A 72,089-nucleotide genomic window follows, 5' to 3' on the forward strand; every position below is an offset into this window, starting at 1 on the left:
TAACATTTTCCCAAGGGAGAGAAGACTTTGGATCCCTGTATGACATTGTCATAAAAGAAAAGCAAAACAAAAACAAAAGCAAATAGCAAGCTCAGAAGTCTGTACTTTGGATTTTAACTCCTTTGTGCATTTCACTCAGAGCTCTAAACCCTAGACCCCTGGCCCAAAGGCGCCTCAGAATTTCTGTTGTCCCTGATCTGAAGCAGAGTGGGACACCTTAGCATCCAGGGATGGAGAGACAACAGGTGTTGAAGTAGAAAAGAACCTTGAACTCTCACTACAGGGCAGTAGTAACCCTAGCAGCAGGTTAGCAAACTTTTCCCAAAGGGCCAGATAGTAAATGAGACTTGCAAGCAATATAGTCGCTGTCAGGAGAGATTAAAACTGCATAATTCCCATTTCATAACAATTAAATTCTCTTTAATTTTCAATAGCACTAATTCAGAAAAGATGAAATATTATCAGTGATATAAAATAAAACACAATTTGCTCATTTCACCAAAATCAACAAAGAGCCTAAGATCATAATTGCAAGAGCCAACATCCTCTTCAGCACTGACGGACAGCAATATTTGCTAATATGCCTCATTGTTCATCTAGCAGGTGTGTCCATCAGTTTGACACAGAAGAACGTTCAGCAACCATTTCCCTATTATATCAGAACACTTTAAATTACGTTCCCCACTGAATTCTATTTTAATGTGTAGTCTGTGAAAATAAAAATTATTCAAATTAACCTTTATTTTGACTGTAGGTTTAACATTTTTGTGACCATTTGAGAATGTAAGGCACTTTAAACATATTTCAGAATGTCTTTTCTGACACCTTGTCTGTACAGCTAAATTAACAACTGTAACACAGTCAATTCAGTATTCACATCTATTCTTAACAACCAAATAAAATTGCTATATGGTCAATCAGTTGATCAATGCATAATCAGTTGTTAAGATAACCAGAGGGCCGGGCGCGGTGGCTCAAGCCTGTAATCCCAGCACTTTGGGAGGCCGAGGCGGGTGGATCACGAGGTCAGGAGATCGAGACCATCCTGGCTAACATGGTGAAACCCCGTCTCTACTAAAAATACAAAAAACTAGCCGGGCGTGGTGGCGGGCGCCTGTAGTCCCAGCTACTCGGAGGCTGAGGCGGGAGAATGGCGTGAACCCGGGAGGCGGAGCTTGCAGTGAGCTGAGATCCGGCCACTGCGCTCCAGCCTGGGCGACAGAGCGAGACTCCGTCTCAAAAAAAAAAAAAAAAAAAAGATAACCAGAAATATCAGCCAATTTGTTAACTGTGTGAACATATAGACAAAGGCAATGAGCAAATTGGAGGACGGAAATAAAAATGTAATCAAAATTACTCTGACGAAAAAAACAATTTATATGAATGAGGCCAAAATTTTTTTCTGTTTTTTTCTCTTGTAAATTCCTGAATGCTTCATGCTTAGGGTTTTTGACATTTAATAACTACCTCCAGTTATATCTTATATGAGACTTACTTGAAATATCCTCTCCCTAACCTTCCATCAATACCACCACTTTACATTTACTAAAAAAAAAAGAAAAAGTATGGAACTCTATGTTTTCTGAAGTAGACACAGATAACAAGTTTATTTAAGCAGTTTTTTTACATAAACAATATTGATTGTAACAAACTACAAAAGATGATACAATAAAACCAAGGAAGGAAGCAGCTACAGAAGACAGTGAATATTAAAACCAGCTTTTAAGAAAGAACATTTAAAAAGTAGATAAAAGCTTAAGAACACAACCTCAAACATGACTGAACAGTTAAATTTTAGGCTGGGTGAAGTAGCTCCCGTCTGTAAGCTTAGAACTTTGGGAGGCAGGGTGAGTGGATCACCTGAGTTCCGGCGTTTAAGACCACCCTGGGCAACATGGTGAAACCCCATCTCTACCAAAAACACAAAAAATTAGCTGGGCGTGGTGGCATGCACCTGTGTTCCCAGCTACTCAGGAGGCTGTTGTGGGAGAATTGCTTGAGCCTGGGAGGCGGAGGTTGCAGTGAGCTGAGATAACATCGCCGCACTCCAACATGGGTGACAAAGTGAGACCCCCCCATCTCAAAAATAAAGTTAAAATTTTAAAAATCAATTTTGTTTATAATGTATTTCATGTGTATATACAATGTATATACAAAATTAAATAACACTAAAATTATATATTTTATATAAATTTTATATATGTATATATAATTTTAAACAAATAGATTATTACCTCTTGCAAATAGAGCATATACATATCTTGACTGATTTTTTTACACTTCCATCCAAAATATTTTTGGTCATGGGTGTGCAAACAGATACTATAAACATTTATGGATTTAGTATTAAAGTATTAATGGAAAATGAGCCTTATATGGCACTTTTACAACTTTCCTTATTCATAATTTCACTTGTGTCTAGGAGCTCTGACAGGTGGGTCGATTAAGAATTATCATCAGATATATTTTTTAGATGACGTACCTGTAGGTCAGATAGATGAAGTGACCTTCCTGAGGTCACACTATTAGCTAAAGGATGAAACTGACATATGATCAAGGTGTTCTGACCTTTTCTATCGTACAATTCGGCTTTCCACCATATCAATATCGAGATGTGAAAAATAAGTTTCTTATTTTATAAATAATCCATCTCTTTTCCTAAAACTTGCTAAAAAAAATATGTAAACATCGAGGATAATGTGCATGTTCATCCAGAAGAGTCAGAATAAGTTAAGCCACCTTAGTGAGTTAAAAGTCTTTGGCTATAGAAGAATATGTAAACACACCCAGTCTCAGCCTCATTTGGGTTCATATTTTAATAACTTAATTGCCTGTTTGTCCAGACACACTTGCTAACCACAGGGGAAGGAAAACAGACTTGCTTCTGTTTTGGACCAGTTGATGTGGGAGCAATAAATCCTTATTGTTTTGGAACTGTAATGTAAAATTATCAATATTTAATGGGTGAGATGGCTTGATACAAATACTTTTTTCAAACCAGGCTTTCCTCGTCTCTAACTGTGCCCTGTCAAAAGTCAATAAAATAAAAATTTCAAAACACAGACACAGCAGCAAGTCTCGATTTTGACCACCAGTGGAATCCATAGTTAATCAGCACTGAGAAAGAAATAACTGACGGAGACTTTCTAGTGACTTGAGAGAGTATGGAGAGTTCAGTTTATTTCCTAAAACCTAAAATTTTATGTTTGCATATGAATAATGTTGAAAACATGATTACTAGAAAACAAGCTGCCTGATTTTGACTGCACTGAGAAAGAAAGATGCTCTCTAATTATTCACACAGTAGTCTAATCTTTACCAGCAGCCTTAAACTTCAGCTTCTTTTCTATTTACTATCTTCACGATATTCAGGTTCTGCAGCATTTGTTGAGTGTCTGTGATGAATGCCTTCAATCTTACTCATAGTTTTATCATTACTCCTTCTTAGTTTTATCATTACTCCTTCTTCCTTCATATTTTTTTCAAGTTTTTGTTTTGTCTTGCTTCGTATCAATATCATGGCTCCTGTTATTTTCTTTTTACAATTTTTATCATTATTTCTTGAGTATTTTTTATGCGTCAGACCTAAAACAAGTACTTTTAGATATTATCATATTTCATCTTACTTGACCTTCAAAATCCATGAGGTGGGCATCATTGTGCCTATTGTGCAGATGGGAGAAGTGAGGCCTGAAGACTCATTTATCAGCAATCTCATATTCATGCAGTAGCGAGACTGGAGCACAAATATAAATCTATCTGATTTCAGGTCTCATGTTCTTAATTTCTAACCAACTTGGCTTCTGCTTTGTCATGTTATATCATATACAATTTCAAATTGTATAACTGTGGTGATTACTTCTTTAAAAGTTTACACAGAAGAGGAATAATGTGTCTATCTTTCTTCCACACATTATCATCTCCGTCACACCTTCTGCCCAGCCATGGCCCATGAGGACCTCTTAATTTCTTTCTATAGAAAATATAAAAAGGCATCAGGCTGATTAATACATTCAGAGAGTGTTAACACTGCACTCCCCTAAAGAGGCATGAGAAAAAATCTTTCACCCTGTCAATGAGTCTGTGTAGTAGCTTACAGATGAACAAAAATTCTTCCATATTTTTCCCATCCCCTTCCTCTCATTTTACAACCTAGGCTGGACTACTCCTTTGACCAATAGAGTGTGGAGAAAGTGATGCCTATGTCATTTTGGGGGACCAGACTTTAAGAGGACTGGCTGTTTCTGCCTTGGTCTCGCAAAGCCCTGAATCACAATGAAAGAAGTTTGACTAGTCTGCTGAAAAAGCTCATGGAAATATCTTGGGATTACATGAAAAGAAATATGGGCTCATCAGAGCCTAGCCTTCCAGCCACCCCTACCCAGGTTTTAGGCATGGCGTATGTTAAGTCATGTTCCCAAGAAACAGAATGTGAGACTTGAAATTTGTGTGCAGTATGTTACTGGGAAATTCTTTCCCAAGGACAATACCTATGAGTGAGGGGCAAAGTGCACTGGGCAGAGAGAGAAGTTGAGCTGTGATACCATTTCAACAGGTAAGTTCTGGAGTTATGGTGGCCATCGAGAGTTTTCTGTATTGAAACAAAATGTCAGTTCTTATGCTCTAGCACAGGAGAGTCACTGGATGCAGGCCCATGTCCACCCATGCATTAGGGCGTATGCAACTTTCATTTAAATGGCTGTTATTTAGGAGTCTTTGCAAATAAGTTTCATTGTTTTTTTCTTTTCTACAAAGCCATAGTTCCTTTAAATATGTATTGTTAGCATGTTAAGTTTTTACATGAACATTTTGTAAAATGTTCTAAGTTAAAATTGACAAGATTCTTCTTGCAAAACCTATTCCAATAGTCCTCTCCTGACACCTACCATCTTCAAACTAATTTTAGTAGAGAACCAGGAAAGTCAAATTAATATCAGTCTACTAGGAATATCTTGCCCAAAATCCTTTCCAATCTCAGAGCTCTTTTATTAGATTTTTTTGTTCTAATTAGTTGTATAGAGAATCAGTCAAAGGAGTATATAGATAAAAAGCTTCAAGTCTTACTGTGTTAAACCAATAAGAATCAATAAGGAAATCTTCATTTTTATCTACTTCTGATTTCCTAGACAAACAACTTATAAAGCAGGATCACAAACTAGGCTGCACATAATATTACTACCAAAATTAGAGGGGAAAGAATTGCTTTTTTGACAAATTAATTTTATATTTCCAATAGCCTAAAACTGGTCTGTTCTTTGTTATATTTTAAATTTACATTAAGTTAATAGATGCAGATCTTGATGAAGTGGCATCTTTCCTTCAGCAAGAAGGAAAATGCCACCTTTGTCTGGGTTAGTGTTCCCATTTGCTCTTATGAAATGGCCTTAGAAAGCAACTGAGCCTGTTTCCTCTTGTTGCCATCACCCAGTAAACACATAGTTTTACAACAGCTTAAACTAAAATGAAATGACTCAGGAGCTCTACTCATTCCACTATTTAGAAAACCTTTTGGCTGGGCACAGTGGCTCACGCCTGTAATCCCAGCACTTTGGTAGGCAGAGGCGGGCGGATCACAAGGTCAGGAGATCAAGACCATCCTGGTTGACACAGTGAAACCCCATCTCTACTAAAAATACGAAAAAATTAGCTGGGCATGGTGTCGGGCGCCTGTAGTCCCAGCTACTTGGGAGACTGAGGCAGGAGAATGGAGTGAACCCGGGAAGCAGAGCTTGCAGTGAGCCGATATCGCGCCACTGCACTCCAACCTGGGCAACACAGCCAGACTCCATCTCAAAAAAAAAAAAAAAAAAGAAAGAAAGAAAAAAAAGAAAACCTTTTAACCTATTTAGTTAAGTGTAAGATTTTACTCTTATTCAAAATCTCACATTTTAATTAAGGGAATTGGATTGATAGAATTGTTTTTAAGACAGAGGTAGATTATCAGGCCAAAATCACCTCTTCTTAATACGTGGCATAGAACCTAAACATTTCAACTGAATATGTGGTCACGTACTTACAAAACAATAACAATTTTTTAAAAAGAAATTTATATTCTCAGCATCTCTACAGCTCACCTCCATTTGATTGGAAAATCCTGAAGCTGAGCAGAAACTTAAATCAGGCTCCTACATGTTCACAATGGAATGTCAGATCTGTGGTCTCTGCAGCTATATCTAAAGCATATGGTTTTCCTTGATTCAAGAACACAAAATCCTGGCCCACAGGGCACTCATCAGAGAATTTTCTTCAGAACTGACTGCCTTTCAGAATTTAACAAAGACTCACTTACAACAATGAACATTTGATTCAAATGGGATAAGAGACATTTTAATTATCTATGACCCTGGCTACTGGAAACATAATACTTCCATCACTAGCCATCCCAAAGCTTATCAAAAGTGTACAGAAATGAACACTTTTATGTTCTCTTGCTGGAAGTAAGAACATATTTCCAATTTTCTGTTGGACACCTGACAATAGGAACTAAAATTGAGAATGTACATGTTATATGACCTAGAAACTGCATGGGCAAGTATTTATTCTAATGAAAATTGTTGCATTTTTTACAAAGTTGCATGGATACTGACTGGAACTTTCTTTTCTTAAGAGAGATGGTATCTAGCTCTGTTGCCCATGCTGGAGTGCAGTGACATGATCATGGCTCACTGCTGCCTCAAACTCCTGGACTCAAGCAATTCTCCTGCCTCAGCCTCCAAAGGAGCTGAGACTATAACAGCACAACCCCACACCTGGCTAATTTTTTTTCTAGAGTTGAAGTCTCATTTTGTTGTCCAAGCTGGTCTCACACTCCTGGGCTCCAGAGAGCCTCCCACCTCCGACTCCCAAAGTGTTGGGATTACAGGCATGAGCCACTATGCAAGGCCTGAAACTTTTTATAGTGCAAATAAATTGGAAATAACCTTAATACTCATTGAGACAAGACTAAGTCTGACACAGTAATACAAAGGAATACCAGGTAGCCATTAAAAAGACTAAAATAGTTTTTTCTATATATGAATCATAAAGATTAATTGCTAAGTTAAAAATGTGAGAAAAGAAAGTATAATTTCATCTTGTTTTTAAGTGTATATAAATATACATATGCATATAAGAAGGTATAGAAAAATAGACACAGAACTATAAATAGTCATTTTACAGTGGTGGAGAGTCTCTGATTTTAGACTTTATACATTTCTGTATTCCTAACTTTTTACAATGAGCCTACAGTACCTTTTTATTTTAGGAAAATTAATTTATTCATTAAAAATGCTTCAAAAAGAACCGACTGCACAATATTATCTTAGCTCCCATTTAACTTGTAGAGTTAAAATTTCATGTTAAATTCTCATATTTATAGAGGAGATGATGTAAGAAAACTTGAATAAATGTTTTTAAGCAAAATTATAGTTAGATCACAATAACGATCGTTAGTATCCAGCACTGTGCTAAGTGCTTTACGTGGTTTACTTCTTTTAATATTCAGAACACCCTAAAAATAGGCACTATTATTATCCATACTTTACAAATGAGCTAAAAAATAGGTACTATTATTAGCCATATTTTACAAATGAGCAAATTAAAATTTAGATACATTCAGTAACTTTGCCAGTTTGGGATAGAATCAAAATGCTCAACTAAATATGTCTGATTCGACAGCCAATGTTCTTAATCACTATGCTAGATGGTTTCACTATTGTATTATATTAAGGCCATAATCAGAAAAAGAAAAGCTGTTCTTTGCATTCCATATTTGTTATTTTTAAGATAGGGTTTGGGGCTTTAGAAAGCTCAAAAGAGCCATGGGAAAGGTGGTTAAAGCAGCCTCCAGCAATATCTCAGTCAGAAGGTCAAAAGCAGGTGGTTCTTCACAGCTCACAGAAGCTTCTGCAATTCTCAAATCTCCGGAAAGCTTCCATCAATGGTCTCAGTCTATAGTAGGAAAGCAGGTGCTTCTCAGCTTACCAGGGGAGCCTCCAGGACATTCCACATCTGCTCATGCAACTGCCTCTGGAGAATACTGGTTCCTTCTGTCCCATCTTCCAATATCATGCAGCATCTCTCATTGGCAAGCTGTAAACTGAAGCAACGTGGAAAAGAGGATTCTGGGAAAGATAATATCTGACTTCTCTACAGTGCAGAAATGATCTTGGAAAGGAGTTGTGGGATACTGAGTTGACAATAGATGATCCAAGATTATTGGTTTATTAGATATTTCATGTGTATATCTATATAGAGAAACATGTATAGATACACACAGTTACATACACTATACATTTTAGATGTATAGATAGGCAGTATAGCATCATAGTTAAGAACCCTGACTGAAGTCAGATGGTTTGTACTCAAATCCTGGTTCCCGCTTTTTAATAGGGTAGCTTTGGGCAAATTGCTTAATTCCTCTATGCTTCAATATTTTCATCTTTAAAGTGGGTTAGTAATATTACTTACCTCATAGGATTATTGTGAAGATTATACATAAATATATATATATATGTAAATAACAGAAAGTGCAGATTTAGCGTGTTCAAGGCAATAAGTGAGATACAACAGCAAAAGCTGTGTGCAGGAATGTTAGTAATTGTGTTAAGTATGAAGTTCATTCTAAGTGTGGTTTAGAAAAAGAACTCAGAATTATTAACTGAATTATAAACAGAATTAATAGAATTATTAACATAATAGATGTTGTATAATGTTTTAATTATTGTTGTATTTGTGGTTATTGGACATCACATAATAAAATCTTTTGGTATGCAGTGCCAGGAAAAACTTTTTTCTTTTGACACAATATGAATCAAAACCTCACCATACTTTATTTTGTTAGTGTTGAAATTCAGAAGTAAATTTAGCACTTGCTTAAAATGACTAACATACCAACTTCAGATAAATCTATTCATTAACTACACTTGTTAGATTTTTATTCTAAATTTTATCCTCCATTGTCCAATTTATATATTCAGTTTGTAAGGTAGTGAAATATAAATATAAGGAGGAATTTTGGAAAAGAGAAAAGAAGAAGGAAGAAGGCTTGCCCTTATACTCTATATGGCTTATTTTCATCTCTTTCACTCCCTCCTTTAATATTTGATTCTTCATTAGACTGATCTTCTTAAAAACTAATTTCAATTATTATTTCTAATTATTGGATGCTTCATTTATAAGAGGTTTTTATGTTACCTCTTAGCTGGACTTCCCACCTTACATTAGGAAACTCACTAATCTTGATTCCATTTTAAAAGCAGATATATTTTTTAAAACTCCTTGCTATAATTCTACAATTCAGTTGAGTAAGAAACAGAGTCACTCATGTAAGAAACAGCTCAAGTCAAACCAATGCCTGGAATTCTGAGAATCTCTCCCATCATTTGTTAAAAGTACTGATTGTTTTCACCACCCAACATGACCTCAAATGTAGGATTGTTCTTTCCCACTGAGCAGCATATAGGCCTTGATTTGAACTGTTTTCAACCTCTGAAAGTTGAATTTCTCTCCCTCTCTTAGGTGTCCTCAGGTTCCCTCAAAAAGAATTTCAAGTATGTCATAGTTGATTTTTTAAAGTCAGATGGTCTCCCACATATCTTCCATATTTAGTGAAAAACATCCATCCTCATTTTCAGCTTCTCTGGAGGGTGGCTACCTCTGTGATGTAGTCTTCAGAGCCCTCCTAGTAAATCTTGTAGATGATACCTACACAACTTACATTTTTACATCAGGCCATTCCAAACTTACATTACAAATTTGGTGACAATCCACATATCCTTTTTCACATGACACATTAGTAAACCAGCAGACAGGTTTCCCTTTTATATAGATTTGAAAGATTAGGTAAGTAGGGGTAATGTCTCCCACACACAAGAAGATTTTAAATACGATTACTTCTTTTTTTTTTTTTTGAGACGGAGTCTCGCTCTGGCGCCCAGGCTGGAGTGCAGTGGCCGGATCTCAGCTCACTGCAAGCTCCGCCTCCCGGGTTCCCGCCATTCTCCTGCCTCAGCCTCCCCAGTAGCTGGGACTACAGGCGCCGCCACCTCGCCCGGCTAGTTTTTTGTATTTTTTAGTAGAGACAGGGTTTCACCGTGTTAGCCAGGATGGTCTCGATCTCCTGACCTCGTGATCCGCCCGTCTCGGCCTCCCAAAGTGCTGGGATTACAGGCTTGAGCCACCGCGCCCGGCCAATACGATTACTTCTAACTCAAGCTGTCAGTTTACTCTTAAAACTCAAAAAGAATCAGGAGATTAATATTGTAGCTTGCCATGTCCTTTGAAATCATGATGGATTCTTCTCCTTTGGCAACCTTCATAATGGATCTAAGAATGCATGGGGAAAAATTACTGACATTTAAAAAATCTATACACTAACTCTTATAAATACATTTTTCAAATATGCAATACTCGTATCTGCCACAACACCATTTAAAAACATTTAAAATATTTTTAAAAACTTCCTTTTTTTTCAACAGCCCAACTTAATAGTCACATACATACACACAGATTAATTATCCATGTAAGTTGGCATTGTTGAGAGAACAATAATGGTGATCATGCTAAAGAGAAAATCTGGGGTTTTCATATAATTTCCATTTAGGTCATGCTTCAATTTCATTTCAATTTCATATATAACCTAACCTACTCCTAACTTTTCTTTATGATTATGAAAAAGACTTCCTTCTACATTGAACTCATTCTACAACTGTAGAACACAACCTTGTACATTTCCATAAGAAATAACGTTCCTGTGTTTAGGCTTCTTTGAGGGATTTACCCTGGGGATAATCTAATGCTGAAAATCATACCAACAGGTCAGAGTACATTTGATAATGGAGGAGGTGGGACTTGTTCAGGATCCTTATGACCCAGGCCTTTGCCCAGCTCTTAGACAGGAGAACAGTGCACATGAGTTCAGACTCCAGTACCCAGTGCTTAGGTACCACCTTTTCTTAGAGCTCTACAGGCAGTACTGTGGAGGCCTGAGAACTTGAGAGGTCTGATGAGACAAAAGTGAGTATCCTGAGAGCAGGTCTTACAGAGAGCTATTACAAAGTAAACAGAAACCACCAGCTGCAGTCTCAGTGACCACTGCTACAGAGCTCCATCTTGACCTGAGGATTCTAGTGCCTGTCATCACTCCTACAGTAATTCTGTGTTCCTTACTGAGGATCTTCAGTAAACTTGCTTCGCCCCTGCCCTGCTTCCTGGATCCCTGGGACTCTTCTATCCTGAGTGGCATATAACTGCCAAGCCTGTGTCATTTAAACCTGACTGACCTAGATTGACACTGTTGTGACTGTAACTCTGACCCAATCCACCACCAGCTGATGCCAAAATATCTTTTTCTTGATTGCTTATCTCGATGCAAACAACTATGGATTAATCCAAGCACAGGTGTGCAGCCTGCATAGTACAAGGCAGGGGTTCCACTTGAGCTTCTCAAGTCTTATCTCACCTACTCCTCACAAGCTCACTAGGAAGCGGGCACTGAGTGTTCTCGCCCTACACATAAAGAAACTGAACTCAAAGATTAGGTACCTTCCCAAGTCATAGAGCTGGTAAGGGAGAGAAGCTGGCTTTGTGCTAAGCTGAGCATAGACTGTGAGTGCTTAATCACTTCACTAGAGCACTTCTCACTGGAAAGAGAAGGTGGGCTCCAACTCAGAAGCAAAGCCAGGCTGAAGAAAAGCTTGTGCTATCAATAAAAATATTCTATGAAAACAAGAAAATTTCTGCATACTACTTCAAAATAATAGTCAAGCTCACACTTCTGGGTCCTTCTGTGACCCTGCAAGTCTCAGTCAGTGATTCCAAATTCACTCCCACTAGTCTGCATGTTTTTTTTTATTCTGCAGGTGCCTAGTTTCCGGAGTCCAAAAGCCCACTTCACTTCAGTGCACACAGATCCATGCCTTCATCTTGGGCTACAGAGTAATCAAGAAAGGAATATCCAGCCTAGCCACCCACAGATGGGTGAGCAGAGGCTTGGAAAAATAATAAATCTACTCTGGCATGTTTCATCTTTTTCCAGGCTATGGCCACAGCCTCCTGTCTGAATCGGTGCACGCATTCTGCCTTTCCCCAGTTCGTTCCCCACGATGCAGTCAAGGCATTCTTTCAAAATGCAAATCTGATCCTGTTTATTGTCCTAGAACAGTGTTCCCTTCCTCTCATTTCCTGGTTAATTCATCCCTATCCTTCAGATTTCAGGAACTCAACCATTACTTCCTTGGCAAACCTACTCTGGTCTTCCTGACCTGGTTAGATACTTATATGCCTTTATAGACCATGAACCTCGTCTTCAGAGGTTTTGATACGTTTACAACAGGTAAGCAATCATTTTACAGCATTTGCTTTTGTTTCTCATCATCCCTCTAGCTCTCACTACAGTGCACAGCCCAGTATAGAGGCTCATAAGTATTTGCCGAATGGCAAGTGATCTGGAGAAGTGAATGATATTGGCAATTTGCATTCACACCCGGGCATGATTAAAATTGGCCCAAGTGACCGGCACACATACAAACTGACTAAAGTAAAAGGTCAGTAAAACCTTTGCAAAGAATGACCTTTCTAGAATATTATAAAAACCGTAGTTCATACACAATCCTGGAAAAGCTTTTGTGAGATAAATTATGATAAAAAATGTTGTATGTCTCATGGTTGTGATATATTGATATGATGGCCCCTGTTTTAACTTTTAAAAAATCAAACTAATTAGCTAGTTATACTATGCTTAGGGAAACTATTCCTTCTTGATTATAAGCTACTGTGTTGCTTTTCTTTTCCAAAGAAATATGAACAGTTATCCTGCCTCAAAGGCATATAACTAAAATATCATATGGAGGAATAAGCCTGGCTGTTCCATTACATAAATTCCAAGTAGAGATGTATTACCAAACACCATTCTTTTGTTCAGCTTTTGTATTACAGAGTCACAACCTAGCATCGAATCATGGTGCTAGTGTCTATGCTACAGTCAAGACACACACATTTGAGTGACTCTTTTGTTTCTTTCCTTTTTTCCCCTTTAACATGGTGATAATCAGAACAAATTGATTTTGTTTTTCAGATTGCTGAAATCCTCCCAACACTTTCTTCAACACCAATGCTGAATAAATCATTGTAATGTTCCCCTGAAGTGAATTGAAAATTAATTTACACAACCAAGATGATCCTCCTAATAACAGGGTACATGGAATGGGGAAATTGGAAATCATTACCCAGCAAACATTATCTGCATTATTTTTGTAGCTGCTTTAGATTGCATTGTAATAGAAAATTAGGAGACTGGCTGTGAAGAAGTTTAAGAGGGTCCCCTGAAGAGCGTCTGCTTTAAAATTGATTCTTTAAGAAAGCATTAAAAAGCTATTGGAATTGATTGCCTGCTAATATAAAGGAAAAACTCTTCACCACCATTTGAGTTAAAAAAGAGCATCTTCATTCATGCATGTTATTAAAACTACTGGCCTGAAAGCCCCTGTAGAAAGATAAAGGATATAGATGGGATATTAAAACGGCAATCTTTACCTTATCTGGGATTTAAATTTAATATGTTGCTTTTATTAATTTAGCAAGAACCATTAGTTAGGATGTCAAAGAGTGAATATACAATTAAAATGCCATAGAATGGTGGGATCTTTAATAAACAGTGGACCAGGAATTCTTCATTAATCTTCCAAGCATGAGGCACACCCTTACAAAAAATAAATCCTGAATTTACAGTTTTTGCTTTATTGCTAAGTTTTCTGTGCAGCAGCAGTAGAAGTTATAACTGATAACACCTCTGATTAGCTTTTGAAGTTTCCCCTGAAATAAGGTAATTACCAATCAGATCCCAGCAGTTGGCCAGATAGAAAATGACAATTACTATCTTTAAAATATGTCTATGGAGCTTTGAAAGGTTTCCATGTACCTGGTACAGTGGGTTATTGTTTAAGCAATGATACTGTAGACAGATTTACAAACACATAAGCAAACACAGTAGGATGTCTTGACACTAAATTATTTTCTCTTTATAGCCTTTTTATTTTTACCACATTCAGCGGGAAATTGCCTTGTCTTTTTAAATACATGATAAGTAGGATTACCTAGCAGAATAATGAGTAAAAAATGCGTTTTCAAATACAATAGATTATCTTTTTCTTTAAGAGTCACCTCAGACTTAAACTGCACCCTCACCCCAATCCCTCCCTTTGTCTCTCATCCTCTGTTTAAAAGGATTGCAAATAATTTCTACACAGATGAACTATATCAACAAAGTTCTGATAGACAAATAGTAGATTGATGTTCCATGTAAGCTAAAAGTGCATTCCTAGATGAAAAATTACCCCCACGACCACATTGGAGCATCATTTTCAGTGGTATCAAGTCCTTGGTGAGGTAGTAGAAAACAGCCTCATAATGAGGCCCTTTGAGGAGCTCAATTATGAACCCCCTGGAGATCATTGAAATGGGCCACCCACAATATACTAGCCTAATAACACATTTCTCATACATCACTTTAAATATTAACATGAAACCTAAAAAGTGTTCTGAACTTAACATCAGAACAATTCTATATTAAACTATATTCATCAAAACAGATTTTTAATAAGCTTTTCTATATCTGTTTCATTAGTATTTTATTTTTAGTTGATTAATAGAGTCATCATTTCTATACATTCTGGTTTGCCTGGGACAGTCCTATTTGAGACCTGTTGCCGAGAGTAACTATTAATAGCAATCCCCTTCACTCTCAAAACTGTGCTGATTTGAGGGTAGACTACATAGCCATCCTATTTATAAGTGATTTCTGATATATTTAAATTTTAGGTCCTTTGTAACAGAACTCAAAGCCATTTATTATCAAAATTGTCAAGCCTAAAGCTAAAATAGCTAAGTTTTTATGTTTTCAAAATGAATTTCAATTTTTCTACCACCCATAAAACTTCTTAAAAGCCAAGACAACAGTTAATCCAAAAGGTACTATTATAAATATTTAATGTTTGTTAGTGTTGGTTATAAAGATAATTATAATGATTATATTGTTAAAATGTTAACAAGAAACGAAAAAACATTAATAAAAGTAACAACAAATAATATTGTCTTTATTACTAATTTGTAACACTTTTAGATTACAAAAATCATATATAATCCTGTTAAAAATTTTTAATGACTAAAATAGTAAGTGAAAGTTCTTCATAAACTTACCCCACAAAGCCAACCATTCTGAACAGATCTTTGTCTATAGATTCAAAAACATGGTTTGTTTTTTTTTTTTTCTGAAAATAGAATCACAATATTTTTAAACTGGTCTTTTCACTCTGTTGCAGAAACCAGAAAGCAAAGAAATATCTTAAATAACAGACATAATTATAACTCTTTATTATGTCTCTCAATTCTGTTGATAAAAAGTGAAGAATAGAAATAGCATTTGTTGACAGGGAGTAAAAGAAACCTGTAGAGCATACGGCAACCCCAGCAGTATGTATCTCTCTCTGCCATCAGCCTCTTTCATGTTTAAGTTTCTGGGCTTCTGTAGGTTCTTCTAACTTAAACTTTTTACTAATATTACTAGTACCAAACACCATGATAAAATTAAAATTAAAAGAGACAAAAAAGGAATACAATTAACATAAAGGTTTTAATTAAAAATAAACTTTCAAAATCAACAATCTAGATTCCTGTTTAAATTGAAAGGTATGTCTGTTACATGAATATTATGGGCCAATGCATATTATAAGTATTTAATAGAGATTTGTTAATGTTTATGATAAAGATAGCAATGATACTGTGAAAGTATAAGCAAGGATAACAGAAATGTCCTTCAATGGGTAAATGGATAAACTGTGATACCTCCAGACAATGGAATATGACTCAGCGCTAAAAAGAAATGAGCCATCAAGCAATGAAAAGACATGGAGGAAACCTAAACCCATATTGCTAAGTGAAAAAAGCTAATCTGAAAAAGCTACATACTATATGATTCTAATTACATGATGTTCTGGAAAGGGCAAAACTATGGAGACAGCAAAAAGATCGTTGGTTGCCAGGGGTTAGTGGGAAGACAGGATGAATAGGCAGAGGATAGTGGATTTATAGGGCAGTGAAAATACTCTGTATGATAATATAATGATGGATACATTTAATTATACTTTTGACCAAACCCAAAGATAAAATTTTCAAAATCAAGAGTGGGCCCTAATGTAAACTATAGACTCTGGGGGTCATGTGTCAATGCAGATTTGATATGGTTTGGTTCTGTGTCCCCACTCAAATCTCATTTCGAATTTTAATCTCCACATGTCAGGGGCAGGACCTGGTGGGAGGTGATTGGATCATGGAGATGGATTTCCCCCATGCTGTTCTCATGATAGTGAGTGAATTTTCATGAGATCTGATAGTTTAAAAGTGTGGCACTTCCCGCCTCACTCTCTCACTCCTGCCTCCTTCTGAAGAGGGTGCTTGCTTCCCCTTCATCTACTGCCGTGATGGTAAGTTTCCTGAGGCCTCCTTGGCCATATGGCACTGTGAGTCAATTAAACTTGTTTTCTTTATAAATTACCTAGTCTCAGATAGTTCTTTACAGCAGTGTGAAAATGGCTACTACAAGCTTCATCAATTGTAACAGATGTATTACACTGGTGTGGAATGTTGATAATAGGGAAGAGTATGCTTGTGTGGAGACAAGGGATATAAGGGAAATCTCTTTTGACCTCTCTCAATTTTGCTATGAACCTAAAACTGCTCTATCTTAAAAAATGAAAACAGAAGAAATTAACAAAAACAATAAAAATTAATATGATATTTTAAGATATTATTTTATTATAGATTTGTAACTTTTCAGATTACAGAAGCCATGTATAATATAAAAAAAATCTATATGAATTGTTTCCTTGTGTGAGGTTTGGAATTTTCTTTCATAAAAATTCTCACTACTTAAAATTTAGAATTTTCTATTTTCTAACTAAACCCTTGCACAAATCATAACATCAAACACCACATGTATTGGTTATAAAAACAACTTTAACATTAAATTAGACAATAAAATGTTTTCCACAATCACTGATAATAGAGATAGAATTAAAATGCAAACACAAACATTTTTTAAAAGTTTTTCCCCCTGAGAAATAATATTCTGTTGGTTATTTTTCAAGACTCAATGTCTCTCACTTTTGAAAGAAGTACAAAGCTGGAAACTTATGTATGATTCTAATGGATAGCAATGTCATTAAACAAAAGACATATTCTTCAATTAAAAATTAGTTGAAAATGACTCTAACACCATCTCCACATGTCAAAAATCAGAGGGAAAGAAAAAAATGCAAGCGAGGTCATCTGTATATCATACATCTGACTGAGAGATATAGTCCTCCAAATGGGTAAGAAATTGTTTGTAAAAGAGTGTTCAAAACCTCAAATTGGTAGAGATTATGTTCTCTTTTCTCATTCATTTCTTAACAAGTGCAAGTTGCTACTTTACTACACACATACACGAAAGGAAAGCCCAACAATAGCTTATTGGAAAACTGAGAAAATGTGTGTCTCTTACACAGGTAAGAGGTTACATAAGTTGTTTCTACATTAGTAGAAAGAACTTAGGAAATGTAAGGAATAGAAAGTTAGTTTTACCTTTGTAGTTTCAAAGGACTTATAAAAGACTAAATAGCTTTATTTGCATACGTTTCTGCACTCCTCAATCTTTACGAAGTAGATGAAAGTCCACTGAAAAGGTAAATACTCTTCACCTTTATTACCTGTTAAATTGGTTTCAAATAAACAATTTAACAGGTAATTTGCATATCCCTTGGGAATGATAGTATAGAAAGACATACACATACACACATACACACACATATGAGAAGAAAGCCAAAGCTGATAGAATATCAAGTCATTCCTTTTTATACTGAAAAGTCCAGGTCAGTGTCAAGTTTTCTCAGAGATGCTTAAAATAAAAAATGCAGAAGTTCAAAATATCACATGTATCATCATTTTACGAAGCATTTCTCTCACTTTTCCTCTGCTAATTAACATGTTAAAGGAAATTGAACAAATGGAAGCGCTAGCAATTGAAGGACATTCTTTTTAATAGACCAGACATCACACTTTGACTACCTTCACCAGATCTGGAAATTGCCTGTTGCCATGTCACTGCTGGCAACTATAGAAAAAGAGCCCCTATCCTGAATTGCAGCTCAGCCATGCTCATCATTCTCCCTGTTGTTGTGGCAGCTGTCAGGAAAAATTATTTGAACAGCAGCGTCTTGAACAGATGGCTTAGAGACAAGTTAGAAATGGAAATACCTATGAGAGGAAAATTGCAAAAGTCAAGCCTAGACTTCAAAGCACAGGCAATGGACTGCTCACCAGCCCTGTTCTCTAGCTATAGGATGAAAGGTATATTTTTCCTACACCTGTTAAACACACTTCTTTTGCCTTACGTGGCTACCCCAACTCCGTAAGTGTTGAGGGGCAATGCAACTCTATTCTTTCTTTCTCAGCAGTCAGTTCTTCTGGGAGAATCAATCTAAGGCAGTAATAGATGGGAGACACATTGTCTACCAGTTTCCTTCCATGTTTCTCATTTATTTCTCTGTGATGAGGGCCTGCTTTCTTTCCCGGCCCTTAAGTCCTTAGCTGTATGTCCTGTTTTGTCCTTATCATTCAGTATGGCTGTGGTAGAGAGGAGCATACTTGACCAAGGGACCCAGCTGCTATATTCTGAATCCAGCACTGAGTTGGCTGAGGCATGCTTCTCATGTGCTGCTCCCAGGCAATGATTGAGTGCAGCAGGGATACTGAGGCAGCTACATTTTTGAGAGATTCAAACTCCTCTGTCAGGTGACTTTGGCTCAGGGACTACACATAGGCTTTGCCAAAACTTTCTTAAAACTCCTCTGCTCCCTTTGACTTTTCCTGCTCAACTTCACTCCCTTTCCTCCCTGTTTCACAGGGGTCAGACCTGCAGCATGATTTGAGAGTTCTCCCACCTTCCTCAATTTTCCCTCTAATACAACGTTTTGTGTCTACTTACTGAAGAATGCAAACCAACACAGTGGCTCTGCCCCTTTAACGTCTCCTAATCTGTAACCTGTGAAGATCTGCTGAGTAATAAGCTGGCAAAAGGGGCCTGGTATGTAGACATGAGGAAGTCCACAGTCAGTCAAGAGCCCGCAGACAGTGCCAGTCCACATGATCAGTGATAAGGAGCAGAGAATCAAAAGATAAAATTCAGTCGGAACTCTAATGGAGATGCTCATCATCAGATCCTAGGACAGAGAAGGCATGCATAAAGTTATCTGAAGGCGGCCGGGCGCGGTGGCTCAAGCCTGTAATCCCAGCACTTTGGGAGGCCGAGACGGGCGGATCACGAGGTCAAGAGATCGAGACCATCCTGGCTAACACGGTGAAACCTCGTCTCTACTAAAAAAATACAAAAAAACTAGCCGGGCGAGGTGGCGGGCGCCTGTAGTCCCAGCTACTCCGGAGGCTGAGGCAGGAGAATGGCGTAAACCCGGGAGGCGGAGCTTGCAGTGAGCTGAGATCCGGCCACTGCACTCCAGCCCGGGCGACAGAGCCAGACTCCGTCTCAAAAAAAAAAAAAAAAAAAAAAAAAAAAGTTATCTGAAGGCATCGAAGGAAAAAAACATGTTAGTGGTAAAATTAACAAGATGTATAGAAAGTACACCTGGGGCGAAATTTCTCGTTCCCATTCAGAGGCATTCTTTTGAATCAGCTGCCTGGAACAGCACAGGGGACATACACTGAGCTGCTCATCAAGAATGGAACAGGAACTGCAAAAAAAAGGGTGGGGGAGGGTGTCGGGGGGAATAAAATTCTAAAGAAAAAGCTCGTCTTGAAAAACAAGTCATTCAACCTTTCCTGAAAAGGGTCAGATAAAATGTAAAAATCATTCTAAGTTTAGAGTAGGAACTAAGCAGGAGGAGAATTAAATTTAAAAACAGGAAAAATAAATAAATTTGGTCTATAGACTGTGGGCTGCAACACCTGGCCTTGAACAGTGAAGAGAATTCTACACAACAGCCAATTCAGCAAACGTAAAAATGCCACATTTGTATTGTATTCAAGGTGAAAATAATTTGATGTCATTCTAGAAGGGGAGTGTATATTTAAATGTACTGCTTCATTTAAATTATCAGCTTAATTGAATAGGAATATTACCGAGAGAATCTGCATTTTTTTAAGCTCACCAAAATGTTAATTATCTTAGTATATTTAAAAAGTAGCAACAAGAAGGCAGCTTTTACATATTTTTAGGTAGACATTCCATTCAGAGCTACATCTTGCAACTACGTGGTTTCTTGTGTCCAAAGGAGATAGGTTTCCACTCCCTGTTTGGGGAACACTCAAGCAGATCACACAAGCATCCAGACTCTAGCTGGCTCTGTAATTTCATGTTATTTGAAGGGAGGAGTCCACCCTTTATTTTATTTTATTTTATTTTATTTTATTTTTTTGAGATGGAGTTTCACTCTTGTTGCTGAGGCTGGAGAGAAATGGCACGATCTCGGCTCACGGCAACCTCCACCTCCCAGGTTCAAGCAATTCTGCCTCAGCCTCCCAAGTAGCTGGGGTTACAAGCATTTGCCACTACTCCCGGCTAATTTTGTATTTTTAGTAAGAGATGGGGTTTCTCCATATTGGTCAGGCTGGTCTTGAACTCCTGACCTCAGGTGATCTGCCCACCTCAGGCTCCCAAAGTGTTGGGATTACATCCGTGAGCCACTGCGCCCGGCCCCTTCATCTTTTTTGATACTTTAGTTCCCACTACCTGTAGTAACATGGCTGATATAGTTATTCATTAGGCATTTTTCTCTATATGTTTAACCTTGGCACACAACCTTCTTTTTATAATTTAACACTAAGTGTTCGACGAGTAATGGATGGTGAAACTGGGACTCTTGGTCAAGTGACATGACTTGACCAAGGTCACAGAATCAATCTGTCTGTAGCAAAATTTGTTTGGCTTTGCCAACACTGTACTCTTTCCCTTTCTTCTGGTAGTAGAACTATTTTCATGCTGTTTACTCTAACCTGGATAGGTTTCTGGTAGATATGTCATTTATGTGGATGGCTCTGTGTTTCATTTGCTGACTTAAACCCACCACCAGAATGGATAATCACGGTAGATTCAGTGATTGATCTAGGAGTAAACTTCGTGATTCTTGTGGGAACAGAGGTCAGGCAACTGATGTGGATGCTGAGAGAGAAATAATCTTTCTGCTTTTATGATAGTGAGTGCTACATGTCACCCATATTTAGGGTGCCAAAGGCCTTCTTTGTCACAACACAAACATAGCCTGCTGGTAAATAAAGCCAATATTGAGAAAGGCAAAGCAAAGAAATGGAAAGAAAGTGAATCCTCTGAAACCAGCTGTAGCTGAAGCTAGGGCAAAATCCTTGGACTTGCCAGTAGCAAAAGCTAATAAATATCCCTTTTGTTTAAACTAGAGTTGGGTTTCTATTAATGCAAGAGAAAAACTCCTGTCTAATACAGTATTAGAGCCAGAGAGCCACAATTGGACTCAATCCCCCTGATTATGTAACCACATTAATTGAAAGTATAATTTTTCATCAAAACAAATTAGAACTGGGGGCCCTATCCTTGTTAATAGTGTAATCAATATAAAATGTAGGAATTACACCTAAGTGTCCTATGCATTGTAGCTCCATCATGGTAATGAGCATTTCTTATTATAATTATCTTTTTATGTGTTTCTTCATGAATCTCTTGATGACAGGGATTGTATCTTATTCATCTTTGAAATCCTGCTAAGCACAGTCCTTAGGACTTAGTATGTGCTCAATAAATATCTTCTGAATAGGAAAATATTTATAGAAATTTACCAATACATGAATTCCACCTCTTATTTCAAATTAACTTGGTGATATCTTGTCTAAGATAAGTACATATCCCAATCTTCAAGGACAGTCTTCAATTGTGTCTTTGTTTAAAACATCTGACCTTATCCAAGAGGTTTCCCAATCACTCTATCTAATACAGTATTCTTGTCACTTTTTTCCTCTCCTTAGTTTTCTTCATAATATTTACCGAAATATTTATAGTTTATTCTTTGTCTTGTTTCACTAGAATGTAGGCTTCTTAGAGCAATCTGTGGTCTAGAGAGGGCTCTCAAAAACAATTGAATATTTATAAGTAAACAAAGTAACTGGTGGTACATTCAATTCTGCATTTGTGATACCTTCCAACACATTTTAGAAGTTCATTTTATATTTTATAGTGAAATGCATAATGGTTAAATCTAATATATGTACATTCCAATATAATGAATATATGTTTTAAAAAATATGAAATGTTGTCCTCAGTAAAATATCTCACCATTGTATGAATACTAAATCTAAAAATCTTCTACTAAATCCATACTGGTAATCTTATTGATTAATGTAGTATTGCCTTAAGACAATCTGCTAACTCAGCCATCTGTTTGCTCATGTTGTTATAGTGATGCTATCTTAGCCTAGATAAACTGTATAAACCTATTGAGGTTTAGTGAAATCTAGTTGTATATCATGATTGATCCATACAAAGTAGTCAAATGTTATTTTAAAATACTTTATTTGACTTTGACTTTTTATATAACCTAATACAATTATCTATAGTCATCAACTTTTGAGTATGTACATGTATAAACATAAAACAATTATAGTTTAGTAGTAATTTCATATTTTATAAAACTATAAGTTAAAAATATATTTAAGTGGAAAAATATCAGATAAAAATCTCTCATGCTAAAAACTGATCATGAGAAGGATGGCATCATGGTGGATTAACTAGAGAAAGTATTTTATTTTTACTTCTTCTTTCATTAACCTCTCTATTAAATTGACAGCTTCAGAAACTATGACAATCATGTTTCTCCTCTCTCTCTTGGTTTATGCGCCAAAGCCCAGCTCTTCTTGGTGATTTGAGGCTATGAAAAATGACATGCTAGGTGTTTTTCCTCAAATAACATTAACTTTTAATAATATTGTATTGCAATTATAATACAAATCAGTAGCCCTGTGTGATCCAAATGATAACAGTATATTGTCCTTTATTGACTTCAAATACCTAGCTCCTTCTTGCTCTTTAGTTCTCCAGTTATCAGAAAGAACAGCTGTGGTTCGACATGGGGTCCACCTGGCAGCTTGAAGCATCCAGATGTCAACTCCTACTTTAAAAAGAAAAAGCAGGCACTCCTTCTCCCTGGTAATGTTGACTTCAGAGGCAACTGGTGTTGGACTGGAGATTAAAGGAAAAAAATTAGAGGAGAAAGGGCCACACTTCCATTTAATTTTCACCTGTAACAAATGCAGATTACATGTAGTGAAAATACCAGTTCCCTGACCAATGAATTACTCTTTTCTATTTGACAGGCGTAAGTCAAGTGTCAGCTTATACTTTTCTGTGCAAATGGGTGACTTGACTATAGTTGTCATCTTATTATTTTTTTTAATGGAGTTTGGTTAAAGCTTTACTCCCTGTTGCAGAGAAGAGATAGATACATGACATTTACACCAAGAGGATGGAGCCATGAGAAATACATAAAGCGAAACCCTGGGGGAAGGGAGATAGGTAGGGTTTTATGTGTATTTTATTAAAACCCAAGATCTTTTGTTTTGAAGTTTTAATAAAAAGTATAACCTAAAAGTTTTAGATTCCAGATTGATCAAATGCTCTTCATATAAAGTTTATATAAAATTATAGTTATTAAATACTTGAACACAATAAATAACTAGAGAAGACTTAGACTTATGTGTTTTATAAAGATCATACTAAAATATGATTCAAAAAAATTCAAAAACATTGAATTACCTAAAAGAAGTGTATCCATTTCTGATTACTTATTCTTACTTTTCCACAGAGGAAAATTTCCAAATAATACTCACTTTTGAGTTGAGACTCAAAGGAGAAAAACAAGCCATCACAATTATTGCTGTATTTGGGAAGACAAGTTTATTTTTTGAAGTTTTAGTTTCTTTTGAAAAAGATGGGCTGGACCCAGTGACTCACACCTGTAATCCCAGCACTCTGGGAGGCCAAAGTGGTTGGATCACCTGAGGTCAGGAGTTCGAGACCAGCCTGGCCAACATGGTGAAACCCCATCACTACTAAAAATACAAAGATTAGTCATGGTAGCGCATGCCTGTAATCCCAGCTACTCGGGAGGCTGAGATGAAGGGATTGCTTGAACCCAAGAGGCAGAAGTTACATTGAGCCGAGATTGCACCACTGCATTCCAAACTGGGCGGCAGAGCGAGACTCCATTTCAATAAAAATAATAATAATAAAATAGAAATAATTTTTTAAACCCCCTTTCTTTGTGATTCTAATCATGAATCATAACTCAACTAGATTCAGTCATTTGTACAAGAATGAATTTACCAACTTGTATTAAAATTCTAAGTTCACTATTGTCATATTCTCACACTATATCTTTGTTGATAGAAAGACATTAGAATTACAGTATTTTTCTTCATAAGGTTTCCTAGAGCCATTTTGCAGCTCTTCTTCTTCCAGTATAACCTTATTATATTCATATGACACTGTTTTTTTGACTGTATATATGTCTCCAGATAATGCCTTTTCTGCTACTCTATTTGAATAACTATAAAGAAACAATTATATCTTCTTTTACTGTTTCATAGCTGAATCATAGCCCCGACTTGCTATTCACAATTTGCACCAGGACAGTCTTACAAATGGTATCATCATCAATTAATCCTGTAGCCAAAAAATTACTATGTAAACCATCCTAACACTGAACCTAGGAATAGACATTTAGTCTTTGCCCACATTCTCAAATAAGTTTGCTTAGTTTACCATAAAATAGCTATCCCTCTTTCTAATTAACAACTCCAATAATTCCTGTTTTTAGTGTATTAACATAGAGCCGTCATAGTTCTTACTCTAGTTGAAATCTACTGACTTAGCCAGTATCTTCCATGTAACCTACAATTCTGAGAGCTACATCTCTCAAAAAGTTAAAGGACAACTGTAATCTACAGGATTGTCTTGTTAGGGATTCATAAGAGCTTCCATTTTTAGACAAAGCATCAAGAAATAAAAGGCAAAGCAATGTTTGGAAAAATGCAGAAAAAGACCTTTTGAAATTACCACCCCCACCCCACAAAGAAAAACATTCATTTAAACTCCTAAAATTGGCCATTGCAGTTAGAATGCTAGTTTTTTAGATTAAAAAACAGCATTTTACAAAGTAGATTACTATATAAAGAATGTTTAATAAAATAGTCAGAATAGGGGCCTATTTAATGTCCACTAGCAGTTATAAATTCTCTCTTATCATCAATTTTAGAATAAACTCAGGTTCTTAGAATAAGAACCTGAATAAGATGGATAGAGTGTACCTGCCCCCTCAAGGCACCTGAAATTTCCCCACCAGTCTTGGCAGTAATGACCACAGCCCTCTTTCACAATGCCCTGGGGAAGAAATAAACCTTTGCCGATGCACAGCTTTCAAGTTCATCACATCCTCTCAATTTTCATGCTTCCATCTAGTAAGTTACTTCCCTTTCTTTTGCTTGATATTGCTCAAACTGCTGTAGGACACCACTATTTTTTTAAAAATTGCTTCATTCTGAACTCGTTATCCTATTATTTTCTTCTTTCCAATTCAGTCTCTCTAATGCAAGGAGTATTATTTGAACAACTCCTTTTTACCCAGCACCATTACTTGGGGAAATACACATGCTCAAAAATATGACCCTTGTGGAACCTCTGTTCAAATCATAGGTTAAAAACCAAACAGGATGCACAGAATAGAAGAAGCCACTGTATTTAATTGCTAAATGTTGTATTTCAAATACCAAAAGGTAGAGTTGTATTTTTTAAACCCTTCAGGTACGGTCTAGGCATAGATATTTTTAGAAAGCTTTCTAGGTTATTCTAATATGCAGCCAGTAATGAAATCCACTGTGCCAGAAAGTCTCCACCCTGACTGACGAATAACTTTCAGTTCTGATTTAGGAAATCAAGGTGAGGACACAGATATGAACCCTTTGTTTCTCAAACTTTAGTGTGCAGAAGAATTATCTGGGCTTCTGTTAAACACATACAGTCGGCCGGGCACGGTGGCTCACACCTGTAATCCCAGCACTTTGGGAGGTGGGCGGATCACGAGGTCAGGAGATTGAGACCATCCTGGCTAACACGGTGAAACCCTGTCTCTACTAAAAATACAAAGAATTACCTGGGCATGGAGGCGGGCGCCTGTAGTCCCAGCTACTCAGGAGGCTGAGGCAGGAGAATCACTTGAACCCAGGAGGTGGAGGTTGCAGTGAGCCAAGATCACACCACTGCACTCCAGCCTGGGCAACAGAGCAAGACTCCGTCTCAAATAAATAAAAACATACGTACATACATGCACGGCTCTGGGGCTTAGACTCCAGAGAATCAGATTTCACAGGTCATATATGGAAACCCAGAACTTACATTTTCAACAAGAGGCTCTGGTGATCCTGATGCAGCGGTCTTCAGACCATGCTTTGAGGAAGGCCACTCAAAAGTCAATCACTATCCAGTCCTGTGAACTAATATTTAAGAGATGATATTTTAGATCGTAATAAAGTAACCCAGAATCAACATGTCAACATGAATATCTTGTAAAAGTGAATTATTTTATAAATTTATTTTCATATCCTTTTAGTGTGCAGTATTTGATTCATATTCTTGCTGTTTTATCATCACTAGATAGATGTTCAGAGAAATTTGAAAATTATCCTCCTCTTGCCACCCTTGGACTTATTTAGAAGACTAAAACAGTAGAGATTCACTATTTTAGAAAATAAAAAAGAAATATGAAAAAATGTAGAAAGGAAGGAAAATAGCTTTCTTTAGTTTGTACATGCATGTTTCTATATCTGTGTTTTTTTAAAAAACTTTATGACTTTATGACAAAAGTTAAAGTTCTTATTTTAAAATTATTAAGGACTTTAACTAATGTTATATACACTCAAGACAATTATGTGACTTGCTCATTTTAGCTCGAGGTAATTGTTTATTAAAATGACCAACGAAAAATCTTTTTTAAAACATGTTTATTCCTCCAGAGAAAAATGTTACATGAGCAAAAAATAGGACAGAAGCAGAAAAATGCACAAAATAGGTACTTCTTCTGCCATTAAGTAGTTGGAAATTAAATGTCAATGTAAATGCAGAACATAACACATAAGAACAACTGCCCACATCATGACATACAATGTGTAACAATGTTAGATAACATAAAATGATATGCTTGATATGCTTTATTTATGTTTTTTTAGAAAAAAGATTCCAGAACAATGTTAATAAAACTTTATAATTGTACTTTTAAATTCATTTAACATTAAAATTGAGAGCATGTATTTTATTTCTGTAGTTAATTCTATTGTCTCCTTCTCTCATGTAGTTAAATCCATTCTCTCTCTTTGATTTAAGGCTTGAAATTCAGCTAGTTTAAACCATCTAAATCCTACCTGTCTAAGAACAGGCACACCTGCAGAAGAGCACAGTTCTCATTGACCTTGGGAACACAGCAGTTTCAATGAAATAATCTCATTTAGTAAAAAGAAAACCATATGCGAATCAACATTAACCGCTCTTAGCCCACATCAGGGATGATAGCTCCCTTGGCACCAGTTTGAATTTTGAGCTAAGGAATTTGGCCTGATCTTCCCTATGCTCAGCCAGGACAGATTGATAAAGAGGTACAACATTAGCTTAATCAGTTGCTCCATATTTCTGAATTTTTCTAAATATGTTCCTCGTAAGTTTGCTTTCAGTGGAAATATAGAGAATGCTTTCACACACATTTTTTCTTCTGAAATTAGTTCTCTGTGCATTAGAGCATTAAGCTTACAAATATGAGTTATGATACTACTAACACATTTATCGAGTGCCTACTTTTTGCCAGGAACTGGACTAGGAGTAAAAAATATATATACACTTTGTTTCTGATATTCACAAAAATCCCTCTAAAATAACTATCATTATCCCCATTACACAGATGAAAAATCTAAGGGTCAGAGGGGCTAAGTGATTTGCCCAATGGCAGAGAATTACAGGGCCAACAAAACACTTATAATATTTGTAATAATGTTTCATGTGCATTGATTTACATTTTTCTATTGTATACTGTATTTTAAAAGCAAATGGCTAACTTTTATGAAATGTTCACTATATTCTGGGCATTGCTCTGAGTGCTTTGTATGTATTAACTCATTCAATATTTCGAATAACTCTTTGAGAAAAGTATTTTATTTCCATTCTACAGGTGAGAAAACTGAGGCACAAAGAACTCAAGCAACTTGTTTCTGGTCAAAAAACTGACAAATGAAGGAACCATGATTTAACCCAGCCATTGGCTCCAGACCATGCTATACAAATATTAAGTAGGTTCCAATAGCCATTTTTTACACTTAGTTATTAAAATGTAACACTACATGCTGCTTGTACATCAGGATTTACTATAACAAGACAGAATGTCAATGCGAGTAATTCTAGTTGATAAAAAGGACTACTTCAATCCTCTACTTGCCAAAAGATGTGCAGGGGAGATCGACCAGACATCAGAGGCATCATGCTGTGTAGGACAAATCCTGGGTCTTTTCCAGCAGTCGAGAAATTTCAGAGTTAATAGTCACATCATCCTAAGCAAAGGTGTATTTTTTGCAGACCCCTTAGCATATCTAAAGGGTACAACAAACAGTAAATAGGAGGAGGTGTTGATAAATAGCCTCTCAGTCCTGGGAGAGGTGACACCTGACATATAATTTCCATTAAGTTGCCTTTTCTGAATGATAGCACCACAATTTTGAAGCACAAAGATAAATATAGTGTATCTAATAGGAAATAAATGCATATAAGGTGGCATGGCACTTCATAAAAATAGGAGAACTCTAAGAGAATAGTAAAATTCTCTTAGAAATCTAAGGAAGAGAAGGAATGGTGTTTATGATATTTAGTAGTTTTTAGTGGGTTTGTAAAATTTGAAGGAAGGTAAAAAGGATGATTATCAATCTGTCATGGGAACTGGCCATGATGTAACAGCTTGAACTAAGAGATTTGTTCTACAAAAGCCCTAAGACTTGTTAGCAAATAATAATTTCATTAAAAGACAGAAAAAAACATGTATCTGCAGAGGAAATAAAACTTTATCTTTTTTCACTTAATAAAATAGCAAATATCACCACTGAACTCAGACATATGCACTGCCAAGATTTTAAGTGTTGAGATACTCATAAAATACGGAATCTCTCTCAGTAATGGTGTTGTTTCTTCCCTCCACCCCTTCTTTCTTACTCCCCTGGGAGTCCAGTCCCAACAATTACAGGGTTGCTATCACAGCAGCTGTCCCTCTTGCATAGTGCTGATTTTCTACATGCAAAAAATGTGGACTCCAGAGAGCCATGACAATGTGAGTTAACAATATGTCTGAATCTAGTTTGGGAAGACATGAGTTTATTGTATTGTAAGAAAAAATACTGAATGTAAGTTATTTTCTTAGGATTTTTAATTGTTGCCATTGTCATTCTGGTTTCAATTAACAACTAATACTCTAAATGAATTATTTGAATAGAATTAATGAAGTGTACAAATAACTTAAGGAAGTTTCAAACCCTGGCTTCTGACCTGCAAATAATTTAATGAACAAACAGAAAAGAAAATGGAAAATGGTTAAATGAATGTATTATTTTCTTAACCTAAATAGACAACATTGTTTCAAAAATTGAATATCCTCTCTCAGGCTATAGAACCTATTAAGATGACTTTTCTTTTTCCAAAAAACAAACAAACAAAAAATTGATCTTTTTGGTCTCTTTCTTAGATTTATCTGGTCCATCTAAAAGCCAGTTTCTGCATTTCTGAACTTGACTGCTCACTACAATCAAGAGAGGATTTCCACACAATCATTTAGAAATTTCAAAATGTATGGTGTTTGGGAATTATATATTCATTATGACTACATCCAAAGCGTGGTATCAGAAGCCAAATTATTTTTTCCTTGAAATATAAATACTGCAACTTAGGTGGCATGGCACTATTGAAAACAGCTTGCCATATGCCTTTGATTTCACTGAGAGACATGCCATCTGCCACCACACTCAAAAATGATTCAAAAAAATTAAAAAGAATGGCAGAAGATTGTGGTCAAATGCAAGAATATTACCCATCATGTGTGGTCTAAGATTGGGCTGGGGTACTTGTTCAGATTACCTGTAGTCATGAAGTCAAAGCTGGGCAGAAACAAATACATTGTCATTTTTTTCTGTGGGCAATGAACTGAGTACAGTGTAGTTCCCTCAGCATGATTATTGATACCAATTTAGAAAGAAGTCTTTGATATGAAAGTAAAAAAGACAAAGATCCTAGGGCAATGCATATTTTAAAGGAGTTTTGGCCCAAGGACTGGGATTAAAACAGGGAGAACTTGCTTATGCACAGTTAATTTATTTGTAAAAATTCAATACCTTCATGGGACTTTGGAGAAAGAAGAAAATGGCAAGATATCAGAGACTTTTGGGGGGATATATATATATATATATATAGAAGAAACGTATAAATCTATTGAGATACTATATTTTATCAAGTGCTAAATCAGCCAAGTGTGTATTTTAACTCTACATAATAAAATCACTGTGATAAATCCCTTCAGATGATTCCCAAAGAACAGAGGTAATTTTTCTAAGAAGCTTAAAAATAGAAATCTCTCTTATGCATCCAGACAGTGCCCCTTACAATCACTATTTTGTCCCAAAAGAAAAAGAGAGCAGAACAAAATGTAAATTTTACAGGAAAAATTTTACAAGTAACTATTTGTTTATTTGGTTTGTTTATTTGAAGAAGGAAAAGATTCAAAATCTATGGACCAAATTTTGGCTAAGAGAATACTATCTTAGTCTGTTTTTCTTTGTTGCTATGCCTGACTGAGGTTGGGCAGTTTATAAAGAAAAGATGTTTGTTTAGCTTATGGTTCTGCAGGCTGGGAAGTTCAAAGACCATGACACGAGCATCTGCTCAGCTTTTGGTGATGGCATTTTGTGCTGTGTCAAGACATGGCAGAAGGTCAAAGGGGAAGCAGGCACATGTGAAGAGACAAATTCTGAGGGGTATCCTGATTTCATCACAACCCACTCTGGTGGGAACTAATCCAGTATTTCCAGAGCAGAAACTCAGTCATTACTATGAGAACCGAACCAAGTCATTCATGAGCGATCTGCCTCCGTGACCCAAGCACCTCCCACTAGGCTTCACCTCCCAGCACCACCACATTGGGGATCAAATTTCAACACGAGTTTTGGTGAGGACAAACTAAACCATGCCCACATGGGAAGTACCATATGAGCAATGAAGCTGGATTTCTTTATAAAAGAAAAAGAGACAACATGTCGCTAAATGGTAAAACTGGTTTTGAGAATGAAATGCAATCCTGTTTCAGAGATTTGTAGCCAGTATTACAAGGTAGTCTTGTGCCTGGCTTATGAAGTTTATTTGAAATGTTTCATTCCAGATAACCAAGGGAAAAATAGTTTCCAAATAATAGCATTTCCAGTACTCTTCTAGAAAACAAAATTAAAGATATGCAGCTCCCCAAAAATATCTAATAATTACAGATAACTATATTAGAACTGCTCTAGAAATTTTATACCACCATTTATTGAAAAGTATTTAATGACCATCTAAAACGGTATTATAGGAAAAGAAGTAAAGTAATAATAATAATACATAGTATTTGTATATCACTTATTTATTTGTATTATATTTATAAAATATGTGTTCCTATTTTATAGATGAGAAAATTAAGGCTTATCAGGGTTCACCTATCTAATGTCAAATAGCTAATAAATGTTGAAATCAGAAGTGAACATAGGTCTTATGATATCATGTCAGAGTTCCTTGCATTCCAGCATCATCCCTCTTAGCCTAAGACACAGTGGTTTCTACTTTCAGGGTGTGATATACAATTCCATACAGTTTCCCTCAATAGTTTCCATCTTGTTTGAGTGGAAGTACCCTGGAAGTAGTAACATTTTAGCTGTTCTCAACAATAGACCCCTCTGTATAAAACTAAGGAATTAAGAGTTTACAAGGGAAAGTGAGAAGTATCTTTATGTCACAATTTGACACAATCTACTTGTATGACAAGTTATACATGCATGAAATAAATACTATAGTAAACAATATGTCCTTGCTGGTAGTATCAAATATTGACATATGAGAGTGACAATTTGATCAGTACAATAGATCAGACATTATATAACAGGGTTCACATAGAATAAACATCTCACAATTTGCCTATCCAGATCAAATTTGTATATATAGTATACAAATGACTATATATGAAATATATATACAGAAATGACTATATATATGTATATAGTTGCCATAGCACAGTGGTATTAGGCAGAGAATTTTGAGTTGTAAAATAAATAATCTCTCTGCAAATTATCTAATAACTTAATTGTGAAGAAGATCTAATTTTGAAACTGTTTTGCTGCTGTAAAATCAACTTCAAATATGAGACACCACAAAAGAGGGTGTCTCCAAGGGAAATCTTCAAAGACAGGAGAGTGGGGTAATCAAAGAAAAGTTTAAAGTTTGCTGAATTTCTTGGGCAAAAAAATTGAAGTCTTTGAATAATATTTCTCTGCTTCATATTACATCTACAATTTCTAGAAATATGTACAGCTATTAATAGAGAAAAGCAAAAGAAGTATCAGAAGCTGAGAAAAGGCAAGAAGATAAAGCAGGAAAGAAAACAAATGTCTTTGCAGCGCAGCCCTCAGAGTTTAGTCAAAATACTTTAGGACCATGAGACTGGGATCCTGTCCAGTTGGGAGGAGAGAGCTGAGATACGGATGAAGGGACTTATAAAGTTCAGTTAAGACCTCTGATCCATTCTTTGTCTACAGTCTGATATCTGCAGAGTCCTTCATTCACGGGGGAGTTTTCCCTTCACTTAGTGGAGCTAAGTATGTTAATAAAACATTAACCAGAACTGTTCCTACAAAAAGCACATATCAAATAAGAAGGTAGAATGAGATGATCTCCAAGGTCTCTTCCCACTTTAACATGAGAATTTGCTAAGTGAAAAGTCTAATCATATTTTCAATTTAAAAAAAATAGAAATTTTCATTTTAAAAAAGTCATAGTTCAGGGGCTGTTTTATCAAGAGGCTGGGAGATTAGGTGGCTAATGTTATACAACCCATTTTCTATTAAGTTTGGGATGCAGTTTTGTCCCTAGATAATGGAAGAAATTCTCTTAATTGATACTTGTTATTAATTCTTTTGTTTCTCCATTTTCTAGTTGCTCTTTTTTTCACTTGCCAGTTTAGGAATTTGCTTGGCTCTTTTCCTACATTTAATGACTATATTTAAAAAAAGGACTTGGCCATGTGCCTAGAGGCTCCTGGGTGTTGGGTGCCATATAAACAAAATTAATTACCAACTTCAGTGCCAATATCACATCAATGGCAATGAGAGGTTAGTCGACAAAAGAAAAGACAAATAAAAATTTCAACAAATAATAGTATGCATAGGATGCATAAAATAAAAAATTAATCAACCTAAATTTGTATATATTTGTATAGTGTTCAGTTTTTCCTAATGTGCTCATATACATTATTTCATCTGGTTGTCAAAATAACCTCATGTGCTGGCTATTACAGATATTTCTAACTTCATTTTACAAACTTAAGGAACTTAGCCCCAGAGATGTTAATCTGTATTTTTTCTTTTCTTTTTTTTTTTCATTCACTCGACAAATACTTAAGAAAACCTACTAAGTGCCATATGTTGCCCTCGGAATTGTAGGGTGACAAACCATCCCAGCTTGCCTAGAACGGGGGAGATTCCTGGGATGCAGATTTTTCGTGCTAAAATGGGACTGTCCCAGACAAACTGGGATGGCTGGTCAGCTTAACACAATCTGGCCACTCTAATAGCACATCACAGTTCAAGTCACAAAACAAACTGTACACCAGATGAAGAGCTCTCTCTCTCTCGCTCTCTCTCTCATTATTTTTGCCTCACTTAGGACTTTTATTTCTGAACCCCACTCCCAGCATTAGACTAAAAGTTCTCCTTAATGTTGCCAGTGATCACCCAAGCAAGAAAAATAGCTTTGCTGCCCACTTGTCTGCACGATTTGACATTTTGACCACCTGATACTCTCTTTGGCCTTTACTCTTTCCCTTGCTTTTCTCTCTCTTTCATAATGCCCCACATCTCCCCACGTAAACTTTCACCATTAAGCACATGGTCCCCAAATGTATACCCATAGCTGCAATGTGATGGCTTTGACACGTGGATGTGTATGACTGAAAGATATCTCCTTAACTCCAGGCTATCCCAAGTATTCGAATAAACTAAATCTCAACAAAAATGTTGTTTTCTCCACAGCCAATTCTTCCTCTTGACTTTCCTATCTCTGTCTTCAGGCAACACCACTCTCTTGGTACCAGGCTCATTCTCAGCCCGCAGTGGTCTCTTTCTCTCCCTATTCACCACATCTAAGGTGTTAACAGTTCCCAGCAAGTGGTCCTTCAGAAAGTTTTTCATATTCATCCCTTCTTTTCTTTCCCCACTGTTACCACCTTAGCTAATTCCTCCTTACCTCCCTGAGTTATTTTTCTGGTCTCTTCCCTGAACCAACTCCACCCTCCACCTGTGCATTCATTTCTTTCTTACTCTAATTTAGTCTACACTGCTCCCAGGTTAAAGTGCATTTCGGCCTTAATGCCCAATGTTCTTGTGTATGAGCCCCATTCTCCAGCAAAAAAATAACCATTTGCTATGCAGTCTTTTCCTCTCTGTGCCTTTGTTATATTATTCCTTAGGTGCATAATATTTTATTCTGTCAAATTTCACTCATCTTTCAAGGCAATCTTAAATTTCAAAGTTCCACAGATATATTTTGTAGTTTCAAATGGATGAGAACCCCTTCCTATGAACTTACTTCACTTTGTACTCCTGAACACTCATCCTTATCTGCTTTGTGTTGTAATTATTTGTATTCTTTTCTCAGTCCTCCAACTAGAATGTATACTTCTCAAGACCGAGGCTGTGTCCTACTCATTCTAGTTCCCCTGCTTAACGCAGCAGGTGTTCATTATATTTTTATGAAAGATTCAATTACTTTAACTCCTCATCCAAGTCTGGCTTCGAAAATGAATTTTGCAAATTAGTTATTTCAGATATTTAAATTTTAGCATGTGCCTTACACAAATATATAATGAATTCATGAACAATTTAATTAAAAAAAAGAAACAAAGAAAACCTCAAACACCCAAGGATTATCCAACATCAACACAAAGTTCCTAAGTACAGAGGTATCCCTAGGATCATTACTCTAGTGTGCAGGTTTGTACACATACATGTTGTCAGCCCAGCCAGCCCCTTATCAGCTACTCTGCAGAAAAGGCCGCAGACAAGGAGAGCTATTCTAGGATGGGCAATCACTTGCATTCAGAAAATAGAATTTAATTGAGTAATTTTTCAGATGGTTGAAACTGAATTGGTATTGCACTGGAAAAAGAATGCCTGTTTGGGGCCTAAATTGTTCCTCCCCATTTAGAAGGGGACACAATGTAAGCATAAGATTCATGCAGCTTGGGAATTATAAAGATTTGGGTTTTAGGACAGTCCCAAAATAAACCCTTTAATTCAGGCCTTAGAGGGTTTCACTTAATTAACCTGGAATCAATTGAAACACTGTAACCAAAAGGTTTGTCACAATATTTGTTTAGTCTTTATAGACACAATTTCCAAAATATCAAAGTTGAAGGAAAATAGAGTCATTTTTCATCATATTTGTGAAAAAATTCTCCTACAGGCTTTGGACCTGCATCTGGAGGGAAAAATAAGAGATTAATGAGAAAAAAATCATATTATGTCTTACCTTATCCACTGCCCCCCGCCTTCAAATCTTTCCCTATCATAAAGTTTCTTCAGTCATGCACAAATACTTCAGAGACTGCTACCTCAGACACTGCCGTCAGCGCCCAGAGGATTGAGATTTAGTCTTTGCATCTTAATTACAGCTGACTCTTTTTCCCTTGTTCTGAGCTGAGTTATAGCAAGGAAAGGGGGAGATGAATGAATGACCCATGCATCTGACATCTAATATCTGCCACTTCAGATTTGGGGTTTGATTTAGGGTCTCTATCAGAGAGTTGGAGGAAACAAAGTCTTTTATCTTCTTTAAATAAATTCATGCACTGAAGCACAATTTACCTTCTCTGGCAGTTTTATTATTCAGAACAATGGGCTTTTTTAGTTGTGCAATATTTGGGCTTTTCCCTTTCCTCTCACGTTTATAAACAAAAACATTCAGTTTAGTAATTTAAACAAGGATAAAACAGAAGCGATGTGTGGCACTAAGGCTACAAAAGTGTCATGTTGTCATTTTCATTCTTTTTACAAAGGACATGGAATTGAAAGCAAGACTCCTCATCTTTGTATTTAAATAATGACCCGAATTCAGTACACAAAAATGACCTTTTCTGTGGATGCATTGTAGTTGTTACCTCATCACCCTTTCATCTATATGAAACTTTGTATGAGTCAGTTTCGGAAGCATGAGGGCCTCCATTCTGCCCAAAGGCTCCAGCCACAGTGGTAAATGGGGCCCAAGCCCCACCTCTGTTCCACTAGCTAACCATAGCTGCCCTTCCTGGCAGTTGCCCTTTCCCAAAAGACTGAGCACCTCTTTCTCAACACAAATGTACCACCTGTTCTTCCAAATTCTTCCTGGTGCTGCACTGGCTCACAGGAATATGCATTTCCCCCCCCCCCCCAATTGACCTGCTTAGAAGAGGCATTGTTTTCTTATTTGCATGAAGGCATTATATAAGCTAGCTGCAACTTGGCCCTGTGGATCTGATGCATGCGTTCTGGATGAATGGTGAAAACAGTATGCAACTAGGATTAAGCAGGCTTCATGAAGAAAAAATCATACAACAGCTTTGCTAATCCAGCATTTACTTGCATTGAAAGTCAGCAGATGGGTGGGGTGGGTGCTCACGCCTATAATCCCAGCACTTGGGGAGGCCGAGATGGGAGGATCACTGGAGCCCAGGAGTTTGAGATCAGCCTGGACAACATGGTGAGACCCCGTCTCTGCAAAAATAAATAAATAAATAAATAAAATTACAGTTTAAAAATTTAAGTCAATTGATGACAAGAAGGGAAGCTGGAAAGACACTTGGCATTCTGACAGAACGTGTTCAGACGGTATGTCCCACTGGGGAAGCTGTTATGGAGTAAATGGGCCCTCAGGGACACCAGAACTAGGTTTATGTCACCCAGAACAGTGTCATTACCAAGAGGACAGGTGGAATGGAATAAGCCCGTGATTATCATGAAGTAGAACACACCTTGGTGAGGTGCGTCTCTAGGTGGACTATTCATTACAAGCTCAAGACAGTATGCCGGAGGGGGTGCATCTTGAGTTTAATGGAGAAATCTCTGAGGCAGCAGAAGATAACAAAGACCTATCCTAACTGTAAAGTAGGTCCTCGGAAAAAATGGATAAACCTAATTGCTGTCTTCATCTCCTGTGGATGCTGATGGAGAAAATCAACCTCTGTGTAACAGATGCTACTGAGATTCCATGGTCTCCTGCAACCTTTTCATCTCATTTTTTGCCTACAGAAACTGTTTCAATGCTTCTTCACTCTGATCAGTCTCTGACCCTACCACGCCCTCCTTTACTTATCGTAGATTTTTAACTAATATTTTACAGAGAAATTGAAGATGAACTACTGACCGCTTCCCTAATCATTCATTCATTTAATAAGTATTGATTAAGGGTATGCTGTCTGCCAGGCACAATAACAGGTGCTGTTTATAAAGAGATGAACAGAGACAGGTGCCTGCACTCTTCAAGATTACTCTTCTAAATAGAACCACATCCTTTCTTCCTTTCTCACTGCTTGTTTTATTAGATCTTATTAGATCTATATTAGATCCTGTGTTCTTTATCTTATCCCACAAGACTTTCTCTGCAATTCACATAAAAGTGAGACTCTCCTCTCACTCTTTTTTCTTCAGTTTCTTTTTCCTATCAGAATATCATATTCAGTTCTCTTTAAAAAAAAAAAAAAAATTCTCCATCAAACTCCCTTGAGATTCTGGTTACTACTCTCTCTTGACCCTCTTCCTCACAGGTTTCATGGATGCATTGCTATTTGCTTCCTCGCCTACGACTTCAAAATTGCTCACCCTGCTCTCACTAGAGTTACAAAATTCAATGAGTATATTTTAGATCTCATGTTACTGACTCTTAGGTAGCAGTTTTAATGTTAGGTAAACTTTCCTACATTAACAGTTCATTTCTCTAGTCTTCCAACACAATATAAACTATGGTTTTCTTCTTCAATGTCTGTCTATCAACTCTCACTGTCTTAACTGCTCTTCCTCTGGGCTTCTGATAAACACTGGTGGTGTGTTCCTTCTCTTCACCTCCCTTGGGTGATGTCACGAGTGAACATTTTCAGTCACATAAATTAGTGGACTTCAAATCTTACTGTAAGAATCAACTGGAAAATTCAATCTAGTAGACAAAGGCGGGGCCAAATTTAGTATTTTAACAAGCACTCCTGATAATTCTGAGAAAAGTAGTCATCACATTCAAATTTCTCTTAAGCTCTGAGATAAACCATAAATTCTGCAATAACATGAATTCTGCCTTTCTTGCTTATCATGGTCTTCCCAGAGTTTAGCAGGGTATCTAATTAACACAAGTGTTCATTTGCTACTTGTAGAACAATTGAATGTATATGTAATTGATACATGATCTCCAGCCCAGAATTCAGTTTGCATTCCCCATCAACCACCAATCTCAGTGAACAGCCCTATAATCCACTGATATCAAATCAGAAACCCCGATTCTTCTATCCACTTCCACCCTGCCAACCAAATCAATTGACAAGCACATCTACTTTAATCTTCTTATATCTTGCCAAGCCTTCCACTTCTTTCCATCACCATTGCCAATGTCCTAGTCCAGGCCACCATCATTTTTCAACTGGATTACTTCGATGCTCTTTTAACTAGTCACACTGTATCTATTCTTAATCCAAGTTTTCTTAAACAGAACTTTCATCATTAGAGTTCAAACACAGTGATATGGCTTGCATTGTCCTTTATGAGATGGCCTCTGCTCACCTCTACCATATTCATTTTCAACTTGCTTACCTCTGTTCACCCCACTTTATGCCCTACACAAATTTTGGAAAGTATTTTTCTTACCTTTTATTCTAATGGTATTTCTTTTTACAAAAGCTTTTAAAGACATATTTATTTAAATGCCAGTTCCAACTGAAAAATTTTATTTTAGGTCTCATCTATATAAGTTACTTAGTTTTTCATATTTTGATTCCTTTACTATACAGTTTCCAACTCCATTTTTCAGCCTTTGTTCATTTATTTTGATATATTTGATATAAATTATTATTGTTACATTATTAAATTATTAATTTTGCATATGTATTTTATTTCAAGAATAAATTTTTGAAATTTTAATTATATCATAACAATGAAAATATTTTCCATTTTTCTCTGATTTTAATAAAAAAGTTTTTAATACTTCTGTGCTTTATCTCTCATTCTGTTGAATGGTATCGCTAATAGTTTTTCAAAAAAGTCGACAATATTTTAATATTTTCTTAATAAAATCTGAAATTACCATTCTATTATCTAAATGACAGGATGATAAAATTTTTAGATTACAGAATTTTTTACACCCTCTCTTTTTTTTTTTTTTTTTTTTGAAATAGGGTCTCACTCTATTACCCAGGCTAGAGTTCAGTGGTACAATCATGGCTCACTCAACCCCCTGGGCTTCAGCAATATTCTTGCCTCAGCCTCCAAGTTGCTGGGACTATTTGCTTTTTTATTTTTATTTTTATTTTTTTTTTAGAGAGAGAAAGAGATAGGCTAGACTCGAACTCCTGTGCTCAAGTGATCCTCCCACCTCCACCTCTCAAAGTGCTGGGATTACAGGTGTGAGCCACCATGCCCAGCCTTCAATATTTTTTGGCATTCATTTTGCATCGGACAACATGTAACAAAGCTGAATTTTCCTCCTTGAAAGGTCAATTACTTTTGTCTACTTAGACACTTATAAGGTATTTTAATCTACATAGTTCAACATTTTTTTATTCTCTGATCAGATGGAGATACGTTTTCATTGTATCTTCATTGTATTCTTCCTGGAATATAGTGGAGTTTTGCAACCCACTGTTGAATATTAGCTTTCTAAAATATCACCAAATCAACCTGTTAATAAGACAGAGCTGAGTTTATTGCTTACTTCAATAAGAGAAAGCACTTCAGAGGTGTTAAAAAATCACAAAGTTATTTATGATATTCTGAAGTCTGGCTTAAGGTAGGCCTTTTAACGGGTAGGAGGAAAGAAAGAGGTTTGATTAGGATTGGGTAAGGATCATGATAGAATAATATAGCATTGGTAGGCATAGGAAGAAAAGAATTTTGAAGAGAAAGGTTCAAAATATTTTGAGAAAAAAAAAAAAAAGAGCCACAATAGCATTATCTTTCCTAAAAGATAACATTTTTAATATCATTAAATATAAGCATTCAAATTTTTCCACATTATCAAATACATTGGAGGATAAAAGAAATATCTTGGGATATAACCTTTGCTTTCTATTGAAGGGTTGGTGAGTCTCTCAGGAAGTTTCTGGAGTAATCAATAAAATTAATTGCAGAAAATAAAAGTCATTTGCAATTTTTACCTTCCAGAGCAGGAGTTTCTGGGAATAACAAAGCCAAGTTAATGTAAACAGAAGCAGTGTGGGTGTAGATATTAATAGTTTCAGCTTTTAGTGCATGCACATGTCTTTCTTCAGCTCAGGAGAACATCACTGATTTGAATGTTTAGTTGTTGTTGTTCTGAGCTCTTCTTCAGAACTGGTGAGGCAAAACATGGCCACTTGTTTTCTGAGCTTTTCATTATCTTCCTGGGTTGCAGAAGCTGACTCACCAAGTGTCACCTGAGTTGTAGAGAGGGAGGGTGCCCAGATATATATTTTGTTCATACCTTGGGTCTAAAGTCACCAAATGGGTATGGGAGAAGAGAGGTATAAGGTATAATTCATTTCTGTTAGATAATATGGTTTGTGATATGGAACCAAGGCTTGAAATGAGCTGAAGCCTGAAGATTTTATATCAAGCCATTTCTATTTGCCTAATAATTATTGACAGTCTTTTCCAAATGATTGGCATTTGTCCTTATGCCTGCTTATAGACAGACAGACAGATACATAGAAATACAGAGAGACATAGAGAAAGAGAGATAGATATAATTTTTCATATACATGAAAAACTTTTTTGGCTAGGCCCAGTGGCTCATGCCTGTAATCCCAGCACTTTGGGAGGCTGAGGCGGAAGGACTACTTGAGCCCAGGAGTTTGATACCAGCCTGGGCAACATGGTGAGACCCCATCTCTACAACTGTTTTTTTAATTAGCTGAGCACAATGGTACATACCTGTGGTTCCACCAACTCAGGAGGCTTAGGCAAGAGGATCACTTGAGCCCAGGAGGCTGAGGCTTCATTGAGTCATTCCAGCCTGGGCAACAGAGTGAGACCCTCTCTTAAAAAAAAAATCACAAAAAAACAATCAAACAAAATCTTTTCCCTTTGGAAAAATTTTATATTTGCTAAAATGTTTCAAACACAGTACAGAGAGTTATCATATATCACTCACTCAGCTTTATCCATTTTTATCATCTTATTTTATCATGGTATATGAAGTAAACAGTACATTACTAAACCCTAAACTTAGTTCATGTTCCACCATTTTTTTTCCCATTAATGCTCTGTTTCTGTTCCAGAATTCTATCCAGGGTACCACAATATGTTTGAAAGTCACACCTCCTAAGTCTCCTGGACTTCTACCCTTTCTGTCTTCCCTTGCTTTTTATGTCTTTGAAAGTCTTGATGGGGACTGGCCAGTAGTCTGCAGAATGTTTTCCAATCTGGGTTCATATTCACCAGAGAAAAAGAGCTAGAATGGATAGACAGATAGATTGATATACCGATGGGTAGACGGCAAGAACTTGGCTTATGGGACTTGCTCAGTAAGACCAAAATCTGCTGGACAGGCCATCAGAAAACATAGGCTGGAAACTTTCAGGCAGGAGTTAAATCTGTAGTCCAGAATTTCTGCTTCCTCAGGAAAACCTCACTTCTTTTCGTTCAGATTTTTTAGGATAATCTCTTTTGCTTAAATTGATTATACAGGCTAAACACATCTGCAAAATTCCTCCACAGTAACACCTAAATTCATGTTTTATTAACTGAGTATTGTAGCTAAGCCTAAGTTGACACATGAACCTGACTATCACACCAAGGTTATGAGATTTTTGAAGTCATGCAACAGAGGTGCATCTCATTATATCAGGGTGTATGTGACATCTAGATGACATTACAGTGATATTAACCTTTATCACTTTGGTAAGGGGGCATTTGCCAGGATTCTTCACAGTAAACCCATCACTTTTCCCTCTTTCTTCTCTATTCTTTGGAAATAAGCTACAAAGCCTAGAATGCCCTTGCGGGTAGAAGGAATTAATCTTCACTTCTTATATTGGAGGGTATCTACATATGTTATTTGAAATTTTTCTGCAAGAATCAGTTGTTTCTTTTCCTCATTTATTTCTTTATTCTGTCATTTATCCATATCAGGATAGATTCATGTATATACTTTGGATTACAATCTAGTACTGTATCCCTTTGTTGTTCACATTGTTCCATTGCTGCCCGCTGAGAGCTCTATCAGGTTGGTTCCTATGTCTCTTTGACATGCCCCCATCCTTTTGCTTTTTAATCACTTTTTTTACTTTCTGGTGCTAAAACATATTCCAGGCTCATCTTGTATTTCCCCTGTCCTGGTCCTGGAATCAGCCATTTCTCCAAGAAACCTGTTGCTTTTATTAGAAAATAATATTTAGAAACCAAGAAAGATCTGAATGTGCAGCGTGCTCATTGATAGTGGGTGTCATGGTTTCTAGACCCTCTCAGAAGATAGCACTAGGTAAAATATACTTATACTAACCTGTATATCTATAATTGTTTCTATATTTATCCAACTGTATCTTTAGTAAGCTAAACATTAGTTTATACCAATGTGTCCAATTCTACTCCAGCAGTGCAGGGCTCATTACAGACTTTCTTTCTTATTTATCAGTGACTTCCTTCTCTAACAGTGACAAACCTGGCCCCCACACCCAAAATCCATTTACATATTTGTTCAACATCAGTATCCACGTAAAGCACTTTTAGAATTGTTAACCCATACGCCTGTGCAAAAAAAAAAACAACAACAACAACTAGAGTACAGTGTTTACGTCTAGTTTTCTTTCTGTAGTCTTACAATTTCTAGTAAAAAATTCATTTGCCAAAGTTACTTGTTAGGATTTTTTTTTAGGTTGCATACATTAAACTTTACTTTCTATGTATAATTCTAGGAATTTTGATATGTATAGTGGTGTATCATCCCCCCAGGACCACAGAGAATATTTCCTTCATCCTAAAATTTCCTCTGTGCAACCTCTTTGCAGACAACCACTGCCACTTCCTTAAATTTTCCTAGATTTTTAATATTAGTTTTGTTTTTCAGTCTTTTTCTTTATATGTTTTATTGAATAATTATAGAGGAAGCTCAACCAAAGTAGGCTAACCATATAGCATCTTTCTGTTCATTCTGTTTTGAACAACTGTTTTCCAAGCTCTTCAGTCTGTTTTGAACAACTGTTTTCCAGGCTCTTCATATTGCCATGCATTTGGATGGGTAGAGAATATATACAGAAGGATACTTTTTATTAAAGGTCATGTTCACTGTAGTAGCATATTTGAAATTTCAATTATTTTATTTCTTTATAGTTTATACTTAAGATATAGTTAAAAATCAACAGAAGCTTTAGTTTTAAAAACCAATTAAAATCACAAAAAATATTTTATGTCATACTAATGACAGTATATTAAGGAAGAAAGTACAATGACATGTGTGAATTATACTTTCTGTTAGTTATAGTAATTATATATCTAATTCTGTGTTTTAAAATAATTGTATACTAAATGTAGCAACTTAAAACAGATCAACCCTGAGGTTCAGTGTTTCATGCCTGTAATCCTAACACTTTGGGAGGCCAAGGCAGGGGAACCCCTTGAGGCCAGGAATTGGAGACCAGGCTGGGCAACATAATGAGAGCCTATCTCTAAAAAAAAAAAAAGAAAGAAAGAGAGAAATGAAAAATTAGCTGGATGTGGTGGCACATGTTTGTAGTCCTAACAACCTCGGAGGCTAAGGTGGGAGGATCGCTTGATCCCAGAAATTTAAAACTGCAGTGAGCTATGATTGTGCCACTGTACTATAGCCTGGGTGACAGAGTGACTCTCAAAGAAAAAAAAAGTCAACTCTGTACCTTTAGAATATACATGAATTTCATTTTCATATTTATTTTGGAATCTACAAATATTAAACCAGTAGATTATTAAGTTTTACTTCTCCTGTACCAGAGAAATCTCTGGAGGCCACTTTGTTTTCTGATAAACTGATATCTCAGGCCAAGTGTGCATGGGTATGTGTGTGGTTATTGGGGGAAGGAGCTGAGATTCATCTTTGAATAAATTTATAATCTTATCTTCTCTGACTCCATAGAACTCAGCCTGCTTAAGTACCAAACAATATTGAAGAAAATATGTTCAGAGAATTTTGAAATAAAGTCTAATTATCTTTAAAATAGACAAAGAGAATTAGATTATTTTTTCCATGATAATAATTATCTCTTGTGGAAAATAGCAGTTGGATGAATTTAGAAAATGAATGAATTACGTTATATAATGTGTATACCCATTTCGTGATACCATTTTTTAAGACAGAGAATTTCTGTAATAGCAAATCACTTACCATAAGAAACTCATAGATTTTTTTTTTCATTACTTTGCATTCTTCACAACAACTAACAGAAAAGTATTGTGATTGTGCCTCACCTGCAATTTGGTGGGCAAACTGGTACACCTACTTTAACCTCTGTGATCAAATGACACATTTTAGGAAAGCCTGTTGCCTTGACAAATATGATTCTCAACTGAATTTAAATAACGCATTTTGAACAATACTTGCAGTTGAGAATACAGAGCATTTGTAACTTTGCTAAATAACATGGAAGGCCACAAAGGGTAGGAATGTATTTTTGCTGTCGTTGTTTTGTATAGACCTGGGAAAGCCTTTCCCCTTATTATCATCCTAGGGTCTGAGAGATAGAGGGGACTACAGAGGTCATCTAGATGTCAGGTTTTGTAACTCATGCTTGTTTTTACAGGTGAATGTTTCTTGTCGTTCCATTATCTCTTTACTAAAAATAAATGTGGCGAATGCTAATGGAATGTGATCTCTTTGGGAAAATATTCAACAGAATGATTAATTAATTGAGAGAAAGGTTAGGTGATAGCTGAAATAAAAATTAGTGTTTTTTAATTCAACATTCAAAAACACATTTGACATTTTGTTGTAAACTATGTTTCTAGCAGCTGTTAGGGTAATTGTTTTGCTAGTTTCTAATTGCAGATGTTGGCAGCTGGAAATTAGAAGCAAGTAGTAGTTTCTTTAGAGACTTGAATTAAATGTGTGAAAACATGAGATTATGCTTTTTCAGTGATCTTCAACACAGCTACGAAGATCGGAGTTTTAGAATCTCTACTAATTATTTTAACGGTCAGATAACCTTAAAATATTAAAAAGCTTTAAGCCTTTACTAGATATATAAAGGTCTGTCACTTTTCAAAAGTAAGTTAGATGACAAAGAAGTCTCTACAGCCAGAGAAAAGAAGGAAAAATAAAGATATATTTGAATAATTAAATAAAAGATGGGGATTTATTAAATTATTCAGAAAATTGCTTCAATTTTCCCACTTGGCCTTGGCTGTGCAGACCTGAGAAAATGGTCTTTTCTCCTACATTTAATCTCCAGAGCAACCTAAAAGGATGCTGACAAACATTAATTTTGCATTATAAAATAGTCTCGGCAAGTGACAGCAATTTCAAGATTAATGTGTTGGCCTCCTGAGATTTCAGTAAGGAGAAAAGGTTCTCTTAAACTTTGTATTCAAGTCTTACATAGTATTGGTCACTGTCTTGCAATGGTATTTTCCAATGAAACAGACTTCTGAAGACTATGGGTTCTCTAGCAGCTAGGAATGAAGAGTGCCTGTTCCTAGAGGTATGGTTTCTATTGTGCAGTTCACTGAGCTAGTGACTCACATTAAGTCTCTGGGATGCTTCTTTAAGATATATATTCAGGTGTAGGATAGAGAATAAAGGCAATAAAGATAAGGAATTTAAAGCATACCCAAACTTTTGCTCTATCAAAGTTACTGTTAAGAGAATGAAAACATAATCTGTAGGCTGGGAGAAAATTTGCAAGTCACCAGTCTGATAACTTGTATCCAGAATTTTTTTAAAAGCCCTCAAAATTCAACAAAATAAGAAAAAAAAAATTACTCATTAAAAAAATGGGCCAAAGATTTGAACAGCTTCACCAAAGATGTACAAGTGGCAATAAGAACATGAAAATCTGCTCAATATTATTCACCATTAGGGAAAAACAAATTAAACCATAAGATACTACTATGTACTTATGAGAATGGTTAAAAGTTAAATCTTACAATACCAAGCGATGGCAAGAATGTAAAACTACTATAAATCTCATACATTGTGGGTGAGCATGCAAAAAGGTACTGCTACTCTGGAAAACAGGCAATATTTTATATTTAAGTGAATGCTTAGCCATATGACCCAGCAGTTCCATTCCTAGCTATTACCTAGCAAAATAGAAATTTCTGTTTGTGCAAAAACCTATATGTGGATTTTGTTTTATAGAAGCTCTGTTTATAATCACCCAAACATGAAAATAACTGTATGTCTTTCAATGGGTAAGAAAACTATAGTTCAAAAATAAAATGGAATATATTCAGCAATATAAAGGAATGGGGAATTGATATACACAACAACATGGACAAATTTTGAAAGCTTTATGTTAAGTTTAAAATCCAGTTTTCAAAAGTCTTTAATAAATGAATTAATTTATGTGACATTCTGGAAATAGGAAAAACCACAGCAATGGGAACAGATCAGTAATTACCAGGGTGGGAATAGGAGGAATCAGGTTGGTGATTCTAATTCCATATTCTGATTGTGGGAGTGGTTATTTAAATCTATGTGTTGAAATTAATAAACTATATACCAAAAAGTTAATTTTAATGCATATTAACTTTTAAAAGTTTTAAATTAAAATTAGCTTGTTAAGCACTCAAATTGTGATGTAATAATCCATCTGTTCCTAGTTTTACCTGTTTCTCTTACTTTTTTTGCTGCAAATTGTTTGTTGACATTTTCAAATTAGTAATAATTACCTATGCTGTGGAGAGATTGGTGGGAGAAAGGCTTGAAAAATTTCTCACCATTAATCAAGTCTCCTTGGTCTTTAAAAATAAGTTTCTGATATAATGTACATTTTATCTCATAGTCTACCCTCAGGATATTGCCAAACCCTCTTTTAAAGAAAATAAGGAAGCAGGGTCTGGGCCATTACCAGTCTTTGGGACAGGACATTTTGGAGTCTACCATGCTAGAGCTAATAGGCGAAATTTGAAAATGTGGGGCGTCTGCCTCCTAAATTCTGCGGTGATGACTCCAGAGTAATCAAGGCATCAGAAATAGAAAAGCCCTGCAAATCAGGGTCTCTGTTACTGAGAGGTCCTAAATAGTAATCCTGGCCAAAGTATCAAGCTCTAACTCCCTCTGTGGCAGCCACAGTGCTATCAGTAGGCTAAATCCATCCTCTCTTTCAGAGTTCAGCCTGTCTCCCACACTCACATGGCAATAATTGAAACTTTGGGTACATTTGCCTTGCCTTTCCATATATGATTCTACACTGAATAAATCCTGCAGCTTTTATGCCATCCACTTTATCTCCTCTTTCTTCTCAACTTAAAGTCCCACTTTTCTGAATACTCTCAGAAAGGGCAGGCATAAATCCGAAACTATACATCAGATTAGACTAGAAATCCCTATAGAGCTCTGTAGTCCCTGTAGCTCAGTCTTCAGATCAGGTGTGGAGTCAGGATAAAAAAGGCATGATTATCCAGAATAAATGGCCATGGCTCGTTCCACAGAGACCAGCGTAAAACTTGGAGGGGAGACTTATCTTGTTAATTCTCAGCAGCTGTCTTTAGGTTTTAGCAGCTGTTTGGGAGTTTAATGAGAGTAGAGGAGAATAGCTCTCTATTTGGAAATGCAAGAGGGTTTTGGACTAATTTTTTTCCAAAGAATTGGTGCTGAATGCATAAATGAGCTCCTAATATTTTTCACGTCTTGCATTTTAGCATGTTGAATTGTAAAGGGTTAAAAAGATTTAAAGAGTTTTTAAGTTCCTCCAGCAAAGGTGAAATATTGGCCAACTGGTAGATCACTTAGAAATTGCCCATCATAATTTCTGCATGAGGGTTTATGAGGTCAAACAGGAAAAAAAGAGATGAATAATTTTAAAGCTGTCAGAGACCCAGGTGGGAGTTAAGTTAATGACTGTACTGTTCTGAATGGAGAGGCTACCTGTATCCTGAAGCAGATGTACTCGTATCTTAAGTCTTGTAAGTGCCTTTCCTTGTCTCCGTTCCTCAGAGTGTGACTATAGGACCACATATGATGTTTTTGGACTCTGCAGTTACCCACAAGCATGTCCTTTATATAGTGTATATTCTATAATGTGTCAGTGTTTTTGTCATAAAATATTACTTATCATATTTATGCCTATCAATCAACAAGTGGATAAAGAAACGTTGGAATACTACTCAGCCACAAAAAGGAATGAATTAACGGCATTCACAGCAACCTGGATGTGATTGGAGACTATTATTCTAAGTGAAGTAACTCAGGAATGGAAACCAAACATTGTATGTTCTCACGCATAAGTGGGAGCTAAGCTATGAGGATGCAAAGCTATAAGAATGATACAGTGAACTTTGGGGACTCCAGGGGAAAGGGTGAGAAGCTGTTGAGGAATAAAAGGCTACAAATGGGGTTCAGTGTATACTGCTTGGCTGATCAGTACACCATAATCTCACGAATCACCACTAAAGTACTTACTCATGTAACACCTGTTCCCCAAAAACCTATGGAAATAAAAAAATTTTAAAAAATTACTTATCATATTTAATTTTAAAAGGACACAATAATTTATTTTGTCAAGAGCAAAACCAATTTCCTGATTAAGTTTATGAGGCACTTATTTAACTTGAGTGATAATTTAGGATAAGATGTTCCACAAGTTTTTTGCTAGAATAGGTACATTTCAAGGAAAAAATTGCACCCACCTCTATGTATTCAAAAGCTTTCTCTTAAGTTCTAAAAAATGCTCACTGATTGACATCACAGTGAGTGAGATTTCTTAATACAGAGGCCTATTTTTTTTTTTTTCTAATTTCACCCAGATGCTATAGAACCTCTTGTTCACTGACACTATATCACAGTACTGGTGTCTTTAGACATCAAAGCCATGACTTTCTGACAATCCTGCCTCCTATCTCTTCTTTTATATTGATCCTTATTTTCACAACCTTTCCAAACTGTTTAAATCATTGTAATACTGCAATGTATTTGCAGTTACCAAAAATCATTATTTACTTTTTAAAAATAGTTTTGACAATGCTCTGGTTATTCTTACTGATGTGATAGAATCATTCTCTCAATACCTCCTTCACTCCTTCCAATAAAATCATAAATTTACTTAGAAATATATTAATCTATAATTAATACAGTTATACACTCTGCCTTTCTGATGGGCAGGGACCATAACTGGCCATTGTATCTCAGATTTAGCACAGAGTGGAAAACACAGTCAACAGTAACACTTGCTACATGTTTACTGAATGAATAAATAATTCTCATCATACTTCCCCACAGCTTCAGAAGGAAAAATAGTACTTCCGACACTGGACCTTATGTCTCCCTTTATGTATGAAAATTTTCTGTACCTCTGTTTCTGTTTCTCTGACTGCCTTTCACATCTTCCCCGAAACTTTGTCCTCCAATGTTAAACTCGGCTTACGGCTTTTGAGCTGTCCTCTTTCTTCTAGAATGTTCCAGTCCAAGAGCAGGTGGCTTCTGAATTGATTCTAGAATGCTTTTCTGGCTCATGCAACTTCATCTACTTCACCTCCACTATACCAGAAATTAGTCAAACATTTTTATTTTTTCTTTTAATTAATATCATTTCATACCAAATGATGAAGCATGCTTCTCTCATAATAAAAGAAAATAATAAAAAAAATTAAGTTCCAAACAATGATATTGCAGTTGCCCAGTAAAATAAGAAATAGAAAACATTTTCCGCTGGGCGCAGTGGCTCACATCTGTAATCCCAGCACTTTGGGAGGCCGAGGTGGGTGGATCACCTGAGGTCTGGAGTTCGAGACCAGCCTGACCAACATGGTGAATTCCTATCTCTACTAGAAACACAAATTGGCCAGGCATGTTGGCGGGCACCTGTAATCCCAGCTTCTCGGGAGGCTGAGACAGGAGAATCGTTTGAACCCGGGGGGGCGGAGGTTGCAGTGAGCCAAGATCCTGCCACTACACTCCAGCCTGGGCAAGAAGAGCAAAACTCCATCTCAAAAAAAAAAAAAAAAAAAAGAAAGAAACAGAAAACATTTTTGGTTTATTCAATTCAAATATCATCTATTGAGAACTTAGAACTTACTGTGTGTCAGGCTCTGTGCTGGCCACTTAAAATATTTCATTTCAACATCGCAACACTATGAGGTAGATGTAATTTTGATTCCCAAGTTCCACGTGAGGGCACTAAGGCTTGAAGAAGTTAAATGGACCTAAAATGGAAAAGTACAGCTGGCATCGGAACCCAGGTGATTTTGACTCTGGGATCAGGGCCCTTGAGCGCAATGTTATTATGTCCTCCCAAATTCACGTACACAAATCAACATTTACACCAAGTTTGGAGATATCGTTAAATATTATTTTATACCAGAGTCACAGTTAACAACTGCATTTCAACAGGCTCCATTCAGAGGATTAACTCATGACTCCTTTCAATGGAGATAATGGCTGAACAAACTCTCTAAGCTCTAGGTAGAGTCATCCCTTGATATTCTACTGGTGATGTTCAAGGATATTTTAACCAAGGGAAGTGCAAAAAGGGTGAGAACAATTTTTTTAAAAAGTAAACCAAAGAGAAAGCAGATGTATTTCTAAAGCAACTAGCTTTACACAGAGTGCCCTGGACTTAGAAGCATTGAGAAAAAAATTGCCTGTTGTCATAGACCCAAACTGGCTGGAAAGCAGGGCAGTCTCTGTGCAGGTGAGAGGGCAGCAGGTTGCAGCAGCTTGTATTTGCCATGTGTCTTCATCCACCTCTGTGCATCCTCCGGAGTTCCCCCTATCTGCCCATTTAATACTAAATACCTAAAGTGCATTTTAAAGTCTCGTATCAGATTTGTCCTCTTGAAAAGCTATTAAGCTAGTTACCCTGCAGCCCAGAGGGCTCTTCTTCAGTAAAACTGATTGTACCACAGCATCACCATTAGAACAGCCCTCCATGGCTGCCTGCATAATTCCTGCGAAAGGTCACCAGTACTTCAACTACAAAGGCCTTTTTTCTTTTACCAAAAAAAAAAAAAAAAAGGAAGAAAATGGTAAATTGGTATTTTCAATTTTTCAAGAACAAAACTGACATAAAAGCCCAGACACATTTTTTTTCCTTCTTCTCACCGTACTCATAACAACTGCATTCAATTGCAAACCTTGGAAAGAAAGTTACCTCATTATGTTATGATCTAAGCCAAAATCCATTTTAATGTCTATTCCTGTATCTCGATATTGATTCTATTCTTCAGATATCCCACCTGGAAGTGTGGAAATTTCTAGCATTGGATGACATAAAGCAGAATCTGGGCACTATTTTAGGCTGATTTTGTAATGATAAGCCACTCTGCCCCGCAGTGGAGTAATAAACAAGCTCCCTGCAAGGTGCCCATGGGGAACCACAGTGAGAAATAGCTGATCTCCTGTGTGACATCAGTTCAAAGCAGTTGTCCTACATCCAACCTTGAGACTGGGGTAAGACTGTGTGTGATGGATTCATACCTGGTAGAATATAATAGAATATAATGGGATTGTGAGTTGCATCGAAGCAGTACATTAACAGATTGTCAGATTATCAATTTTTCCTTCATAAGTACCCTATCTTCTCACATCCAAGCTACCTGTAAGTACTCATCTTTTAAAATCACTCTCTCTCTCTCTGTCCTGTTTTCTGTGAGCACATTCTCAGTAAAAAGCACACTCAGAGGCTGAGAAAGCAAAAGCTGAAGGAATTGTCAGTGAAACTTGGCCTTTATTGTAAACAAAAATTAGATTCTTTAAATAGTTTATGAATGAAATATAGTTTGATAAGCACTATTTCTTCTGATTTCTTATAAATGGACAACTCTTTCTCTGGATTTTACCCTGAATAATTTAAAGACAAATTTTCTATTGTTTTGGCATTAAAAATAGTTTTTCTTTCCAAGATAAAGGACTAGAAAGCTCTAGCATTGTCATGAGGATAAGGACTCTGAAAGACAAGGATTTACTAATGCCTCCTCAATCCAAAACACATAGGAGCAAAGAAAATTCATTTTAAAATGTGAGCATCTTGCCCATCATGGTTGAGAGGAAACTGTTTCTATAAGTAATTCAGAAATATACTTTACTGGACTCCTGGACAATTTCACTTTCTTAGAGGGGGAATAATAGGTCAGTGGACTGTGGGATAACCTGTTTATTTGGTGATTTAGGGTAGAATAAATGAGGTAGACAAGAAAGTTTAAAAAAATCACAGTAGTGAGGCAGTCCTAAAAATTCAACTTAAAAACTAAACATTGTTAGGATTTTCCAGTAAGATTCTTGAAGCTAATAGCCTTGTGATAGAGACTATAATAAAGATAGCAAAATTGAGGCACAAGAAATTCAGTTATTTTCATAACATGCGATTTAAATTCCCACAGCTCTTTCATGACACTTAACTGGTCCATTTGTTCAACTGTGCCACATCCTCTGATATTCTTGTTTAGGAAAAAATAAAATATTACCTGAAGTTTTCACACTTGGTGATCCTGAACCTCCTATAGTCCTAGATTTTATTCTGTTTAAGAGGTAAATCCTTTCACTCCTTATAATTATCATTTAAAAGACTTTAGGCACTGTGCCAGACAAGAAAGGTAAAGATAGACAGTGGTTCCACCTTTTAAAGGGACAGAAGACAAAATATGCACATATAAAATAGCTGGACAATTATCCCTAGACACATAGACAAGGGTCTCAAACACTTAATAACTAAAGAGCTAAAAGAATTAAAACATGGAATAAGGATCCTCTTGGGATAAAGTTAAAGAACTTTCATTAAGGATGTCATTTGAGTTCAGTCTTAAAGTAATCATGGGACTTGGTTGAGAGGATAAATATAGTGTGGGGAGAATACAATCTTGTCATTTAAGAAAAAGAAGCAAAATCAAGCAGGGCATGCTTTCTCTTAATAATTAAATATGTTTTTTCCCTAACCTACATCTTCTGCAAATGCTGATAAACATCAATAACACAGACAAGCCTGAAATGCTCTAGGCACAATAGGAAAATAAGGAGAGTTAAGATATAAGAAGCATTCAATAAGTATTAGAAGAATGAATTAATTAATGAGTGATGTTGGTGAGATGATAAAATAAAAATAATGTCTTACTGTAGAATTTCATATTCAGTTGCTTTCTTACCAAAAAAAGAAAAAAAGAAAAAAAAAAAAGAATTTGAAATGGCCTGAAATTATTTCTCTTAGCTTTAGGAACCCTGCCGTGCTGCCTCCTCTGCAGACCACACTGAACAACAAAAATTGAAGAAATCAATTTCAACATTTGCTTTGGAGACAATGAAGAATGTGATCCCTGTTTGCTAAAATTCAGTTGGAGATGTCAGCATTCAGCTTTATCTTCTACTGCTGCCCCAAGGCAGAGCCAAAAGAGGCTAGGTTGTGTGAACATGCCTTTTCTCTCTTCCACACCATGCATGTCCTAAGGGAGAATCTGACTTTTGAGGAAAATAAAGCTTGTACAATTTGGAAGGGGATACTTTTAAAAAATACAAAATTAGAAATGCAAACAGCTATAGAGCCTTGGAAGGAGTCCATGCAAGTGAGAGACATGCAAGTTTAAGAGTCAGGAGATTAACAGTAAATCCATGTATTCTCTGCATTTTGTGACTGGTCGTGTCTTTCTACATGCCTTTTGGGTAAACAACTTGAATCTCTTCATATGAATACTGAAACGTTACAATATGCAATTTTCTCTGACACTTTGACACCCAAACAAGAAGCACAATCACTCCAGAACTGCTCATTTTCCTGTCATTAATACAATTTATTTAGTTGTTTTGCAATTGGTTATGTGTATTTCTGTTTATGTATTTATTTATTTTGAGACAGAGTCTCGCTCTGTCACCAGGCTGGAGTGCAATGGCGCCATCTCAGCTCTCTGCAACCTCCACCTTCCAGGTTCAAGCAATTCTCTTGCCTCAGCCTCCCGAGTAGCTGGGACTACAGGCAATTGCCACCACACCTGGCTAATTTTTTTATTTTTAGTAGAGACGGGGTTTCACCATGTTGGCCAGGATGGTCTCCATCTCCTGACCTCGTGATCTGCCCACCTTGGCCGCCCAAAGTGCTGGGATTACAGGCGTGAGCCACGGCGCCCAGCCAGTTATATGTATTTTTGAGACCTCTGTTAGACTGTGAGCTCCTTGAGGGCAGAATCTTTGCCTTTGCATCCACAGCACAGAGATCTCTATACAAGGTTAATTGCATGACTGGCTAAATTATGTTTTTTGTTACACAAATTACACATGCTTAAAAAGACAAAAATATTACTATTTTTCTATAAACTAAGTAAGGTTTTTACCGGACTATTGCTGTTGATTAAAGAGCGCCACCTGAACAGCAGGTTAGTTTTCTGACATATTTTTTTTTTTCTTATACCAAGGAGGTGATTTTAAAGAAGTGTAGAAAGTTACAAAAACTTACACATACAAACAGTCAAACATGCTGAACACATCTGCAAGTAGCCTAGAAGTACTTTCTTCTTAGTCATGATGATCATTTTCAAATGAATAATCTAAATTGGAGTTTTGCAAGCAAAACAATTAAAGACTCTATTGCAAAATATAACCAATATAATCTTTGATTAACAAATTATATTGTGGAAATAACAATGGAACATTAAATATACCATTTTGTGAACGTACTATAATGAGTTTCAGAAAAAAAAGAAATCACTTTGTACTATTTTCTGGGCTGTGACTTGGATTGACACAGAGGGAGAATAAAAAGAAATTAGAACAAGCCTGAAGTTTTGCTTTTTAATATTATTTTTCTGCAGCAAAGCCTATAGGAGCAATTAAATTGGAAAATAGAAACCACACTGGCTGTTTTTTTAATAAAGTCACAAAAAATAAACATACAACTACATTAAAGCAAGAAGATATAAGAAGAGAAAAACAATGAAAAACACACCATATTTTGTGTACCTCTAAATCCTATCCCATTTTCTGTTTCTGAGATTTGCTTGTCTTTACTTCAGCCATATACAGCTTATAAGCACCACTTAAGATTTATTATTTTCAATATCTCAATATGATGAGAAGTATTTATTATAGCAACAAAATAAAGATAAATAATACAGACTACTACATTATAAATGGTCTAAGGACTAAAGTGCTTAATTGATTTATATAGATATTGATGAAAATAATATAGATGTCATAACTCGGTTTTTGTTTCTGGCTTGGTTTCAATAAGAGTTTCAAGTTAACAGTCAAATCTACCTTTTATTTGAATTCATCAGCAAATATTAGCACATGGACAAAGTATAGGACTGGTAATCTTGTCATGTTACTTTTTTCTCCCTCTTTTGTGTACAGTTCTCATATGAAAAAGGGGAGAGCAAGTTCAAAAAGATCTAAAATACATAAGCTTATTACTATTATTTCATACAATGAGTGGCTTTTTTCTAGTTTAAAAAGTAACTTATTGGGAGCTATGGCAATTCTGATATAATCTGAAATCACCTATGTTAATTAATTTGATTTGCAAAATATGGCTTTCCAAAAATCAGATTTTTTCAATTTTAGCCTCCCACCCTGCTTCTTTTTCACTATCAGCAAAATAAGATATGAAGAAAAGGTGTAGAGAATAGAAAAATCTGATCTCTTCTGTCTCATAAAATATATGCTTAGACTAGGCTTTTTAGTTGTTATTTGATACAAAGATTATTATTTTGAATTATGGATGCAATTAATGATTTAAAAAGTCATTATTAACATTATTCTGGTTTTATTAAACAAGAAAATTTGGTAGCCATTATCAGTTTCCCACAACATAATCACCATAGTTGGAGGAATAGCATAATTTTGGAAATTATAATGTAATTAAATTTCACAAGTGTTTTCTGTATTTATACTTTGAAAAAATTTGTAAATGTGTTCTTACTCTACTGTGTGCACACAAAGATCTGCTGTTCTATTTGCTTTTTATTTCTCATAAAAATAAAACTGAATTATAGGAGCCACTATGTTAACTATAGTTTTTAGCACCTCTGTTTATCATTGCAATCAAATTATATTGAAAGCCACTGAAAACTTAACAGATACACTTATTTTGTTGACCTTCACTATATGTCAAGAAAATGGGACAATGTAATCTTTATTTGCAGGCTAAAATCATTTTAAAGTTTTCATGGAGAAAATAAAATCAAAAGTACAAAACGCCAAATTATCCAAATGAAACGTAGTTCACCTCATTCAGTTAAATAGTTTCTTTTAACACAAAAGATTAAAAGATGCCAAAGACAAAAGTGAATGGAGGAAAAAGAAAAAGAGAGGGAGAAGAGGAAAAAGGAAAAGGAGATAAAGACAGCAGTCTCTCTTCCGGCCATTTTCAAACTGAGTCACTTGGTTTGCTTTTAGCCAGAAAAAGGTTCTGTATTTTCCTGTCAAACTTTGAAAATCAATCTATATTTTCAATATTTATCAATATTTGTTCATATAACTTTTTAGTAAAACTTGTAAAGAAAAAGAAAATGAGGCCCCAATGTTTTCTTGATTCAGTACCTAAATGACCAAAGAGCAAGTGCTGCTTTGATGTTGCTGGGTTCAGTTGACTTTCCACTCTCTATCAGCTTGCATCATCAGTAATGTCCTTAGAGCTCTGAATCTTATTTTCATGTGTTTCTGCCTCCCAGATGTGATGTTAATACAGCCAGTAAACTAAGCACATAAAATTCATAAGAAGAGCCACAACTCACAGCCTTCTTAAGTCTCTTTTGGTCAAGCGAAAGAAAAAACAAACAGACTCTAGAACCCAATAAGCAAATGATTGAAATAACGAGAGAACAGCAGATGAATGTCAGCTGTGATGATTAGAGAAAGGGTGTGGGCTCAATTTCTAAATGTGTAAGAAAGAGAAGTGTGAGAAAGAATTTAGAATTATACCATGTGGTAGGAGGTCAATGCAATTATATTCAGTGAAAAAACAAAATCTTTATGCAGAAATTAATGATGAACCAAAATATGCAGTGGACTCTGCAGGACAAGTTAAGTATATTAGTTTATCGTAATTCCATTTGCTGTTTCTAGAGTAGGAACTGGCTATTGAGTGGACTGAAGATGATTAGGGGACAGAAGAGCAAAAATAAAGAAAAAAGACATACTGGAAGAAGGAAAAGAAGAAAGGAAGGAATTATGAGGTCAATTTTTTAACTCACAGCCAAGAAAGGCTAGAAGCTCTTACTAGGATTTATAAAGCAAAAAATTAAAATTGTAAATATCTTCTGACAAAGAGAATCTATATGACTTGCTGATATAATGGAATCAGTTTGTATCTTTATTCAACAAAAAGTTGTGTACTCATGTAACAACCTTATTTAAATATATACAGACTTATGAGAATGTGTGTTAAACGAGTTTGCCTAAAGGGGGTTTGGATTATAATCCCCAAAGATACAATCCTAAATGCCATAATCCCAAATGTTGAAATCTCAAAAGATCAAAATTTCTAAAGTCTAAAATCCCCAATGTCTAAAATCTTGAAATTCACAATCACAGAATAGGTGCATCATGTTAGGTAGAACTATTACCTTGTTATTGTCTTTATTTGGAAATTAAGTATGGTTTAAGGCAAGGGTGTCCAATCTTTTGTCTTCCCTGGGTCACACTGAAAGAAGAATTGCCTTGGGCCACAGATAAAATACACTAACACTAACGACAGCTGATGAGAATTTTTTTAAATCACAAAAATTCTCATAATGTTTTAAGAAAGCTTATCAATTTGCATTGGGCTACATTCAAAGCCGTCCAGGGCCTCATGTGACCCACGGGCCATGGGTTGAACAAGCTTGGTTTAAGGGGTTATTTATGAGTGCTAAATTGACAGTGAGTGAGCTTGTGGACTTAATTTTAGGTGTCAAGTTGACTGGATTAAAGAATGCCTAGAAACCTGGTAAAGCATTATTTTGCATGTGTCTGCGAAGGTATTTCCAGAAGAGATTAAAGTGTGAATCTGAGTGGACTAGGCAGGGAAGACCTGCCCTCAAAGTTGGTAGGCATTGTTCAATCAGACAGGGACCTGGAGAGAACAAATACTGAGGGTAAATTGCTCTCTCTCTGAGAACTGAAAAGACTTTTTACTATTATTATTTATTTATTTATTTATTTATTTATTTATTTTTGAGACAGAGTCTCACTCTGTCACCCACAGGCTGGAGTGCAGTGGTGCAATCTCAGCTCACTGCAACCTCTGCCTCCCAGGTTCAAGCAATTCTCCTGCCTCAGCCTCCCAAGTAGCTGGGACTACAGGCGCGTGCCCCCCACATCTGCCTAATATTTGTATTTTTGGTAGAGACGGGGTTTCGCCATGTTGGCCAGGCTGGTCTCAAACTCCTGACCTCAGGTGATCCACCCACCTCGGCCTCCCAAACTGAAAAGACTTTTATCCTGCCACCTTGGACATCAGAACTCTAGGTTTGCTGACTTTTGGACTCCAGGACCTCCACCAGCTGTCTCTTGGGTCCTGAAGTTTTTGATCTCAGATTGAAACTTATACCAGCTACCTGGGTTCTGAAGTTACTAGACTTGGACTGAGTCACGATACCAGCACCTCAGGGTCTCCAACTTGTAGACGACCTGCCCTATGACTTCTCAGCCACCATAAGGATGTTAGCCAATTCTTCTAAAAATCCCCTCTCGTGTGTCTATATACATATCCTATTGATTCAGTCTCTCTGGAGATCCCTTACTAATACAAACTTGGTATTGAGGAAGCCAAGTATCATTTCTGCTACCGTATTCCTTACCACACAGTGGAAGAGATCTGTGAAATTGTTCCCTCACAAAAAGGCTGTGATAAGTTAAGTGTATGAAGCTTCTTAACGGTGAAAGATAAAAGTTTAAAAGCTAATTATTATTGGTGCTGCAAAAGCAGAAAATCCCTTAATTGCAAAGACCAAGCAATTATCAGACTTTCAGATGGACTGCATATACTTACAAAATTTGTAGACCACAACCACTGCCCAAATACGATCATAGAAGTAAAAACACAGATGAAAAATACAAGAAGTCCTCCAAGCCAAATTATCCAGTCACATATAACTTCTATCTCTTCACACATAGTGTCAATTTGCTATGCTGTGTATTTCATCTTCATATCATATCCCATATTAGAGGTCTAAATTGTGTGGAGACTTTTAGAGAGTTCTAATTTGTTTAATACTGCAAATCTGATTCCATTAAAGTGCATTATCATAATGTTGACTTTGTGTATAAGCACTGCGCATTTGTATAGAAATGTTGAAATTTCCTCACTTAATGAAGAAATGTCCTTTTTGTAGATCTGCATTTGTGAAAGATAAAATTTCTTGAGATCTTGACTCTTTGGGCGATTACATATGTGACAGTAACTCATCATGGATTTCCATCAGCCTCGCCAAGACAAGATTCATGTTATCTGTCATTATGTTTCATATGACCAAAGTTGTAAGCTGGATGCACATAATTACCAACCATAGTCATGTGGGTTTATAGTATATATTTTGCTTTTGACCTATGTATATGAACACAGTTTGACTGCTTATGACTGTTATACCCATGCAACTGTCATTAGTATGCCAAAGTGTCAATGCTTGCAAAAATATGCATGTTATTATTACCTATTTTCTTATGTAAAATGGCCTAGGAAGTGTTTTGTTGTGTTCTCAAATAAATTCCCTTTAAAAAATATAAATAAATATTTTTAAAAATTATTTTTAGAATTCTATTTTCTGTATTTTGATCTTTGGAAATTTCAACACTTGGGACTATGGCATTTGTGATTGTTTCTTTTGGAATTATGATCAGCTCCCACCTGAAGGACATACTGAGAATCTTCAAATATATGCAGTCTTTTGTGGTTTTGGTAAATTTAAAATTCTTTGTTCACTGAGTAAGTACTCTGTGTAGAAGAAATGCTAGAATGTTAATTCCTTATGAATATTTTAAATCTCATTATTTAGAAGTTTGGCTAAAATCTTTAACTAGGGTATAAGATAAAAGCGGTATGTGGTAGTAATGTGTGGACTCTCATTTCTAGGATTTGATGGATGCAAACATTCTTGAGTACAGAATTCCTGTAACAGAATAAGAGTTTAAATTTTTAATAAAATATTAATTATATTCAAAGTAGAATTAAATAAGGCTTACATGCCTAAAACATACAGCTCCAACTGTATAGCTCCAGTTGGAAGAATCCTTAAATATATGCAGTATTTTTTTGTTTTGGTAAGTTGAAAATTCTTTGTTCACTGAATAAGTACTTTGTGAAGAAGAAATGCTAGAATATTAATTCCTTATGAATGTTTTAAATCTCATTACTTAGAAGTTTGGCTAAAATCTTTAATTAGTTTATAAGGTAAAAATTGTATCTGGTAGTAATGTATGGACTCTAATTTCTAGGATTTGATGGATGCAAACATTCTCGAGCACAGAATTCCTATAACACAGTAAGAGATTAAATTTTTACTAAAATATTAATTATATTCAAAGTAGAATTGAATAAGGCTTACGTGCCTAAAACATACAGCAATTCTCTATAGTATAGAGAATTGTTCTAATTGGAGTCTGTTGTATACTTACCTAAAATTTGCTCAAATGAAATTGTAGGTAAATATACAACAAGATTACAATTCTTTTATGTAACAATTATTGAGTCACTACTATGTGCTAGCTACAGGTGCTCTAAGCCCTTGGAGCACAGCAGAGAACCCTGCCCTCATGGGACTAGTATTCTAGTGAGAGAAGTGAGGCAGTAAGCAATCACTGTAATAAATGAGGATGTCATCCACTACGCTGGAGATGAAAAATGCTATGGAACAATAAGAGAGCTGGGTAACCAATACTGAAATTGTTGAGAGTGGGAGGGGAAGATATTCAGTTTGCAATTTTAAATTAGTAGTGGTGAGAAGTAGTCAAAGTGCAGACATATCTTGAAGGCCAAGAAAACAGAATTTCCTGATGAATTAGATATTGATCTTGTGAGAGAGGGTGGAAAGTCAAGGACAAGGACGGCTCCAAGGTTTTTGACTGAACAACCTGATGGGGTTGCCGCCAACTTAGAGGGAGAAGGCTGCAAATGACTAGGTGCCAAAGCCAATGAGCTTTTTCCCTGTCATGCTAAACTTTAGCATATAGGGATGCTATATGTTAAATACCCCCAAACTTTCGTGAAATCTCCTGCCGCTGCAGTTTTTGTGACACCAGTCTCCTGAATCTTCTGTTTCCCTTTTCCCTTCTGCTGCTCCACATGCCTTTCTCAGGAGCACCTCTTCTTTTACTGGCTCTTACACGTCCATGTACAATCAAGTTGATCTCTAACTCGCCACTCCTTCCCCATTCTTCTGCCATCATCCTTTGATACTTATCCCAGTTCTCCAAATTGTCTTACACTCTTATCCAAAAAAATCTAATTCTGGTTCTAGTAATTTAGCAATTTAAACAAATATGCCCTCTTTTCCCCCCTTCTCAGTCCTCAGCAACAAAAATACAGACATTATAAAGCATACCAAAAGATTTACAATCTTGTCAAGCTTGAATTAAATAACAGAAGTCTCTGTAAATGAAGAAAGAAAGGAGTTAAGGCCAGAATACAGAATACACTAACTAATACTTCCAAAGGCCAAAGGGACCTAGATATTGGCCCAAGGCAGTTGACCACTCACGTGGGAACAGAGTAACCTTGGACTTGTGCACAGTAGAAAGCAAGATGTAAGACTGTGCATAAAAAGAAATCTGAAAGGCTACATCTGAGTGTAATGGTAGTGAAAATAGCTATTCATTTAGGGAATCCAGTGTCAAGCAAGAGGAGGAGGAGGTGGGTACTGTGTGGATTGAGTTTAATTGGAGAAATTCAACCTCTGAGCCTATCCTAGCAGTAAAATTTGAATGTATTAGTGTAATTTGAATATATTAATGTTGTGTGGAAATTTCAAGTTGAAAAATTAACATGAAAACTGAGTAAACTCATAAAGTTCCAAGAAACTGCTATTCAGGGACATTTTTACAACCCGCAGCAAAATTATCACAAGACCAAAAGAAAAAAGCCAGAAAAAAAAATCGAGGGAGAAAGTCAAACACATAGAAGTAGAGAGTAGAATAATGGTTTCATAGGCTAGTTTTATGGGAGGGGTAAATGGGTGAAAGGGAGAGGTTGGCTAGTGAGTACAAAGTTTCAGTTAGGAGAAGTATGAGCTGGTGTTCCCTTGTACAGCATGGTGACTATCATTAATAACGCATTTCAAAACAGCTAAAAATTTTAAGAAAGAGGATTTTAGCTGTTCTTACCACAAAGAAATGATAAATATTTAAGATGTGGATACTGTAGCCTGACTTGATCATTCTACAATGTATAAATGTTTCAAAATATCACAATGAATCCCGTAAATATGCAAATTATTATTTGTCAATTAAAAACAAAACTTAGAAAAGAATAAACATCTTTGATAATTACACTGAACTAAAATTTCTAGCATATATTGGCCTATACTAAACTGTAAGAAAGCATTCAATTTAGTTCTTGTATTAGAAACTGAACAATGTAATACTTTAAAAGTAGTAAAATTTGTCATGTTTTTTTTTTTGAGACAGAGTCTCACTCTGTTGGCCAGGCTGGAGTGCAGTGTCACAATCTTGGCTCACTGCAAACTCCGTCTCCCGAGCTCAAGCAATTCTCCTGCCTCAGCCTCCCGAGTAGCTGGGATTACAAGCGTGTGCCACCATGCCTGCTAATTTTTGTATTTTTAGTAGACATGGGGTTTCACCACATTGGCCAGGCTGGTCTTGAACCCCTGATCTCAGGTAATCCACCTATCTCGGCGTCCCAAAGTGCTGGAAATACAGGCGTGAGCCAGTGCTCCCAGCCATGAATTTTTAAAAGAAATAATTTGCAGTTGATAATGTACAGTATCAGGAACTTTGGATCTGGAAATAAATGCCTGTAATAGTGAGCATGTTGACTGAATCGCATTAGCCAGTGACATTTTTTGTTAACTAAATTATAATCGATCAATAAGTATATAGAGTTGATAACTTTCCAAGATCAATTAAAAGCTGGCACAAAGGTAATATAATACATATCTAGAGATAAATATTCTTGAGATTTCCTGACATTAAAAACAAATTTGATACAGGCCAAACACTTTGCCCTTTTTTGACCTTGGGATCTCTGTTTACAAACTCCGCCCTTTAATACTCAACAACGGCTTTATATATGCCATTTCCCATGGAAACAAATTTGTTTCTCTCCAGGTAGAATTCATCACTTTCTTTTTCCTGTTTCTTTTTTTTTTTTTTTTTTTTTTTTTTTTTAATTGCGATGGGGTCTCACTCCATCACCTGGCTGTAATGCAGTGGGGCAATCTCAGCTCACCGTAGCTTCCTCCTCCTGGGCACCTTAGCCTCCTGGGTAGCTGGGACTACAGGTATGCACCATCACGCCTGGATAATTTTTATATTTTTTATAGAGATGGGATTTTGCTATGTTGCCCAGGCTGGTCTCGAACCTGTGAGCTCAGGCAGTTCACTGGCCTCAGCCTCCCAAAGTGCTGGGATTACAGGCATGAGTCACTGCACTTGGTCTCATCACTTTCATATTTGAGCTAGATCCACTTCAAATTTTCCTGGACTACAGAACGCATCATGTTATATTATAGTCATAGTCAACCCATTCTTTTCTTCTGGGAACCATAAGCTTTTTGAAAAGCAGGAGACACTTGTGTTCCAGTGCCTTCTAAAACATCTGACAGACTCCTATTCATAAGCATTTTACTACTAAACAAAAAACTGTTTTGAATCCCTTTACCTCCTTATATCTAATACTTTGTAGTTAAATGTGTTATATTAAGCAGTCTATAAAATAAAAAAAAAGACTTGCATATTTTCTATTAACAGTAAATACATGGAAATGCCAAGAAGAATTCACATGCATAGACTTGGCAAGTTCATTAACTAAGCAAATCCACAGAATCTAATAACTTAATGAAAATTAAAATGTGTAGCACCTCTAAAGCTATGCGCTCATGTTTATATCAATAAACGAAGTTAATCTATAAATTGGCAAAATTCATTGTATTAATCAATTGTTCTATAATACAATCTTATTAAATCACACAAACTCTGTGCGTGTGCACAAGTAACTAGTAAGTATGATTTTCAGATAATTTACTTTTGCTTTAAATTATATATTTTGTTAACGTGAAATTATTGACATTACTTTTAATCTCTTATCTGGAAAATGCCTGAAAAATAAAATTTGCCCAATATGTACCCAGTTAATAATAAGTCTTCAATGAGTGAATCAACTGAATGAATATGCTTATTCAAAATATAATCTTACAGAGTGTAGTTTCAATTTATATTTATCAGTAAGTAACTTGTGAATCTGCCTAAGCAAAGCTCTAAAATGCATTTTCATCAGGTTGGTTCATCTAAATATCTTCTCCTTTAAAGATTTGTCAGTGGGAAAATTAAACCATATTGATTACAGTATAATTGCATAGGTGATATAACTATAAAGAAAAGTTGCTAAAGGATTATCAGGCAGTGGGGGAAAGAAGTAGGCTATGATAAGAAAGGGGTATATAAGAGACTGTTCCAAGGATTCAGAAATATCATTCTTGTTTATTGACCTGGAGGGTGATCAGAAGGATATTTGCTTTATAATTTTAAAATTGTACATATATTCTATCCATAGTATATATGCTTTTTAATATTAGAAAGCAAAAGAACAGATTAGCATATAGCCTCTATGTAACCAAGTGGCACAAACTGGGTGTCTTTCAATAGAAATTCACTCTCTCACATTCCTGGAAGTTAGAAGTCTGAAATCAAGGTGTCACTGGGACTGCACTTTTTCTGAAAGCTCTAGGAAAGAATCTAATCTATGCCTTTCTCTTGGCTTCTGTTGTTGCCCAAAATCCTTGACATCCCTTGGCTCATAGATGAATCACCCCAGTCTTTGTCTACATTATCACACGGCATTTTTTTCTGTGTGTCTCAGTGTGGCTTCTCTCCTCTTCTCATAAGGACACCAGCATATTGGATTAGGGCTCCCCCTAATTCAGTATGACCTCATCGTTATTTGATTACATCTGCAAAGACCCAATTTCCAAATAAGGTCATATTCACAGGTATAGGGGGCTAGACTTCAACATATCTTTTTGGAATACACAGTTCAATTCATAATAGCATCTTTCTCAGAAGCCTTGTTAATATAATAAAAAAGGAAAGTTTGAGCTATTCCCTCATTATTTTAATTATGTGCAGGCTATTTTACATATTCCTGTATTTATTATTTTAGTAATTTGTTCAGTATTAATGGTAAAGAGTGTGCACCAGGTGTGGCAATGTGTGTGAAAGAAAAAGAGAAAAAGTGAATTATCAGAAATTAAGTGCTATCATCAGGCCTGAGTTAAATTTGGCCACGTCCATTTATTCCATTAGTTAAATGTGCAGTAAATGAGATTCACATTGTAAAACAGTCAATGGCAGAAGTCTGGTCTCCTTATTCTTTTAGTTTCTGCTTTTTTACTTCTCTGGGGTTTTTTTTTTTTCTTTTTTTATCATGTTTGTCTTGTTTTTTATTACTTTTGCAAGCATTGGTTCTCGAACTTGCAATTAAAAGTTAAGTAGAAGTTTTTGTTTATTTTGCAGCAGTATTCTTAAATATTTATGAAGGATCTTAAGTCTGACTCGCTTTGAGGAAATATAGATGAATTAATAATTGATGTGGCTGCTTTGCAGAAAATTAAAGGGTGGAAGCACGTGTTAAAAAATTAAATCATCCATGGCTAAGACAGCAGATGTTATTTATTTAAAATCTTGCAAAAATGTACAATTAGGTTTTTTCTTCAGTCCAAGTCAACTGAAAACCTAATGACTCATTTCAACTTTTCAGATTCTAAAACTTGAGGCTAGTCAAATACTAGACAATAAAGGAGAAAGAGAAATTTCGATTCTTTATCCTAGGAATTTTAAGAATGCTGCTTATTCACACAGAAAAGAAAATAAGTAGGAAAGAAGGATCTGCGTGTTCTCTATGGACCTAGAGGCAGGACCCATGTATAGTCTTAGTATTTGTTTATACTTACAGAAATCATATTGCTTATTAGCCATTTTGGCACACAAAAAAATCTCTACAGAGCTCTAACATATGGACATTCACTTGTGTGAATAAAATAATTCACATAAAAAAGTACATAAAATAATGAAATACGAAGATGTGGAAAAATGTTGGGTTAAAAAAGCTTGCTGTGATGAAGCAAAGGTAATTCCAGCAGCTGGAGAAGAAATTCACACTTTTCCACAAGATTTATACAACTTGCAATCTTGGCTGGAAGTTCTTAGGCGGTAACTTTTCAATAAAAGATCAGCAATTTTATTTCTGCCTATGGAGAATGAGAGAGAGTCTACCCGAACACTCACACTGTCCTAGAGTGAGGAGGATGGAAAGCATAACCTCTACAAATCCTCACCAAAAGCCTCATTTTCTTATCTGAAACAAAACAAAGCAAAACAAAACAAAAAGTTGCAAGTTCAATGAGAAACAAACTATGCTACTGTTGTATCTTGAAGTTACTACTTAAAGCTGTCTAGTTGTTTTGAAGGTGTCATTTTTAAAAGACATATTCATCTAGCCAGATTTAGAGCCTCTTTTATTTTTATTTTTTGCAATAAAATACTCCATAACTTGATGCATCATTTTTTATACTTCTGGTTTACCTATCTCTTACTGGAAGATTCCCATAAAACACCTGTCCTAAGAATGGTTACTGTCATCAAGTTGTAATGCACAGGGTAATACTTTATGTATTCTTTAAACATGTGAATCAGGAAGAACTTTCCTGAGTTCCCTAAAAATTGAAAATTGTGATATTTCTCATATGAGCAGATTTTTGAAGAAGATGCATATCCTCAGTATATCCAAGGTGGCCTAAAATCTGAAATATCCTTCCCCAATTCACCAGAAATAGCTATTTTTCTGAAGATTTCATTAACCCAAACCTTATACTTTTTTTCTTGATTATATCAAATTCCTTATATTTACTGTTGGTTCTATCTTATATTTCCTGGGAATATAAAGGTTGGTCCCATCAAATTCCTTATATTTCCTATTGGTTATAACACAACAAAAAGAAAGTTACATCTCTATCACAGTATTGACTGGAAATCCTCTTTATTTGATTCCCCCAGTGGCTCAGAGAAACATTATGGGGTTGAAGTAGTGGTTTCTCAATAGTTTCATGACTGGAGGGTCAACAAAATGCCCTAGCTTCATTTAGCTCCTATTAAGTGTCCTTTAGTCACTTGATGGAAGTCACTGAGCCTGCGTGGCCCCACAGAGAACTGATGTACCTCGACATCTCATTGCTTCTTACATCATCAAATATTTTCTTATTCAATCCAAGAAAGACAAATAACTTTTTTCTATTCTCTCCTAAATACCTACTACCTCTGTTTCTAAATTAAATAAGCCCAAGAGCCTATTGTATGATCCCAAAATGGGCTTATACATATCTTTGCCCACAATTCACTATGAAATGAAAGTATTGTGTTACTAAATAGCTAGCCTTTGCAAGGCAGTTAAAATTATTACAGTGTCTTCCAATCACTGTTATGTGGTATGTCCTATTGTTACAATCTTTGCAACAATGGTATAAAAAATTAATAAATGTGTTCAAGATTTAGCCAGTGCATTCAAGAAAACACAAGAGCAATGCATTCAAGAAAACGTAAGAGCAATGCTTTTAAAGCTTAGAAAGGAGTGGACTGGGCTTGTTCATCCAACTTTCAGTTACATTAGTAGACTCACTGCATCATGACGGAAATATATAGCTTATACAAGGAAAAGCAGCTATTCAGTACTTTCAGAGAAGTATTAAGTCTAGAATTTAAAAATCTAGACTTAATAGGAGTAATTTAAGTTAGAAACTAAAATAATCTTTCTCGCTTTAATGCTATAGTGAATGCTGAGACAAGCTGTACAAATCCCCCTTCAAGACTTTGAGACTTGTTTCGCCAGTTGCTAGAAGAGTTGTCCTCAGCTGCCAGCCTTCTCCAGAAACTATCCTGGACTACAGAGAGCTGTCTTGCCTAGCTGCAAGCCTCCTTCCTGGGGCAGCAGCACCCACTGACTGGAGTAATTTCTAAGGTATAGTAAATAGCATAAACTCTATATAACTGTACAGTATAAACTATGCAGTGTATTACATAGCATGTTGAATAGGATATAAGGATCCAGCACCCTCACTGAAGTATGGGATAACTCTTTGTTATTGAGACACCGTCACAGCTGCAATTTTTCCTTCTGCTTGTGTCTTAGGTTAGGCTATTATAACAAAGTACCATAGGCTTGTTGGTGTATAAAACACAGAAATTTGCTTCTCATAGTTCTAGAGGCAGGAAGTCTGAAATCATGGTTGCAGTCAGGCTCTGGTAAGGACACTCTTCTGGGCTGCACACTGCCAACTTCTCCTTGTATTCTCACATTGCACACGGAGAGCTAGCTAATGCCCTGACCTCTTGATTAAGGCACTAATCCCATTCTGAGGGCTCCACTCTCCTGACCTAATTACCTTCCAGGGCACCAGCTCCAAATACCATCACACTGAGCAGTAGGTTTCAACATATGAATTTTTGGGGTACATAAAACATTTAGCCTATTGTGCTGCCCAGTCCTGCTGCCTCCCCTACTTCTCCCTTTCATCCTCTCCGTCCTTTTCCTCTCCACTGTCACACCCAATTCATTCCCTTGTCTCCTCCCTCTTGTCCCTTTCCCTTCCCATCTTTGCTTCCCTTCTCTTCTCTGAGAGCAATCTTGCATGTAATCTCAGTCTCAGAGTTTGCTTCCCAGGGAACACAGCTGCAGCCAATGCTTAAGAAAGATGGGAATTTAACCCAATTTGGTTTGTAACATTTCTTTTCTAGACAAGGTTTTAAAAGAATAAAATATGTGATTATCTTTCTGGAATCATTTAGGACTGAACCAGCCCAGAATTATTCAGATTAAATGATGTTGGGAATTATGAGATGTGGGCCGGGTGCGGTGGCCCACGCCTGTAATCCCAGCACTTTGGGAGGCCAAGACGGGTGGATCACGAGGTCAGGAGATCGAGACCTTCCTGGCTAACATGGTGAAATCCTATCTTTACTAAAAATACAAAAAATTAGCTGGGCGTGGTGGCGGGCGCCTGTAGTCCCAGCTCCTCGGGAGGCTGAGGCAGGAGAATGGCGTGAACCCGGGAGGCAGAACTTGCAGTGAGCTGAGATTGTACTACTGCACTCCAGCCTGGGTGACAGAGCCAGATTCCATCTCAAAAAAAAAAAAAAAGAATTATGAGATGTGCTGAGATACAAAATCAATTAGTGCACACACATGTAAGAATGAGTCAACAACAGAGAATAACAGATTCCATTAAAAACAAAAGTGATTTCACCAGCGAACTGTCTTTGTATACTTTCAATATTCTTTTACTTTTCTATTAACGGTTGCCTTTTCTTGTTAACTTCTCTTATCTTGAAATGATACAAATATTAATTTTCACCGTAATACAAATCAAATATGCAGTCTATCTGCTTTGCAAAATACCTGTGTTCTCTTTTGAGAGGTAAACTGTAGTTACTTTAATAGAGGTCTAGAAGCCCACATATCCACTATTGTCAAAAGAATCACATGGTACAGTATTAGAAAGCATCAGCAATCCCAAAATTGGGGTGCTCACATCAACAAGGGGCCTTGGGCACTAACACTAATGTTGGTAGAAAAACATCAGGTGCTAAGTGGCTATGCATTGCCAACACAGTCTTTTATCTCTGTTGAAAATAGCAAAGTATCACTCAGGCACCTTTTGTGTTGTTTTGAAAAGTTTTCAAACTTGTTAAACTTTCATATTATAAATTCACAAGCAGCTGATTTGCATTTAACAAAAATTCTTCTATCATTTCAGAATGGCTACCCATGTCTAAACGGATGGCATGTATCTAAGCTGAAAAAGTGTGTTCTCCTTTACATTTTAGTATCCTTGTCTCATTACACAGTTAACATTCTGTTTCACCATCTAATGTAACATAATATGACAAGTAAAATTTGAGGAAAGGAATCATTTTTTATGTTGTGTAGCTACTTTCTATTTGAAAAGCTGATATCCATCTCCACTTTCTTAAGCACACCGAATAGCACCACAGCTTAAGCCAACATCTGCTTGCAGATACTGGTTAATGAGTTGATGGCTGACTTTTAAAAAATCGAAGTAGCTTGGCACATCACATTCCACCAAAAAAATTGTGACATATGATGTTTTATAGCTTCCAATTTGCTTGAAAAGGCTGTGTTTTTTTCGTGTGTGTATCATCTTTTCTTGTCTTGTTTATATATTTTACCACCTACATGGATTCACACAAAAATATTGAATTCTTTTTCATTTTCTTAATTAAGAAAAACTATACAATTCTATAAATGCCAATGGAAAAAAAATTGCTAAATTATGTTCCTTCTAAGATAAAAGCACAGAAAAAGATGGTCTAAGACTGTCTTTGCTTCCCATATGTTCCAGTTTTGAAGAGAATGTACTTATTTGCCCCAGTTGATATAGTGCCCAGGAATTTCTGGGTGCAAATATATCATTCTCCTTCCAATAGCTCGTATTTCAATATTTAGATAGTCTTCATGTACTTTTTCCACATTAAATATTAAATGTTTATTCCCTCTTCCAAAACTTTTAAAAAATTATATCAACTATTTATTTAACAATAAAACTATCTTGTTATCAGAGGATCAAATCATTGACATTGAATCCAGTTCTCTGAACACCCACTACTTACCTTTCTTACTGTTGTTTACATTTTGCCACTCTTATCAGCTCTGTGTTCATCTTTTGACTTGTACCTCATTGACTCTGAATTAAAACAATGTAAGTTTCCTGTGGGGAAAATTTCTTGGAATTTAATACTGAATATCCTTTTCTCATTTAAAGTGGTAACTTTATTGGCAAGAAGCAGTGATGTTGAGGGGAAAAATAACATTTACATTTTTTAAAAAACTGCTCTAACCTATTTAATTTTTATAAAACTTCAATTGTATAATTGATATAGAATAGAATTTTGAAATTCCATTCCTTAATAAAGGATGAATCTCTCCTGCCACCTGTTTTCATATGGCCCACAAGGTAAAAATGCTTTTGGCATTTTAAAAGGCTACATTTTAAATGGTTATATAAGTACCTACACAATATCCTTGATTTGTCTCTTTACTCAAAAAGACTAAAATATTTACTATGCATACCTTTAAGAAAACATTTGAGAGCTCCTGATCTGGAGGAGAAGATCCCTGTGCCTTTGTTACTAATATGCTAGTATATAGTTTTCTTCTCTCTCTTTTTTTTTTTTTTTTTGAGACAGTCTTGTGCTGTGG

At 36.1% G+C, this 72,089-nt stretch overlaps 1 long non-coding RNA gene across 1 annotated transcript; it reads right to left on the reverse strand.

The window, feature by feature from the left end:
- Window positions 1–22,544: 22,544 nt before the first annotated feature.
- LOC103884096 lies at window positions 22,545–50,429 on the reverse strand. Its single transcript, XR_002521806.1, has 5 exons — window positions 50,044–50,429; window positions 49,157–49,182; window positions 28,517–28,671; window positions 26,438–26,535; window positions 22,545–23,227 (listed from the first exon to the last, which is right to left on the reverse strand). It is a non-coding gene; the product is annotated as an uncharacterized LOC103884096 (long non-coding RNA).
- Between the last annotated feature and the right edge of the window lie 21,660 nt (window positions 50,430–72,089).

The sequence above is a fragment of the Papio anubis genome, chromosome 6 (assembly GCF_008728515.1).
Source record: "Papio anubis isolate 15944 chromosome 6, Panubis1.0, whole genome shotgun sequence".
NCBI classification, from domain to species: Eukaryota; Metazoa; Chordata; class Mammalia; order Primates; family Cercopithecidae; genus Papio; species Papio anubis.